The following is a 72,089-nucleotide window of genomic DNA, read 5'->3' as shown; positions in this document are numbered from 1 at the left end:
ATTTCTTGACCTGATAGTGAACTAACTGGCTCCTTAAAATAAAGTTGTATTGAATAGGAATGGGATGAACAGTTCTCATGTTAGAGCCATCAGTCTAAAAATAACTTTTATTTTGGATAGAGGAAAAACAACAAGAAAGAAGAAAAGGAAAGTCTGTGACAGAGTACAGTTGCTGTGTCTGTTCTGCAACAAGTTTCAGCAGTTCTGAAAACAAAGTGGCTGCTGTCTCAAAACCTTCCTCGATATTTAAAGATGCTGTAGTGAAAAAGGCATTGCAGCTTTGTAGTTAAATACACTATAATTCAGGTTAATAAGAATGTTCTGATTGGCTGTTTATCTGTCCAAAGGGGTGTGGTTTATCAAATGAATATGGTACTACTCACTGTGAATGGCTAAGGCCTGTCTCCTTCCATTACAAATTGCTCAGCATTCTCTGTGATTGCAAGAAGTATTTGAAAATGACTGTAAACTACATCATAATAAATGCAACATACTACCTCTAGAGGCAGGGATTATGCCAGAGATTGTCTTTGTGTTCAGGAGTCAGGTTATGGCAGGAAACGATTCTCATCATTTCTACATTCCTCTCGCTGCCAGTGCAGTAGGTTCTGAGCGAACGGCCTTCTTCTCACAAATACAGGGGTGTTGTTCTTCACAAGAATAGGATTTGACTGCTGTACTGGCAAGTCCCCTGGCGTGTAAAGTTGTGTAAGTGTAAACCTAAGATGGAAAGAGACATCTTAGTGCCTGCCTTGCCTTAACATAGTAACCATCCTCAACAGTGGTACTCATTGTGGCATTGGTAGATGAGCAGAGGACAGGAGTGGATTTAGTTTCTAAAAAAACAACTTGTGAATGAATCTAATGTTGCTGAAAGCGAGATGTATACAGGCAGACCACAGAGAACAAGTGATATTAGGGGGAGGGATAGCTCAGTGGTTTGAGCATTGGCCTGCTAAACCCAGGGTTGTGAGTTCAATCCTTGGGGGGACCACTTAGGGAGCTGGGGCAAAAATCAGTACTTGGTCCTGCTAGTGAAGGTAGGGGGCTGGACTCGATGACCTTTCAAGGTCCCTTCCAGTTCTTGGAAATAGGATATATCAATAAAACTGTATCTAATGAAGCATTTTAGTGTTTTCCTGTCACTAACACCATATGAACCATTTTGGATTTTACTGTGTACCGAACACATACAGTACCACAGACATTTCTGAGCTCATTCTCCTCTCTGTGGGCCAGGGGGTGATGGCTTCTGCTCAGCCAAGCAGGGAGCATGATAAACCTGCCTTCTCCACTCAATAGCTGAGCAGGGACCTCCCACAACAGCAGTCCCTGCACTCTAATGAGTGGAAAGGCTGCTTGGTTCTGATCTCCCCATCCCCCGGGGAGCACAACTCAGAAAAGTGGGTCATGCCCCCTCCCTTTCCACTTGCTTATGGAGCAGGACAGGACAGGACAGCCCACCAGGGGGCTGTCCTGCTCCATCGTAGCATAGCTCCCTCCTCATGAAAACAGACAAGCCCTGAGAAATATTGTGCCATCCTGGGCAGTGCAGCTGCACACCACCTCCTACACAGGACTGCATCATGAAAGCCACAAGCTAGCCCACTGTTTGCAGGAAATAAACAAGTAGGTGTAATAAGGAGTGAACAGTTTCTGCCACTGAGAAGCACTTACAGGTCACTGGAGAGAGCTGTGCCATCCTCCCACACCTAGGACTTATTAGCTGCCTTATGGGATAGTCTGATCCAGTGATAGGTATGTGTCAGTGATTTTATGAAATCCTGCATGGGAACAAAACCCAATCATTTAAACCCAATGTACCCTCTTCTGCCATTCTATCAGTGTAGGGACAGATGTATTTGGGGAGCTCATGTGCTGAGCTGCCTGGAGTCTTGAGTGCTTTCACTGGAAAGGTACAATGTTTCTTTCTCCAGGCTAATTTGCCCAGACATTTTATAGAAACAACAAGAACAAGGAGAACCAGCTGACATCATTCATTTAGAATTTTTAATGGATTTTGACAAGGTCCCTCACAAGAGTTAAGAAGCTAAGTCGTCATAGGGTGAGAAGCATTGTGTTGTTGTGAATCAGTGGTTCACAGTCATGCTGGAAGGGCATAACAAGTGGGGTCCTGCAGGGATCAGTTCTGGGTCCAGTTCTATTCAATATCTTCATCAATGATTTAGATAATGGCATAGAGAGTACACTTATAAAGTTTGTGGACGATACCAAGCTGGGAGGGGTTGCAAGTGCTTTGGAGGATAGGATTAAAATTCAAGATGATCTGGACAAACTGGAGAAATGGTCTTAAGTAAATAGGATAAAATTAAATAAGGAGAAATGCAAAGTACTCCACTTAGGAAGGAACAATCAGTTGCGCACATACAAAATGGGAAATGACTGCCTAGGAAGGAGTACTGTGAAAAGAGATCTGGGGGTCATAGTGGACCACAAGCTAAATATGAGTCAACAGTGTAACACTGTTGCAAAAAATGCTAACATCATTCTGGGATGTATTAGCAGGATTGTTGTAAGCAAGCCATGAGAAGTAATTCTTCCATTCCACTCCACGCTGATTAGGCCTCAACTAGAGTATTGTGTCCAGTTCTGTGCACATTCCAGGAAAGATGTGGAAAAATTGGAGAAAGTCCAGAGAAGAGCAACAAAAATGATGAAAGGTCTAGAAAAGATGACCTATGAGGGAAGATTGAAAAAATTGGGTTTGTTTAGTCCGGAAAAGAGAAGACTGAGAGATAGGGTGACCAGATGAGAATTCCAAAATATTGGGACCGCCGCAGGGGGATCACCTTTTCAATTGTTACACTCACACATCCAAGTCTTCAGTGGCACTTCGGCGGAGGGTCCTTCAGTCGCCGACGGTCTTCAGCGGCATTTCGGCGGCGGGTATAAACCTTGCCACCAAAGAAGGAAGTACCCGCCGCCAAAATGCCGCCGAAGACCGTTGGCGACTGAAGGACCCGCCACCGAAGTGCCGCCGATACCTGGACGTGCCGGGTGAGCGTAACAATTGAAAAGGTGCTCCCCTGCCTGTCACCGCCGCCTAAGCAACAAGAAAAAAAAACAAAAAAACCTGCCCGAAACAAAATATCGGGACAAATGGCGTCCTGACCGAACTTTGGTCGGGACGCGGGACAAACTGCTTGATATCGGGACAGTCCCGATTTTATCGGAATGTCTAGTCACCCTACTGAGAGGGGACATGATAACAGTTTTCAAGTACATAAAAGGTTGTTACAAGGAGGAGGGAGAAAAATTGTTCTTCTTAACCTCTAAGGATAGGACAAGAAGCAATGGGCTTAAATTGCAGCAAGGGAGATTTAGCACTGGAATAAATTGCCTAGGGAGGTTTTGGAATCTCCATCACTGGAGATTTTTAAGAGCAGGTTAGACAATCACCTGTCAGGAATGGTCTAGATAATACTTAATCCTGCCATGAGTACAGGGGACTGTACTAGATGACCTCTCAATGTCCCTTCCAGTCCTATGATTCTATGATTTCCAGCTCAGAAATATAAAGAACATGGATTTGATGTGAATAAATATCTTTTACATTCTCTTTATTAGTTTTATTACAGCGGCATCTAGAGGTCCTGACTGGATTGGTGCCCTACTGCGCTGGACACTGTATAAACGCAGAGTGAGAGACAACCTCTGTCAAAAAGAGTTTACAATCTAAATAAACAAGCCAGAGAAAGGGTGGGGGAATAGCAGTATTGTTATTCACCTTTTACAGATGGGGAAATGAGGCATGGAAATGTAAGGCCCAGATCAACTGACTCAGGCTTGTGGGGCTAGCACTGCAGGTCTAAAAATAGACTCATACTGGAGCCCGGACTCAAAGACCTTCCCAGAGATAAGGCTGCAGCCTGAGCCCAAATGTCTACATAGGAATTCAACAGCAAAATAGCCTGAGTCTCACAAACCCAATCCCACTGGCACGTGTCTAATTACAGTGTAGATATACCTGAAATTAACTGTATCAGCTCATGAAAGGGACACAGGTGTCATTATAGATAACTCAATGAAAACCTTTGCTCAATGTGCAGCTGTGGTGCTGAGGGAAGCAGGAAGCTGCCGGGGAGAGGGGATCTGCCCGCCAGCTGCGGAGCGCTCGGCCGCCGAGCCCTGAGCCACCGCAGGAGGCGGCCGCGCTGAGCGTGGGGCGCGATGGCTGAGGAGCCCGGCCACTTTCTCCTCTGGCCGCGCCCGCCGCCCCCCCAAATGGCTCCTCCGGAGTCCGGCCGTGCTGCCCCCCCTTTGCCTGCAGGAGCCCAGCGGCGGCCCGGCAGGCTCCGCTTTTGAAAAAAATGCTGGGCTGCCCAGGCGAGGGAACCAGGAAGCTGCTGGGGAGAGGGGATCTGCCCGCCAGATGCTGCCCGCCCCACTGCTCCGCTCCCCGCAGCCCCCGGGAGAAGAGAGCAGCACCCGCCCACCACCCCTTCCCCTGCGCCCGCCCCCCCCCACCGAGCCCCTCCGAGGGGGGGCACAGCATGGCCGCAGCGTGGCCAGAGGAGCCAAGGGGGGGAGGGCGCGGAGCGTCCGAAGGAGGAGCCAAGGAGGGGCGTGGCCAGAGGTGGAGCCAAGGAGGGGCGCCTTTTTTATGGTTGCTCCCCCTGCACTGAGAAGCTGGCTACGCCATTGGCGGGGGCCAAAACTGGATGCAATACTCCAGGTGTGGCCTCACCAGTGATGAATAGAGGGGAATAATCACTTCCCTTGATCTGCTGGCAATGCTCCTACTAATACAGCCCAAAATGCCGTTAGCCTTCTTGGTAACAAGGGCACACTGCTGACTCATATCCAGCTTCTTGTCCACTGTAATCCCCAGGACCTTTTCTGCAGAACTGCTGTTTAGCCAGTTGGTCCCCAGGCTGTAGCAGTGCATGGGGTTCTTCCTTTCTAAGTACAGGACTCTGCACTTGTCCTTGTTGAACCTCATCAGATTTCTTTTGGCCTCCAATTTGTCTAGGTCATTCTGGACCCTATCCCTATCCTCTAGCCTATCTACCACTCCCCCCAGCTTAGTGTCATCTTCGAACTTGCTGAGGGTGTAATTAATCCCATCATCCAGATCATTAATAAAGGTTTTGAACAAAACCGGCCCCAGGACCGACCCCTGGGGCACTCTGCTTGGTACCAGCTGCCAACTAGACATCGAGCCGTTGATCACTACCCGTTGAGCCCGACAATCTAGCCAGCTTTCTATTCACGTTATAGTCCTTATATAGGGACACTGCAGGATTGTTGATCTTTATTTCTTTATTTTTTGAATGTCTATATTTGATTTTTATGTTTTATCCCTCTTCTGTCAACTTTATTTATGTTGCTTGTAGTCTTTCATTGTGAACCTCTGGGGCAATGGGCTGTGTCTCCATGTGTGTGTGCAGAGCACCCTGCACAATGCAGGTCCTACTGTAATAAAAATATCAGTCAATATTGTAATATTGTAATAAATACATCCCATTGTATGTATTTTCAGCCACTTTATTATTATTGCATTGTTTCTCATTCTGTTTTTGTAGCACTCACACTGTTTATGATGCTTAACAGATGTGAAATGGCTAAGTCCCTACTGCTAGGAGCTTACTATATATGTAGACAGCAAACACCATATGAGGCTGGTTGAGAGTTTAAAGGGGATTTAACCAATGCATAGACATTGAGACCGTCCTCTGCTAAGTGATGAAATTAACTCTTTTTGAATAACACAGAACAGATACATCATTGTCAATATATACTCATTATTCTTTTCAAGAATTAAGCATAAAAAAACCCACTACATTCAGATACTATGGATTTCTTTTTAAATCAATTGCATTCCCTCCTCTCATTGATAACAATCAAAATACAGTATTAAAAAAAAAAGAAGAAAAACTGACAGCACTTCTCCCATCACAGTAATTACAATTTTTTTTTTTTTTTTGGCCAGGGGACAATGTCAGCAGTAAAAGAGCAAGCAAAATTCAAAATGCTACTTCTCTGTCTGAATGGGCAAATCCCAGCTCCTTCCGACACAAACTCTTCAACATTTTCTGTCACTGTGTCAAAGTATTTGAAAATATTTCTGAACTTCATTAATAGTAAATGTAATGCAATAAATTGAGGGGCAGGGATTATTCCATGCTTTCTTTGTACGCAGAAGTCAGGATGTGCCAGGAAATTACTCTCATGGTTCTATGTGTCTCTTTCTGCCAACATAGTAGGTCCTGGGTGAACAGCCTTCTCACAAATACAGGGGTTTTCATCTTCACAATTATAAGACTTGGCTTCTCTTTGGACAAAGAGTACGCAGCCCCATGGAGGGTAAAGTTGGGTTACTGTAAACCTAAGAAGGAAAGAGACAAATTACTGCCAGCCTTGCCAATCATACAGTGTTACACATTATGGAAGTAGTAGGAGAGGAGAGTAGGGGGATGGGTATCGATTTTAAACTACTTTTGAATCAACCTAATAATCAACCTCATTCCTAACTTGTAGCCTCCTTGCTATTCCAATCTTCTGGTACCTCTTAAGCAGAAAGATCTGTCATGCTAGGTTTAGAACAAAAAGACATAAGAACATAAGAATGACCATACTGGGTTGGACTAACAGTCCATCTAGCCCACTATATTGTCTTCCAACAGTGGCCAATGTCAGGTGCCCCAGAGGGAATGAACAGAACAGGTAATCATCAAGTGATCCATCCCCTGTCGCCCATTACCAGCTTCTGGCAAACAGAGGCTAGGGACACCATCCCTGCCCATCCTGGCTAATAACCATTGATGGACCTATCCTCCATGAATTTATCTAGTTCTTTTTTGAACCCTGTTATAGTCTTGACCTTCACAACACCCTCTGGAAAGGCATTCCACAGGTTGACTCTGTCTTGTGTGGAAAAAAATACTTCCTTTTGTTTTAAATCTGCTGCCTATTAATTTCATTTGGTGACCCCCTAGTTCTTGTGTTATGAGAAGGAGTAAGAAACACTTCCTTATTTACTTTCTCCACGCTAGTCATGATTTTATAGACCTCTATCATATCATCCCTTAATCGCCTCTTTTCCAAGCTGAAAAGTCCAAATCTTATTAATGTCTTCTCATACGAAAGCTGTTCCATACGCCTAATAATTTTTGTTGCCCTTTTCCGAACCTTTTCCAATTCCAATATATCTTTTTTTGAGATGTGGCAACCATGTCTGCACACAGTATTCAAGATGTCAGCATACCATAGATTTATATAGAGGCAATACAATATTTTCTGTCTTATTTTCTGTCTTTCTTAATGATTCCCAACATTCTGTTCACTTTTTTGACTGCCACTGAACATTGAATGGATATTTTCAGAGAACTATTCACAATGACTCCAAGATCTCTTTCTTGAGTGGTAACAGCCAGTGTAGACCCCATCATTTTATATGTATAGTTGGGATTATGTTTGTCAATGTGCATTACTTTTCATTTATCAACATTGTATTTCATCTGCCACTTGGTGCCCCGGCACCCAGTTTCATGAGATCCCTTTGTAACGCTTCCCATTCTGCTTTTGACTTGAGTATCTTGAGAAGTTTTGTATCATCTGCAAATTTTGCCACCTCAGTTTACCCCTTTTTCCAGATCATTTATGAATATGTTGAATAGTATTGGTTCCAGTACAGACCAATGGGGGACCAATACTATACTAATAGTGGGGGAAACCACTATTTACCTCTCTCCATTATGAAAACTGACCATTAATTCCTACCCTTTGTTTCCTATTTTTTAACCAGTTACAGATCCACAAGAGGACCATCCTTCTTATCCCATGGCAACTTACTTTGCTTAAGAGCCTTTGGTGAGGGACCTTGTCAAAGGCTTTCTGAAAATCTAAGTACACTATATCTACTGGAATCCCCTTGTCCACATGTTTATTGATCTCCTCAAAAAATTCTAGTAGATTGGTGAGGCATGATTTCCCTTTACAAAAAAAAAAAACATTTTGACTCTTCCCCAACAAATTATGTTAATCTATTTGTCTGACAATTATGTTCTTTACTATAGTTTCAACCAGTTTGCCCAGTACTGAAGTCAGTCTTACCGGCCTGTAATTGCCGGGATCACCTCTGGAGCCCTTTTTAAAAATTGGCGTCGCATTACCTGTCCTCCAGTCATTTGGTACAGAAGCTGATTTAAATGATAAGTTACAAACCACAGTTAGTAGTTCTACAATTTCATATTGAGTTCCTTCTGAACTCTTGGGTGAATACCATCTGGTCCTGGTGACTTATTACTGTTTAATTTATCAATTTGTTCCAAAACCTCCTCTAATGACACCTCAATCTGGGTCAGTTCCTCAAATCTGTCACCTAAAAATAATGGCTCATGTTTGGGAATTTCCCTCACATCCTCAGCCATGAAGACCAATACAAAGAATTAATTTAGTTTCTCTGCAATGGCCTTATCATCCTTGAGTGCTCCTTTAGCATCTCGATCGTCCAGTGGCCTCACTGGCTGTTTAGCAAGCTTCCTACTTCTGATGTACTTAAAAATTTTTTTTTGCTATTTCACTTTTCAGCTTTCTGCCATTACATGATGTCATTGAATGGGACTCTTTTTCATTTGACTGTTTCTCATCAGATCCTTCCCATCCCTTAGGGAACGTAATAAATAAGAAGCTCCAAGGAAACAGATATTCTAATATTATTCAAATTCCCCACAGTAATAATGAATTAGAGGGAGAGAGGTATGGAGAACAACTGAATATCACTAGAGTTGTATCTGTGTAGGATGCTTTGCAATGGGCCTGATCCATCATATGTCAGAAATGTACAAGTAGATGAACGGAACTGAATAGTTTCTACCACTGGGCAGCACTTACAGGTCACTGGAAGGAGCTGTGCCATCCTCCCACACCCAGGAATCATAAACTGCATTATGGGATAGTCCGATCCAGTGATAAGAATGTGTTTTTGAATTTATGAAATCCTGCATGGAAAGAAAATCAAATCATTTAATAACAATACAAAATATTCTGCCATCTTATCAATGAATAGACTGCAGGGAAGGGACTGTGGCTGGGGAGTTCTGGCTAGAGCTCATTTACTTCCAGGGCCAGTTCACAGACACCATCCTTCCAGCTTAGTAGACTGGATGGGATTCTCTTGAGAGCCTGTCACTGCTGCTTCATAGTCATCCACAGGAGGTGTTGTTGAGCAATGTGAGACACCTACTTATCTGGAGATCAATGGCCCGTTCCTCTAGGATGCCCAGCTGATACCAGACCTGGAGTGCAAGAGACTAGAATAGGGAGTATAACCAAACCGTCTTGTATGGCAGTGAAGAGCCCTAAACCCTAGGGAAGTAAACCATCCCCATCATATTTCTTTCAACACTTTTCATGGGGACTAGAATGTCTATTGACACTTTCCTCTAAAATATGTCCAATGTCTTGTTATAAACAGGTGTTCAATATATTTCACCACAGTGGGAGAAAAGCTCATGGAATAATGGCAGTCTTAAGAGAAATGGAGTGAAATGTCACCTAAAGACTTAACTGAAATTGTAATGGGATAATATGTCTCCTGATGAAACTTCATTGTTGAACTTTAAAAGCTAGGTTTGTTAAATCTGATAGAAAGGGGAAACTCTCTGAGGGGCCAGGTAAATGTACTTTAAATTGCAGGAATGTGGGTTTTTGGGTCCCTTCTAGATGAAGTGTTTCATGACACGTTTGATTGTAGTATGAAACCCCTGAGATAAGGGATGTGTCTTTAGTTTTGTTATTATCATCCCTTTTCCATGCAAAGAAATTTGAAAGGATACACAGTACCAGTATACAGATTGATTGGGTGAAAGGAACAAATTATTGGGCTACACTTTTTCAGGACGTTTGGTGTGGGAAGGACCTATTGGTCCACACACACACACACACACACACACACACACACACACACACACACATTCTAGGTATAGTTACATTTGGGAGTGCCCCCCAATTGTCTTCTCATAATTCCTTCCCAAATTCTGAGGCTGCCACATGCATTACAGTGTGTTGGTGATGGACAGGAATGAGCTGCATTTGGGAAGAGGGTTGTGGCAAAAAAAAAAAAACTGTTTTGTGGACCCATCCGGAAATGCTAAGGATAGTACTGGGAACTGAAGGGAAATAAATTACCCATTCTTCCTTGCTGTCAATTTTAAGGAGGTTGGAGCCCAAAGAAGTGCAGTAATATTTACTCCTTTGCCAAGTCATCCAGTTTGTAGAATAGAGGTAACAGGAATTTCCATGTTGCCTCCAGTCCTCTGGGCAAGGGCTGAACTTATGTCCTTGAAGAAAAAAAAACACATTTATACACTCCACATGTTTCTGTGTTGATGGCTGTGATGTAGGTAGAGATTGAATCTGGTAATGTACTGACTTGGCATGTGCCTCACTGTTGCTCTAGTGTATAGAATGAAGCCTACTCAACTATTTGTCTCATGCCCTAGTGACTGGAGGCCTAAAAATACACTATAAGTTCAAGTGCAGTGTTTAATTTGTAATGAAAAAGGTGTGAGGGCTCAAGCAATTAGGTGCTGGGGCTATGAGCTGCCAAGCCTAGAGGTACTGGGGCTCAGCCCTGGCACAAATTAAGCACTGATCAAGTGACAGAGGCCTGTGATTTCTGAACTGAAGGCTACGATTCCTATTCCAGATACAGTATATGTTTGGTTTATCTACTGAGTCATGTTGCCTTTCTCTATGTGGGAGCGTATTATCGGCTGACCATACAAACCACCTCAAAGTCCACATGTATTATTTCTGGCCTGCTGATACTGTACCTCTCATAGCATCTGTGTTGGAAATGACACCTAGTTTTTCACCCAGTTCATGTTGGATTATTCACCATTTCCCATCAGATCACCAGTAAATGAAACATTGTGTTTAAATGACAGGTTATATCCTGGGATGTCTATTTACAGTAACTTCAACTTTACTTGCTCTTTCCCTGCTGTGGTGTTTCCAGCGGCTATAGGCTGATGTTCCAGTTAAAGTGAATCCCTCCTACCGAATTAATAATATGACATTATCATTGTGCATAATATCAGAACACTAGAGGACCCAATGTTCTCTGCATGTCCTCTTTCCCTAGGGCCTAACAGAACACAGTAAATGTGACAAGGATCACAGACAAAATTTTCAGAAGCAACTTAGTGCATTTTAGGCACCTAAATACCTTTACAAATCTGGCCCTAAGTGCCACTGACTTTCAATGAAATTTACAGATTTTACCCCACATTAATTCCTGCTTGAGCTATTAGGGAAACATTGGGTACATAAACAACAGATGTGCTCTAGTCCTGTTCATTCCAATCATGGCTGCGCCCAGGTGCTTTTACAACTTCCTCAAACTGGTCATTCAACATTTTGATTTTGTTACATTTGGCTCTGTTATTATAAACTGAAATGTTATTGGATACATTGATGATTTTATGCAATATTTGCATCATTTTAAAATCAACAAATAGGAAGCTACCCAGGGGAGACAATGCAGAACCCACCAGACTACTTACCTCCAGTTTCCTTGTATGTTTCTTGGCTGGGGTGTGTAACCAGTTGCTTGTGGGTGAAATTTCCTGATGGATGGGATGCCTGGAAAACTTAAATTGACAATGAGAGCATAATGAATTATGCTACTTCAAATTAAGCTACAGTTGAGACAAATGAATTTTCCTTTACATTTGAAGGAATTGGATTTGCTATTTCTGATCTTTTTTGTAGTATTATTTATCTCAAAACTTCTATTTATTTATGTTTGCATATTTTGGAAAATTTATTTTAAAATTGCGTGGCCAAATCCTCCAGTCTTGTGCAACTTGGCACAAGACTAGTGAGGAGGGAAAAGTGGCTTTAAGTCTCCTTTATTTTCACCCAATCCTGGAGCCAGCTGCATAGCCACATCTGTGTGCTGGGAGCAGGAGGGAGGAGGTTCTAGGAGTCAGTATGGGAAACTCCATGCCACCAGAGGACCCCTTTCAGAAAGCAACCAGAGTGTGAATAAGGTTCTGGCCCTCAGATATAGATCTGTTCCATCTCCAGGAGAGGGATTCCTATGAGACAAATCTTGCCATTGCTATTAGGCTTGGAAATATAGAGAGCTTTTCTGTGTTGAAAGTTAATAGTGCAATCACTAAGCGGATGCTCCAATTGTTTGTCAGAGCTCAGGATTTTAAAGTATTTTGCTGCACATAGCATGACTGCTAACTATCTTATTACATGGTACCTGGTGTGTGTGAGAGAGAGAAACCCACAGCCCACAAAAAAAGTAAAAGAAAATATACTACAAAACTGAGCAGAATAGATCTGACTGACCCTTTCATCAGCCTGCAGACTACAGGAAACATGATGAGCAACTAAGAAATATTCAAGGAAATATTTTATTGTACTTACTAGAAGGGATGGGTCTGAACCAAATCTCTACATCTGAACAGTAGATCTTTGGAGGGGATTAAAAATCCAGCTCTGACATCCAAATTTTGCAAAGGACCCATATCATAATAACAGGCTGAACAAAAATCTCAGATACAGAATTTGCTCTCCAAGTTTGAGCTGTTCAAAACTTCAGTTTGGATCTACATTTCACAAATAGTCCGTGTTTGTAAGAGGCCGAACCAAAAATTGAATACAAACAACTTTAAACTTTGGGGTGTTTAAATCCCTGATCTGGATGTAAATATTGTGATTTGGGGGCATCATAAAAACTTTGGAGAAAACAAAAAATCTGGTGAGCATAATGTTGCTAGTTTATGTAGCTGGGGTTCAAGCAAATTTAGATACACAATATGTGTATACACTTATCAATATGTGTACATGGATTCATCAGCAAAATGGTGTCTTCAAAATATTTATAGAGGCTGAGGTCAGATTCTTAGTGTCTCTCCTACAATTACTTACACTTGGCAACCAAGGCCACCACTGCTCCCAGTGACACCAGGCAGAAGATCCCCAGAATCTCTGCAATGATTCGCCAGGGAGGAGCTGGAACTGATGGGTCTGACAGGAAGAAAATGAGCATAAAGATGGGCAGAGCGAGCCTGTGTTCTGAGTATCTGTGTCAGACTGTAGTTAATATGGGCAGCAACTAGATCCCAGAGTCAGCTCCCACCTGGGCAGGTCTGAAAACCAGCTCCAGTATAACCGCCATTGATTACACACTCAATAACTCTGGCATCTACTGACAGTGATTGGAACAAACAGGTACTTCTAATTCCTGCTAGAACAGAGAATTCTGTGTTGTTACCCCTGTGTGAGAGCTACCTCCTTTCACCCCTGTCTAACCCATAAGGAGCTATCATAGCCCCAGCAACATGGCAGCAGGTGACAGATTACAGGAATCTTTAAACTTTACTATTTCAGAACATACTCTCAGGGCAGGTGAAAGAGGGGGAGGGGTTTGAAATAGAAAGTGGTGACTCAGCAGCCTGTCATATACAGTACCTTTGTTCTTGATGGTCTTTGGTCTCTGTATTCTCTGCTGCTTGGAAGGAGTGTGAAATTTCAGTTCTGTGTAGGTCACTTCCTGCTCGCTCATTTCTGGTGGGTTATAATGGTGGGAAGTTTAGGCTCTTTTTTAGTGGCCTAGTGTGAGTGATGGCGTTTGATGAAAAACTGATGAATCCATGGGATATTCATCAAAGCAACTCAGCTCTGTTCGGTGGTGAAGTGAATAGAAATGTTGACATAAGGCATTTTGTTCAATATATATATCTATATATCTGAACACCTCCTTCTGATGCCCGTCCATCTATGGTTATATAAACAATGAAATACTTTAAATCCAACTTTTCACTCTTCAGCACAACCCATCTTGGGAAATTTTTGTGATACTGCCACTAGATAAATCCAGTTGCTAAGGGGCTTACAGGAGACATTTGAGAGGAGATAGGATAAAAATCTGGAGCCGGAACAATTAAAACTCAGCCATGAGTTAATCTCAGAATATGTCTTCTTCTGACAGCACCTGTTACATACAGATATGCAGGCACCTCAGTATCAAAAGGGTGTCAACAATTTGAAGGTAAATCAGGAAATAATGAATAAATACAATCAGAGATTGGTTTATGTGGAAAGATTGAAAGAATTAAATGTGTGCAACTTCAACAAACATTGTGTGGCTGGGGATTTCATGAGTTATGCTACAGGTATTTGAAGAATTGAAATGGTAATGAAAGTGAGAAATTGTGTAAGGAGATCTGATAGTGTAATAACCTGAAAATGGGCACATAAAGGACATTTTCAGCTGATTATTAGGGAACATTAATGAATGAGGAGATCTGTTGTAAAGTTAAAAATCTACTAAAGGAAATGACAAATGCTTTTAAATCTGGACTAGATGGATGGATGGATTCTACCATTGCTTTGATGGACAAGTGTTCAGCTAGCACTGACAAGTTCTGGATTTATTTGTTTATATGGCTTCTCACATGGGAAACTAGTCAAATCCTGGATTTGCTAACCTGGTTGCATGTGTGTTCTTCATTCTGGTCTTGGTCATTGTGAAGGGTTCTGATATTCCATGACCTCAAAATCAGTCTGTGAATCTTTGCTTTATTTTGACCACTGAGTTGGATTACCAGCCAGGAGCGGTATCCTGACAAAAGGCAGGCTGTGTTTACTGTTACTTTTCAGTCCCCTTTTCCCAGACTGGGGAGAGAGCTCTGTGCCTAAAAAGGCTGCTCTGTCAGCTCAGGAGGATGCAAACTCCATATCTGCCCTCATCTGTGGAGAATGACCATCACCCTATGGCTGCCTTTGTGTAGAGTTGTGACTAAGGACTGCCAGGAGCATCCTCTGCCTGTCCCCATCACTAAGGCTACATTTATGTCATGGAAGTCATGAAATCTGTGACTTCCAGAGACCTCTGTGACATTTCTGCTTGAGCCCCAGGGGCTGCGGGGGTCTGGAGCTGGCAGCCAGTGGGGCCCTGGCAGGGTTCCAGCAACAGGCAACAGCAGGGACAGGGGGTTCCAATGACAGGTGTCAGACTCCTGAGGGGGCCCTCCTCGGGGTTTCAGCATTGGCCAACAGCCTCATGTGGGGGAAGGGGACGCCTCAGGTTGTATTTACTATTTATTATTAAAGATTATTGAAATCCTGGACTATCCAGATTAATCTTCCTCTCTTATTCTTTCCTTAGTATTTATAAGATTACAGTACATGTAAACTGCTTCATGACCTTTTTAACTCACTACTTCCTCATTGTTTAACTAAGCTGGTTTATATATACACACTTAATTAGTTCTTTTCAGATTTCTTCATACCCTATTTGTCAATCACTCCTTTTAATCACTGCTTTTTCCTTTTCTCTGAGTATTTGCCAATTCGTCTGCATCTCTCTGCTATCCTCCAGGTGCCCAGAATACAGAACACAGTGTTCTAGGTGTGGGGTCTCAGTTTTGTGACGAGATACCAATTTGTAGACAAATCTACTATTGCAAGCTCATATTGTTTGGTCCATTTTCACCCCTACATCTCTTGGCAGTGATGATTTTGGAATGTCTTTTCTTCCTTAAATTCCTGTGTTTCAGATGACTTTTCCCTAGCCACATTAACTTCTTTTTGTCCTGTTAAAATCTTACGTTTTTATTGCCTGCTAATATTTCTAGCCTCTCTAAGAACTTTTGAATTATTTCTCTGTTGTCAATGGTGTCTACAACCCCTTCCAATTTAATTACTTTGCTGTTTACCCACCCTTACGGCTTATTAATGAATATGACAGATAACCCCAGATTTAACAGATTGCTGTGATACCCCTCTAGACACTTCTGTCTCAGCTTCTTATTGTTATGGAAGGTGGTGCTGTTACACATAGTCTTTCAAGTTCCTTTTGTTACCATGACAGCAAGTTTTTAATCTTGGAAGAAACACCAGTGTTCTTGATTACACAAGGGTCTGGGTAGAGGGGGACTGTATGAGTGGCAGGAGAGTTTGCTCTCTGCTTAAACTCCTGAGTTCCTGTCTGGGAACTGGGCATTTTTGTTGGACTGAGATTACAGGAAGGAGGGATCGGCTTGCATGCTATGTGACAACCTCTGTTCCAGGACTGCTGTTTATGTGTCAATTAAGCAAGTTACACTTAGAATATACCCAGACTCTAGGTCACAAATTTTTCCTGTACTAGGAAACTGACATGCAAAGCCACTGATATCTGCTACCACTCAGCAGAAGGATGACATTGACGTCAGAAAGAGGAGACGCAATATACGGCTATTTATAATTTTTTACACCTTCAGACAATTTTCAGTACCAATGACATGTTCATATCCTAGCTAATGTGATTTTTTTCCAAGCATGTTTGCTTGAGACACTGAATCAAATACTTTACTAAACTCCAGCTATAGTACATCTATAGACTTCCTTGGCTGGTGCTGGTCTTGGAGATTTTATATATAAAAGTAAAAATAACTAAAACTGGAGCCAGATAACTTCCTCAATTTGAAAGTTGTTCAGATTCAGGATTTTAGCTTGAACCCAACTCAGAAAAGATTAATAGAGCACAGACCTAAAAACAGAAAACTATGCCACATGGACAACCCTAACAATGAATTCTTAAATACACCATGCCTACTGCTTGTACTGAACTTTAACAGAGAAGAAATAAAATCAAAGTTACACATCTATATAATCCCTTTTGGTGTAATAAAGCCACCATTTTCTGAATTAGGTCTATTTTATTTATGTACATTTATCTAATACTGTCACATTAAAAGCCCTGGAAGCATTTGGGTATGACACCTTAGTTTGTACCTGTAGGTCCTTAGGAAGAGGCTGGAGAGCTGGAATTGAACTTTCTGAGCTGTATTTGGTCTAGTCCCAGCAGAGAAATTGTGGCATCACCAGCAGACTGTCCTGTTAGAAGATGGACAGCATGACCCAAGAAAGGCAGATGTATTCGCTCTGCAATTTTCCGTCTCAGACTGCACAGGAAGTTTTCAAATTGAAGTGAGATGTTCTACACCAATCCAAATAGCTCAGAGCAAAGGGGCTTACATCTGTGAGAGTTAAAATGACACCACCTAAGGCTACAGGGTTAACTTCAAAATCTCGCTGCAACTAGTTAAATGCAGAATTTATTAAGCAACAATGCAGACTAAACAATCTGTGACACTTAATGTTCATATAGCCTGATCAAAAGCCCACAGAAGTCAATGGAAAGACTCTCATTGATATCCATGGGCTTTGGATCAGGCACATTTTACCTTACATTTTTTACCATCCAGGACAGGCCTTTTGCTATCTATTCTACAATCCCAAGTTTTACAACTCATAGGATACGTCTACTCTGCGCGCGCGCACACACACACACACACACACACACACACACACAAAACCTTGCAGCAGCCAATCTCAGAGGCCTGGATCAATTGAATCTGGGTCATGGGTCTAAAAATAGCACTGTGGATGTTCCCATACAGGCTGGAACCTGGGCTCTGAAACCTGGCGAGGCTTTTTTAGCTTCATAGTGTGAGCCCCGTGAGTCTGAGTCAGTTGACACACACTCTCAGATTCGCTGCCCCACTGCAGTGTAGATGGACCCATAGTCCCTGGACTGTAAAGAACTGAAGATCTCTCTGCACTTTTATCCTTTCAATTGTTCCTTATATTTTTCCGTTCCTCATTTGGGTACCCCTGGAATTAGGAAAGATATTGACAAATTAGTGGAAGTTCAGAGAAGAACAATGAAAATGATTAGGGGTCTAAAGGGATGGAATTCTGAGAAAAGATTAAAATAACTAAATATTAGAAGTGGTTGAAACTTGGAATTTCCATTCTGCAGGAAATCCTGATGTTCTGAAATTTATCCTTGTTTTGAATAAGAACAAAACCAAGACATTTCAAAATTTCTTATGAAATGAATTTTTTTGAGGAATTTTTTTTTATGTAGCTTGAAATGTTACATTTTGATAAAACTGAAACATTTTTTCCAGTTTCAAGTTTTTAAAATTTAAAATATAATATAAAACTAAATGAATTTTTAAATGAAAATTCACTTGGAAACAAACATTTGAAAAGCTTAATTTCTTTCTTTCTTTTTTTTTTTTTTTTTAAAATAAAATTTCAACAAAATTGATATGTTGCCCGGGGAAAGTTTTGATTTTGAGAAAAAGACATTTTCCCGTGGAAAATGTTTCAGGTCTACTAAATTAGCAAGATTGGCTAAGTGATGAATAAGTGGAGATATGAGAAGAGTGTACAAAGAGTTTAAAGTTGTGAATCCCGAGGAGGGGAAAGAATTATTTATGTGGGGACACTGAATTATGATTAAGAATAATGGGATGAAATGAATAAAGAAAAGCTTCAGGCTAGACATCAGAAAAAAAATCCTGACATTGAGGGTCTCTTAGATGGGAACTAGTCTTTCCAAGTGAAGTATCTGAAGGCCCAGTGCTGAAGCATTTAAAACAAGGACTGGGGAGAAAAACAATGAAAGCCAGAAAAACAATTACATCACCTGTAGCACCAACACCAGTCTTGTCAGCATATTCAGCCGTCTTTACCCAGACACTGCAATCCACCACCCCAGTGGGTAATAAACGAATGCCCTGAAGAATGAGAACCTTATAGTCCTGCTATCTTTTTCTCTAGCTGTAAATGCTGCTGTAACCCACAGGCTCATATTGCAGCAATTCTTTTTAAGTCTAATGTAAGGGAGAGAGCAGTGGGGAGGAGACATGGATTTTTGTTGAATCCTACATATCTCTAGTCTACACATATGCAGAGAGCAGGACAAGACACTTAGTTAGAAGGGCCCAACCCCAGAACCATCTAGAGGTGGTGGTGGGGAGGTATAGTAATCTCTGGGTATGTATGCTTAGTAACTGCCTCTGAAGTTGTGCAGAGAGTTTCCATTAAGGCCAAACTGTCTGCCAGGTTCCACACATCCACCAAGAGCAGAGTGGGGAAAATGGTATGAACAGAAGGAGCAAGAGACTGACCTGTGGCCTCAGCAGCTGAACCATGCAACACTAAGAAATATCTACTGAGAAAGCTGCATCCCAGAGCCTTGTGCCACTTTGGATCCAGATTACAGATGCCCCATCTTGCTCAAAGCTGAGGAGATGCCAACTGCTGATGCCAGAAGTGGAGTTGGCCATGAGGAGTTTCATGGAAAACTGTGGAGCTTCCATTGTCATCTGGTTCTGTGGAGTTCAAGTGACACATGCACTACTGATGGCACACTGCAGAGACTGAGAAGTCATCAGAGTGTATGCGTGTGTGCATGCTAAGGTGTGCAGCTGTCACTATAATTCATGTAACAGAAACAAAGTGAGGAATTTTGTGTGGGAAAACGCCAACTGAGTTACTGCTTACTAGTTTTGTATAAAGCAAAGTTTTAAAAGTATTCCAAAGGCTGGTTGCAGATGTTTGTATCGATATTAAATGTTCATCCTTAAGAAATTCTATGACACTCTCTCTCAGTGGTTTAAATCTGTGTAATCCTTTTTTTCTAAGTCCTGAAAAGACTGAGCTCTGGCCTATGCTTCAACAGACAGATGGGCTGAGGCGCAGATAAAAAGGGAGTGTATTAGTTACACATAATATTACCTCAGCACACTCCTAAACTGTTACACCTGATTCTCTCCTTATTTTGGTGCAAGTCAGGAATAAGTCCTTTGAATTCAGTGGAATTACTCCAGAGTAAAACCAATGTGAGAAGAGAATCAGATCCAAAATTGTCTCATCCTTGTTCTAATATTACTGAGCTAGTGGGGTTATTGCTTCACAATGTGTTACTCAGGAATATCCTGAAGCATTGAATTCCACAGGTTAATTTTACATTTTGTTAATGAAATACTGTAAATTGTAAATGGATAAAATTTACTATTTTTAATTTCATTGAGAATCCTCTGGTTCTATTACATCATAGGAGCAAGCTAAGAGATGCTTTTGAAGGGCTTCCCCTGTCCCATTCTTTGTTTTACACAACTCTATCACATCTCCTCTTAGTCTTCTTTTTAAAAAAATTTAAAGGGGATATCTAAGTATAGGTAATAATTGCTGAAGGGAGTAAATGTTAGAAAAAAGGGGAGTAAATGTTAAATCTATTTAGCTTGAAATATGAATCATGCCAGAGTATTTCCCTCCATTTGGGGAAAGTATTGTATCTAAAGGTTAACTGAGTAGAGTAGGAGTGAGTAAATGTAATAATTACTTGAGAACACTAGAGTAAGCCTGCTAAAGAAAGAGGAAAAGACACACAGTGTAACTGTAACATTTTGTGAATGAATAAAAAAAATCCAGTTCATGCTGCTTACTTCACTCCAAATTCAACAGTGAGATATCATCTTTAAAGGAGAAATATGTAATACTGTCCCATTATTTTCCTTTATGGAGTTTTTTAAACAAGTTTTAATTTCTGGTAGTCTGAGCCACTGTGCTGAAAATATAAATACAAAGATCATCAACAATATGTGTATTAACAAGAACTTTAGCTTTTTTAGCTGATGCTGCATTCACTAGGTGCTTAGACACAATTGTATACCTACATTACAGCTGGAATCAAACCTTGGTCTCCCACAAGGCAGTGCATGCTGCTAACCACCTAGGAACAGTATCAAACCTATCCCACATGAACAAAGGAAGGAGCATCTTTAATGGGTTCATGATTTAGGCCCATTGGCTGAGTCTGAGTGAAGACTATTCGGTGGGAAAGTGCAGCAGGAGGTTACTTGGAGGATTTCTCACAGATGCATGGGAAAGGAACTGCACAGCTGGAGGCCTGGAGGGCCCCCTTCCCCAGGACACCACAGTGCTGCACGGGGCTGTTAGAGGTGACCCTGCAAAAGACATAAAAGGAACACAGATGGGGTCAGGGAAGAATAGTGAAAGATTCCCTGCCAAAAGAGAAACAGGCTCATGTTTTACTCCACCCATATTCTGGTTAATGACTTCAGAGGGAGTTTTTTCCTGAGTAAACACTGAGTTAGGTGCTCAGGATCTGTCTTATGGACTTAAAAACAACTGAAAACCCCAAAACTAAAAATTGAATCAAACCAACTTTATATCGCTGAGTGTTGAGCCATCTTCCCAGGCCCAGCCAGAGCCACTGAGATTTGTCAATCCAATCCAGTGTTCTTCTGTATGGATCCCCAGGAACAGGTTCTACAAGGGGAAGAAGGACAGAAGGGACAAAGGAGTTGAACAGAATCATCCTGGGCAAAAACAGCAACATAATGTAAGGGAGTAAAATATTCCAACCTTTCAAAAAGACCACCGTGATTCCCGCCGACTAAGACCTGCTCTGTGCGCCAAGCAATTTCAGTCATATTCAGCCAGCAATTGAGTCATAGTACTTGTGGGAAAGACCCACAAGAATTGAGAATTTGGGAACTAGTGGTGATCCCAACTGGTGGTGAAGGGGAGCAAAGACCCCACACTTTCAGGGTGCATGTAGAGGAGCAGGAGCATGTCTCAGCACTCACTTGTGTCATTTTACATGTCTGTTAACTAGAAACAAAAGGGGCTAAACAATTCTTTACCAGATGTCATTCATCCCATAATCTTACAGGTCTCCATTTCTGATGCCTGTATTCCCATAATCATATGGGACTCTGCACTAAATGTCAGTCTCCCATAATCTCACAGGTAGAGTTGGTCCAAAGATGGTATTATTTTCTGTAGAAAATTTCTACTAAAATGGAAAATTCTGACTATCCATCGGTCATGAGGCAGGACTCACCCCTGTGGCGCCTCCTGCTGGTCGTCTAGGGAATTAGCTCTCCAACCTCTGGAGTGCCCTCTGCAGGCCAGTGTCCCACTGTCCTGCTGGGCCTGAGTCCCTCCTGTGCCCCAGTGCCCCTTTCAGGCCAGGGTGCTGCCCCCTGGCAGTACCCCCACAGATCTGGGTCTCCCCTCCCCAGGGAACCCCCACCCTCTATCCCCACCTCACCTCAGACTATGGCTACTGCCAGTCTCGATCTAGCCCCCATTCACTGGGTCAGACTGCAGTGTAAATGCCACTGATCACCAGCAAGGGGGGTTTGGACCTGCTGCCTCTGCCTACCCTTGGGTTGCCCCTCTGCAACCCCAGTACCCTTTCCGGCCTTTAACAAGGCCTTCAGCCTGGGGGGGGGGGAGTTCCAGGCTGGAGCTCCCCCAGCTCCTCTAGCTTTCCCCCAGCCCTGCTCCAGGTTAGGTACTCTGTTCAGCTCCCAGGCAGCCAGGCCCTTCTCCCTCAGTAAGCTAGAGAGAGACTCTGTCTGCTCCTTGCCCACTGCCCCCTTATAAGGTCCAGCTGGGCCCTGATTGGGGCATGGCCACAGCTGAGGCTGCTTCCCCAATCAGCCTTTCTCCAGCCACAGCCCTCCTCAGGGCTGCTTTTAACTCCTCTGGGCAGGAGCAGGGTGACCACTCGCTACACCATCTAAAACTCCAACCAACAGAAACTAGAAATATTTTGACAACAAGGAGTCTGGTGGCACCTTAAAGACTAACAGATTTATTTGGGCATAAGCTTTCATGGGTAAAAACCTCACTTCTTCAGACTCCTTGTTGTTTTTGTAGATACAGACTAACACGGCTACCCCCTGATACTAGAAATATTTTGATTTTCAGAAACTTAAAACTGAAAATTTTCAGATTAAAACCAAAACATTTCAGTCAAACTCCCAAAATTTTAAGTTTTGGGGTGTTCAATTTTCCAAAATCTAAAAATTGTGAGGAAAACAGACACTTGGTATGAAAATGGTCATTTAGTCAAAACACCCATTTTCTGTCAAAAAAGTTTTGATGGAAAATTTTCAACCAGCCCTACTTCAGAGCTCCAAACTATCACATCTGCCAATCGGATTGCTACAGATTTGGCGGCATTACTGTCATATACCTTTTCCTTGGTGTCACTGATTACCAAGAGCCCTGAGTCTTGGGCAGAACAGAAATTCCGGCTAGAATTCCAATCTCTCTTCACGTTGGAGAAGTAGTAACAGCTGTCTCTATATCGTACCCACTGGTCAGGGCATCCCGGACAGGAATGATCTGTAAAGGAACCATAAAATACTTATAATGGCTCAGGTCAGAGACTCTGTGTCTTTCCTGAAAATACTTACGCTTGATAGCCAAGGCCACTGAGACTCCTAACAATATCAGGCAGAAGATCCCCAGAATCACCGCAATGATCTTCCAGGGAGGAGCTGAAGCAGGGGAATCTAACAAGAAAACAGGAAACATAAATATGGGCAGAATGAGCCACTGCTCTGAGTATCTGAAGTCAGACAACACATGACCATATCTGAAAACCAAACAATATTTCCATTCACTAGATGCTAAGTAATTCTGGCAGCCAATGAGAGTGCTTGCAACAAATTTGTCTTGTCTGTCAGAGCCCTTCACCTGCAAACCACTCTGCTTCTGTGCTATGTGCTGCTTTTTATCTCCCCACTACTATGGTGTTGATTGATATAATAGAGGAACATTCTTATTTTAATATCCTTAAAATCTCTCTTGGGGCAGAGGAAGTAGTAAGTTGTTTAACTAAAGACAGTACAACAAAAGGCAGAATATCAGCTGCTTGATAATTTACTGTACCTTTGATTTCTGCATTTTCAGGTCTTTGATTCAACTGCTGCTTAGGAGGAGTGAGACATTTTGTATTCGTGTAGATCGCCTCTTTCTTTCTCATTTCTAGTGGGTTATAAGAGTGGAAATTTGAGACTGTATTTTGCTGCGCTAAGATAAGAAATTGCAAAATCTGATATGGATTTTTAACTCTCTGATATGGATCTGAACTTCCCCAAGGTTGATTGGCTTTTGGATCAAATTTTTCAGTTTGAGTCCCTCTCTCTAAAGACAAATCATAATACACTAGAACAGGAGAGAACTGTGTGTCACATGAGTTGCCCCCCAAAATAATGTCTTTACTATACATTTTTCTTGCTGCTTGTACTACACTGGACCACAGAAGAATTAAAAAGTTACACATTTATATAATCTCATTCATTGTAAGTATCATCACACCTTTCTGAATTTACAGCACAAGTGCATTTGACTTATGGCAGTGATATACTTCTCTAACGATAAAAGCACCAGAAGATTTGGCCAGGAAGGATATCTTTGCACCTGTAGATCCTTAGGAAGAAGCTGAAAATTTGGAACACATGTTTATGTGGTGTATCTGTCCTTGTCCTGTATTCCTAGAGAAGAAGTAACCTGAGTACACTTCTGAGTAACCTGATAGAAGCATGACAGTGGAGAAATGAAGAGTTATTAACTCTGCAATGAACAATACCAGTTGTAATGACACAGGAAATGTGTACAACTCTATCCCAACACAAACAATTCAGCGCAAAAGGGCTATCCTCTCAGAATTCAAATGACACTCATTATGCTCAGGATGTTAACTTCAGACTCTAGCTGGAACCATTTAAATCAGTGGAGGGCAAACTACAGCCTGTGGGCCGGATCTGACCCATCAGGGCTTTCAATGCAGCCTGCGGGATTGCCAGCCCCGTGGCGCAGTGGGTCTAAGGCAGACTCCCTGCCTGCTCTGGCCCCACACCACTCCCAGAAGCAGCTGGCACCACATCCCTGTGGCCCCTGGAGGGGGAGGGGCAGAGGACTCTGTGCACTGCCCTCACCTGCAGGCACCCCCCACTCTCGCAGCTCCAATTGGCCGGAACGGGGAACTGCAGCCAATAGGAGCTTTGGAGGTTGTACCCACAGGCAAGGGCAGCATGCGGTGGAGCCGCCTGCCCCACCCCACCCCCAGGAGCCATTGCTGGACATGCTGGCCACTTCTGGGAGCACCATGGGGCCAGGGCAGGCTGGGAGCCTGCCTTAGCCCCGCTGTGTGCTGCTGCCACCCTGGAGCCGCTTGAGATAAGCAGCGCTGCGCCGGAGCCTGCACCCCGAGGACTTCCTGTACCCTGCACCCCAATCCCCTGCCCTGAGCACCCTAACCCCCTGCCCTGTGCCCCCTCCTTCACTCCACACCCCCTCCTGCACCCCAACCCCCTTCCCTGAGCCCTCAACCCCTTCCCTGAGCCCCCTGCTGCACCCCAATCCCTTGCCCTGAGCCCCTTCCTGCATACTGCACCCCCTCCCACACCTCACACTCCCTCCTGCACCCCAACCCCCTGCCCCAACCCCAAAATTCATGGCCCTGCATGCAATTTCCCCACCCAGATGTGGCCCGAGGGCCAAAAAGTTTGCCCACCCCTGATTTAAATGGTGAAGTAATTAAGCTACTATATGAGACAAGAAAACAAGTTTGTATACAGCTCAATAGGCAGCTTCTGGGTGATTGTGCTTAAGTGACATTGTGATGAAATAGGAACCTCTCCCCCGTGTCCTATAGATAGGCTTGGAAGAATACTTTTTTTTTTTATAATTTCAATGGATAATATTTATCTTTATTTTTAAGTTTTTAAATTTTGATCAATTTAAATTCACAGTGGTGCAAAATTATGAGTTTTAAGCAATTTTTTTCCAATATTTTGAAATTGTTTCCATTTTGCAGCGTTTTAAATTGATCAGTTTTTCACTTTTACAAAATTGTCCATGAAATATTTTCTTAGACTCTTTTTTTAATTGAATTTTAAAATTTTGATTTTCTTTCTATCCTAGTTTTCCTTTTTGCCATAGAATGCAATGAAATGAATGATGTCCAGGGTTTTTTCCCTTCACTTTTTTCATGTTTTCCTTTTTCCTTATGTCACTTTGTAACTTTGCAAAACTTCTACAAATTTGGAAGAGCTGCAGTATGGTGTTTAATTTTTCCTTTTGCCATTCTGCAACTTTTCCATAGTTGAGGAAGTTTTCAAAAGCTAGAGTGGTCAAAGGAAAAAGGAACAGAAGAAAAAGGAAAATGTAGGGAAAAATCTAGACATGATACATTATATTGTATTCAGTGGCAAATCGGTAAAGAGGAGGATCAAGAGGGGAATATGAAAATATGAATATTTAAACATTTAAAAATTGTTTTTTCAATTAACAAATAGATGCTTAAAGAAAATCTTTCCCCAAAAATGTTACATTTTTTAAAAAGTCAATTTTTGTTGGAAACATTGCAAACAAAAAATGTCAACCAGCTCTCATAAAATCGCATTTAGCTCCTTTCATCCCAAAAGTTCTCACAGAGGTTTAAGACGTATTAACAAGGACCCATATACCCCTTGACAAGATGAGATTAAATTCTGCAGCAAGTTCCTTGGATTCTCCAGCATTCTGGTGCAGCAGACTGGACATTTCGTGGCAACTTCATTTACATTTAAAACATATTATAAATTTAAAAAAAATATCAAACAAGGAAAAAATTCACAGTGAGCAATTACTGGTTTTGTCTCAAGCTGAGTTTATGTACTCTTTCTCTTTATTGTTACATGAGAGAGATTGTCTGGCTGTCCTTTTATTAGAAGGTTGCAGCAGCCAACAGAGGAAATATGAATGTCTTTTGAAGGGGAAGTATATACTTTATACTTGGGGAAGTAGCTTACTCACATTACTCATAAGAATCCCTGCACCCTACCCAGAGCACTCAGAACAAGGAGACTTTTAGGCCTGGTCTACACTAACCCCCCAAGTCGAAGTAAGGTACGCAACTTCAGCTACGTGAATAACGTAGCTGAAGTCGACATACCTTACTTCGAACTTACCGCGGTTCAGACGCGGTCCACACGGGGCAGGCAGGCTCCCCCGTCGACTCCGCGGTACTCCTCTCGTTGAGATGGAGTACCGCAGTCGACGGCGAGCACTTCCTGGTTCGATTTATCACGTCCAGACCAGACGCGATAAATCGAACCCGGAAGTTCGATCCCCAGCCGCCGAACTAGCGGCTAAGTATAGACCAGCCCTTAGAGTTAAATACCAGTAAGTAACAAAGAGTAAAACTGTAATGTTTTACTTCCTCGTTACTTACTTGTGAACAAATATGAGTTAATGTTGAAGTTAAACATTACAGGTTTACTTCCAGATTAACTCATATTAGCAAATTTAATTGTTTACTCTATGTGTGTGTGTGTGTGTGTGTGTGTAGGTACAGACAATATAAAGCGGGGGGGGGAAGTCCCACAATTAGAGAGACAAGGTGGATGAGGTGTAGCTCGGAAGAGACAAGCTTCCGACCTACACAGAGCTCTTCTTCAGCTCTTTTACCAACAGAAGTTGGTTCAATAAAAGATATCACCTCACCCACCTAGTCTCTCTAACATCCTGGGACCAACATGGCTACAACAACACTGCCCAGTCCCATAATATTTAGAGGCTTTCTACTGTATTTTCTGCTTTCTTCACATTCTGAGCCTTCTCATACAAACAGCAGACCTCACTTTCACTCCTGCTCCCAACACAGCAGTTTACAGCTGTTTCTATGCTGCAGAGCTTTCACAGATTAACCAATGCTGCTAACCTGGTCACCCAATTTTACAGGAAACTGTCTGCAACCAAACATCAGTATCTGAGAAAAACAATTCTGGTAGTCCCACTCTTCACCTCCCAAACACACAGGCTGTTTCTCCACCAGAGAATGGAACTGTTTGTTATTTAAAAAGTAGAATAGACATGGTTTAAGCACAAATGATTCAGTGTCACCTCACTTCCCATGGTGATTAATATTAAGAATCATAGCAAATTTGCCCTGCATCCATGCAACCACTGTTATAAACCCATTCCAGTCACAGTGCTCTCTGAGTACCTATCCAATAGTTCCCAGTTCAACTCTCAGAAGCAATGTAGAAAATATCATTTAAAATTGACATTTTGAAATGAGAAAATTCATTTCACTTAAATTATTAATTAGAAACATGTTTTTCTTTTGCTCTTCTTGATGAAAAATAAAACGAATTCATAAATTTGACCATTTCCAGCTCTGTGAGTGACTGCAGATTAAGCCTATTACTTCTTGTCCTACCTTTGGTGGACAGGGAAAACAATTGATCCTCATCCTCATTACAACAGCCCTTAACATATTTGAAGACTGTTATCAGGTTCCCAAGACTAAACAGGCCCATTTTTTTTACCCTTTCATCATAGGTCAGGTTTTCTAAACATTTTATCAATTTTGTTGCTCGCCTCTGGACTCCAATTTGTCCACATCTTTCTTATAGTGTGTTGCCGCAAAGCAGACACATTACTCCACCTTAGGCCTCACCAGGGCAGAGTATAGTGAAACAATTACCCCCCGTGCCTTACATATGACACTCCTGTTAATACATCCCAGAATGACATCTGCTTTTCTGCTGTGGTGTGACACTGTTGATTCATATTAAATTTGTGATCTGCTGTAACTTCTAGATCCTTTTCTGCAGTAGTACTGCCTAGCCAGTTATGTCCCATTTGATTTTTCCTTCCTAAATGTAGTACTTATTTCAACATAACTATCTTAGTTTCCTGAAGGTGTCTAATCGCTCTGCAATCTAAGAGCTGTGGTATATAACAATGCCAAATCATTTTAGTAATAAGAGAACATTTTTGGAGAAGCATATAAATATCTCAAAGGAATGATGAATGAAGTCAAGGGAGATCTAGAGAAAGCAGTAGAATTTTATCTATGTAGCGCAGATTATTTTTCAATCCCTACTGACGCTGGGCACTGACTGAGATGAGGGATCATTTGGATCATATTGGACTCTGACTCACGTTAATTGAAATATTTTTGACCTCAGTATCTTGGGACATCCTATGTCCCTTGGCTTCAAAATCAGACACTACATAAAAATTCCTGGATGTGCCCGGGGTCTTTAGACTCATAGACTTTAAGGGCAGAAGGCACCATTGTGATCATCTAGTCTGACCTGCACATTACAGGCCACAGAACCTCACCCATCCACTCCTGTAATAGACCCCTAACCTCTGACCAAGTTACTGAAGTCCTCAAATCATGATTTAAAGACTTCAAATTACTAAGAATTCACCATTTACACTAGTTTAAACCTGCAGGTGATCCGCGCCCCATGCTGCAGAGGAAGGCAAAATCCCCCAGGCCAATCTGACCTGGGGGAAAATTCCTTTCCAACCCCAAATATGGCGAGCAGTTAGACCTTGAGCATGTGGGCAAGACCTATCAGGCAGATACCTGGGAAAGAATTCTCTGTAGTAACTCAGAGTCCTCCCCATCTAGTGTCCTGTCTCCGGACATTGGGGATTTTTGCTACTGGCAGTTGCCGATGGGCCACATGCCGTTGTAGGCAGTCCTGTCATACCATCCCCTCCATAAACTTATCAAGCTCAGACTTTTAGGTCTGTAGAGAGAGCTGCTGCCTCCCCACATGCAGGACCTGTAGATCTTATCACAGGTTAATCACAGTGAAAAGTTGTCAGTGGGTTTATGAAATTCAGTGCAAGAACAATAGCAAATCATAACTAGCTTCCCAACTTTGCTCTTTCATGCAGGTATGGATATCAGGTAGGGTAATGTGGTAACAAGTCCTGATGAACTGAAACGTCTCTGTGGTTCAGAAATCAAATTGGCCAGATCAGTCACATTGTTCATTTTCTCCAAGAATATTGGCTATAGATTTCATGTTGACAACATTCCCCACACGCCCCTCCTTTAACCCATTTTGGACATGTGCATGCCCAAAGGCAGAAATTCAGGCACCTAGGGAAATTTTATTGTAAAAACGTAGACATTGAGTGATTTTAGGTGCTTGCGGGATTTGTACATCACAGTGGAGCTAAAACTAAGATTTAAGCACCTAAAATACGGTCTTAGGTGCCTGACTCCCTTTCAGCATTCTGCCCTTATTACCTATTAAATTCCATTGTTTCAGATTATTTTTTCCCAAATGTAGTATTTTTCACTTTGTCCAGCTTGATTCTTATTTTATTACCTGTCAATATTTCTCACTTCTCTAGGGTGACTTATATTATTTCACTGTCCTTAGTGATATTCTCAGCACTTACCCCATTTAATAATTCATTATTGTGTTATTTACTCACTTTTACAGATTATGCATAAATATGTTAAGTAAATGCAGCCCAACACAGTCCTATGTGGTACCCCTTCGCAAGATCATATGTTGTCATTTTCCTTCTCCCCTTGCTTACAACCTTCAACAGTTTTCAGGTGAAATTTCTTGATTCATAGGCAAACCAATGTAAACTGTTTTCTCAAGCATGTTTTCTTGAGAGTCTATATCAAATGTTTTCCTACTATCCCTATATGTTCCTTCTACCACCTTCCTTGTCAGTTGCTGAACTTGTAGATTTTGCCTTTAAGGGTAAAATAATTAAAGATGGGGTGAGATGATTTCCTGAAAGTTCAAAATTGTGAGACCCAGGAATTTAGATCACACTCATCTCTATATCAAATTAATGTTACTCTAAGGTGGAGGAGATCACAGACTATAAACAAAGGACTATATGTCACAGAGACTCTCACAACTATACATCTTTAAATACATATTCCATAAAGAGAAAAAAATAAAATCAAAGTTACATGTCTATATAATATCTTTCATAGAAACACTTTCACTCATTTCTTGAATTAGAAAACACAAATACATTTTACCAACATTAATGTTCTACTCTAATAATAAAAGCTTTATATGTATTTGGCCATGATACCTTTTTCTGTACCTGTAGTTATTTATGAAGAGGCTGGAGAGCGAGGGTAGATAATTTGTGCTCAATCTTTTCTGGTCCCGTATATATGAATCCGCAAGGGAGAAAAGATGATATTTCACTCTGGCTGTCCTGATAGAAGATCAACCATGCAAGCCAAAAGACAATGGCTTATTTACTTCATGATGTTCCAGCTGAAACCGCACAGGAAGGTTATTGGCTGTTAATTTGAAAAGACCTCCCTCGATGCAAAGTGCTCACTGAAGATAGTTCATTGCTGGAAGTGCCTGATTCTTTCCTGACACAAATGTAAATCAGGTGTAATTTCATTGAAATCAGTGTAAATGAGAGGAGATTCAGGTCTAATTCTTGTTTTAATCTCAGGGTATGTCTACACTACAGGATTAATCCGAATTTAGATAATTCGAATTTGGGAAACAGGTTGTATAAATTCGATTGTGCGCGGCCACACTAAGCACCTTAATTCGGTTTTTAACCACATTAATTCGGTGGTGTGCGGCCACACTACCCCATTAACTTAAACACAGTAATTCGGTGGTGTGCGGCCACACTAACCCTAATTCGAATTAACAAAATCGATTTAGGCGTTACTCCGCTCGTCGAGGTGGAGTACAGAAATCGATTTTAAGTGCCCTTTAATTCGAATTAACTGGCTCTGTAGTGTGGACGGGGTGAAGGGTTAATTCGGATTAACGCAGCTAAATCCGAATTAAAGTCCTAGTGTAGACCAGGCCTCAATGAACGTGTGGGCTTTCTTCTCAGCAGCAGGTTACCAAGGAATATCATGGAGTTTGGAGTTCCACAGGTTAATTTATGTCACATCAATGGAATATTTCATTCTAGCCATTTACAATGTACTGAATTTTTAATTTCACTCTGAACTACTATGTTTTCTTGTTTCGAAGGAAAGGGTAAATAGAATCTTCTGAATGGCCTCCCCTGTCTCATTCACTGTTTTATAACCCTTTATCACATCTTCTCTTAGACTTCTCTTTTTAAAAACATGATGGGGAAAATACACAAGTATAGTTAATAATGATTGAAGGAGACTTAAAAAAAGAAAGACTGCTGAACCTGTTTAGCCTGAAATATGAGTTATATCAGATTATTTCCCTCAATATAGGCATATTAGTATATTAATTGATTCCAATACCATCTGGGTCTCAGCTGTGTATCAATGTAATACCTGCTGGACAAATGTGTGTAGCTGCACTCCCTAGAAGTGTAGCTCATTTCACAATCTCTGCCAGTATTTTTCTCCAGAGTCCCCAATCTGTCCACATTACCAGCCTGTACAGCACTTTCATCTGCAGTAGCATCCTAGGCCCAGTGCACTGTTTGCACTTCTCCTATTAGAGAATGAGTCAATCAGATAGCTGAAGATTCCTTCTCACTAGGTTACAGTAATAACCTGCTCAAAAGTAACCAGGTGGATAATCTTCCTATCCCAGTTTGGATAAGAAAGGTTGAGGATTTACTGACAGACTGGTCAGTGCAACCTATTTAACATCTCCTGTGACACTCCCAGACCTGAAGAAGAGCTCTGTGTGGCTCGCAAGCTTCCCTCTCTCACCAACAGAAGTTGGTCCAATAAAAGATATTACCTCACCCAACTTGTCTCTCATAGACACCCAGGCCCTGGTCCTCAAAGATAGGAGAAGCACTCAAAAATAACCAGAGCTTCAAATTCAATAGGGCCAGTTTAAGGACAGCCTCCTACACAATAAGGAGCCAATGTAAACAATGTAATGAAAGATGAAATATGATCCCAACTTCTCAAACCAGTAAGCAGAACTACAGGTGCATTGAGAACAAATTCAGAGCTAGGGAGAAGCCCTGCTATGAACTCTTATGCTTACAAGGATAGAGTTTGTTGTTGTCATAATAGGATAAGTAAGGGTGCACATGTACAAACTACAAAACTGTGTGTTGGGGAGAGGGAAACCCATTTTTGTACCATATTTAATAAAAGGATGTCCATGATATGGTCTAACGTGATGCAAAAGTTCTTAACCTCATCTGTGAATGATCCCCGTTGCAATATGTGGTATGACAGAGGAAGCAAAAGCATAAGGAAAACCTGCCCACCAGCAAGAATTCCATCTGTCCATCTTTCCAGGGTTGAAGACAAAGTGTCTCTGATACAAGCATCTGGGAAGGCCCCGAGGCCTAAGCCTGAGCTGTCAGAATCCACTGTGAGGAATTTGTCCAATACTGCAATTCCAGCACCCTGTGCTTGGGACAAAGCTGTCCTTGCTCCACAAGATGGTCCCACTGCTCATGATCCAGGCACCTCACCCTTGTCTACTCTGGAGAAATGTACCATGGTTAGGAACCCTGTGGTCCCCTATTATATTTATTATCTTGTGTCCACTCACAAAAGCACTCCAAATGCATGACAAATTCCATTTGGAGTAGACTTGCTTTCAGCTGTGTTAAATGCTGTGTGGTTCTCTTAATCCATTTTTATCTGAATTAGTTTAGTGTCAGTGTGAGTGGTAATGGTTCAACCATTCGTCAATGGTGGCATTTAAAAAATCTCCAAAAATACACTGGTTTTGGGAGCTGTGATGAGCAAGGCACCAAGAAACCATTGTAATTGGAAGGGTTTATAACAGAGCTATTGTGGATGCAGGGCAAACCTGCAATTGGTTTATCATGAAGCAGCATGACTAGAGAGGATGCACTTAAACAATTCCTTGCCTGCTCATTCAGTAACAAAACAATTCAGTTCTCTAGCATGCAAACAGCTTAGTGCAAGCTAGAGCTGCCTGAAATTTGAGACACTTTGTATGTGCATAACTGAGCTGCTTCTCGGTTGTTGATATTTGACCACAAGTGAAGTAAACATATTAGCAGCATCATTTACACAATGAAAGCTTTGCTCCATGGAAGATATAAACTACTCTACTGCGGCTTCCTTGTGTGTTTGTTTGCTGTGTGTTTCTCTTTGAAGGCTCAGAACCTAAAGAAGTAGCGAAAACACCATAGAAAGGCCCTAGAAACTGAGGGATTTTGATTTTTTACTCTTGCAGATTTCTAGTGTCTACAAATACACACACACACACATACAGAAACTTTGCAAAGATAAATTAATCTGCAAGAGTTTTACTTTTCTTAGATGATTTATCTTTAACTCTAAAAGTTTCAATGCTCTGAGTTCTCTGGCCAGGTGCAGGGTTTCTCACTAGCAATGTGAGTCTGATGCTTCCTGTGTGGTATAAGCCAGTGCCTTGAATAAATATTCATATTTCCTGTGTTGGCTGCTATTGACCCTTTAATATGAGGATAGCCAGAGAGCCTCATTTAAGAGGAAAGAGTAGCCACATGTAACCAAATTGTTTGCAACCTAAGATGGAGCCAGCATTTGTTGTTTGTGACATCTTTCTCTGTTCAACCTTCTCACCAATATGGAGAGCATGGTCCTCACCTTTATAACAGTGTTGCTGTTTAGTGGGGTAAAAAGCCAGCCTCTCTTGGTTGAATTTAACACTGTTTCACAAGCAGGACCCTAGAAGTATGTGTTGCTCTCAGACAGCACAGAAGTATATATGGAGTGAGTTTATTGATATCCCACCTGGAGCCAGTGAGTGATCCTAACTCTAATACTGAAGAAAGTCCCTCAGTGAAGTCCTTCACTTAAGTAAGTGCGTGGAGGTTTGTCCATTGTTTTAAACAACCTTCACCTGTTCTGTGTAGACATACCCTTAGTGTCAGGAAGTTTCCCTTGATTTGGGAATAGATCCTCTGGTCTAGCTGAGCTGCACTTGGCATGAAACTGAAGGGGGGGATGGGTTGGAAACCAAGAAGGTTTTAGGACACCATTTATTCCTTGGATAATGGAACAGATCTGCATGAGTCTAGAGCCCTGGTGCAAGTTGGAGCAACTTGAAGTCAGATCTGAACACTGACTGTGAGGACCCATTCTGGCAGCCAGTGACTGCCTGGATTTAGGGATCCCTATGGAGCATAACAAAGCAGCTCATGTGGAACACTGTATCTCGTCCATTTAGACTTAATTTTTCCTTTCTTAATTTAACTCATTACTCTTAGTTATATGCCTGTGAACCACCCAAAATAATTCATCCCCCTCATTGGTGTCTATGTGTATCAAACCGTAGTAGAGTATGTTATGGCCTGTGCAATCATTGTCTAGCTAAACTTGGCTTCCATGGAGTTGCCCCAGTAAATGGGAGGAAAATTGGGCCGTATATATTTAGCTCATTTAACATTTTCCTGTTAAGTATGTTCTTACAATGCAGCTGATCGGTTTTGTTGCTGACCTCTGAACTCCCTCCAGTTTGTCAATATCTTTCTGGGGAGATGCACAGAACTGAATGTTTCAAGTCCAATGAAAAGGAGAACACATTTTTTGACCAAAACCCTCCCCCCGCTTATTCTTATGTATTATTTGTATTGTCGTAGTGTTTACAAACCCTAGTAATGGACCAGGATCCCATCATGCTAGCCACTGTACAAACACAGAACAAAAAGACAGACCCTACCTGTGATGGAGTGTTCATCCCACGCTAGCCCTGGAAGGGTTAATAGAAGGAAGAGCGGTCAGTTAGCCACAGGCTGCACCTGGAGGAAGCCAAGATACAATGAGGCTTAATTGGGGGTGAAGCTTACCTGGGAAGAAACAAGTAGGGCTTCTGTAAAGACAGCTAGCAACAGAGAAGAGGGCTTCATTGAAGAAGCCTGCAGTCACACTCCCTGATACAAGGAGGAGATTTAGGAGCCTGTAATAGGAGTGTAGTATGCAATCCAGGGAAGGAGCAGTAAGGGCTGAAAGAATATACCTGAACTGCTGGTTCGAGGGCCCCTGGATTAAAACCTGATGTAGAGGGTGGACCCAGATCTCCCTACAAGGCACTGTGGGAGTGGTTCAGTCAGCACAGTGGATATAGAGACTGCCTGAGACTGTGTGGAAGGAGACTCTGGTGACACCCCAGAAGGTGAGAACAAGTGTGATTTGGCCAGAGGGCTAAGGCACAAAAGAGAGGCACTGTAGCTCCTGATTAGCAAGAGAGGGGCCGCCGAGGGCGTGACTAAGATAACGGGCTGAGTGACTGCTGGAAGGGGTGCAGACAGTGGTGAGCTAATTCTTAAGATGAGACACAAGGAGGCATGTGCCCGTTACACTGCCCAGTATGATTTATAATCTTTCTTTCTTTTTTTCTTGGAAAATCCATTTTTGAAAATGACTGGAAAAAGGGAAGAGAATGAAAGGGGGAGGAAGGACGAAAAGGAAAGAAGAAAAGGGGGAAAAAATAAATTCTTATGAATAAAAAATATAGAAATAAAGATTTAAAAAAAAATAATTGAAAAAATCCCAAATGGCTCCATTTCAAAACCTGCTAAATCAAAACAGTTCTGTAATTTTTCAAAAAACTGGCTCCATTTTTGGACCAAGTTTATCAATCAAATGGAAAATTTTCAGGAATGAAGAGAGATCGTCAATTGTGATAGGCATACTCAAAAAGCTCTCTGTGCAGTTCTAGAGTTATTGCTGTTTCTAGTTGTATTCTCCATTTAAGATAGAACCAATGATATCTCTAAAACATGAATGAACTTTTTAAGTGAACCCACTGTACCTCCCCTCCAACTGCTTTGATTAGAAAGTGAATTCATAGCAGTGAACAGATGACAGAAAACCCATTCTGGGTGGTAAATAGAAAGGCAATAGGACCATAAAACTTAAAAAGGATATTTTTGGAGCTTATGTAGTGCCATTGACTGTGTATTTTACAGACTCTGGTACTCAATAAATACCGTATGTTCCAACCAGGCTTTGGGATTAACACCATTTTAACACTTACAGATAAAAGCCCCTTTGCTCTCAGCTCTTTGGGTTGGGGTAGCGGAGTACAAACTTCAGCTGAAACATCACACAGCAAATAGTTCTTCCTGTCTTAGCTGTCTTGCTTCTATCAGGGCAGTCTGATGGTGCTATCAGACTTGTTCTTCCCTGGAGATTCACCTACAGGACCAGGACAGATTTGACATTTCATACACCTAAGACTTCAGGTTCTTTCCAAAGACCTACGGGTACAGATAATGGCTGCATAATCAAATGCTTATCAGATTTTTATTTTTAAAGCAGTTGTTCATTGGTGTAGATAAAAGTTACTTGTGCTGTATAATTCAGGAATAAATGACAATTCTTACAGTGAAAGAGATTATATAGATGTGTAACTTTTAATTTTAAAAGGATGAAGTTTAGCCCAAGCACAAGGAAAGGCATATTAAAGGATTTGTTATTTCAAGCAGCCCATGCAGCACATAATTCCCTCCTTGAAGCTTTGTGTGTCGTTTTCCTCTAGTGAATTGTACTTTGTCTTTAGAAATGGGTCCAATCCAAAAACTTGGTGGCAAACTCCATTGAACTTCAGGGAGTTCAGATCCAATCCAGACTGTAGCTAGCCACAACTCTAAAATCCACTTAAACAGAGTCTAAAATTTCCACCATTATAAACCACCAGAAACGAGCCATCAGGAGCTGAGCAACACGAATTTGGAATGTCACACTCTTTCCAAGAAGCAAAGGAAACAAAGACCTAAGGAAACCAAGAGCAAAGGTACTGTCTTAATAAGCCTCTGACTTTATACTTTCTTTTACTGACCATAGTCAGACCTCCTCCTCCTTTCACAGCCCTGACTTTTGATATTTGGAATGGTAGAGTAAAAATGTCCCTCTGTATGTCACACAGCATCAAGTTATGGGGGGAGGGAGGGTGACAGCACCAAGACCAAATAGGGTTGATGTTCATGGAGGTTTCAAGATGGGGGCTCACAGCGCTGGCAGGCATAACAAGTACCTATTTCCTCCAAAAATTCTCATTGGCTGCCAGAGTTATTGAGGCTCAGATGTGTGAGACCAGGAGTGCAAATGAAAGATCAGTGGGATCCCAGAAGCATGCTGAGGGAAGATGAAGGTCTTATTGCCTACCCCGACAAAAGGAAGGTTTAAGACAAATTGGTACTTAATCAAGTTGTTCACATGATGAGAAGGTTATTTTAAGACAAACCTGCAGGCACATAATGATGGTGGGGTCCTTCCCTCTCAGATTGAGGCACTGAGCATTTTCCTCAGTATTAGAAAGGAAACCTCCCTCTAGCATTCACTGTACAGGAAGGATGTGGATCCATTCCACAGACAATGCGCCTCAGACCAACATGCATTTCCTGAATCTTAACAAGGGAAACAGCCTGAAGTTCTAAAAAGAGCCTGCATGTTTGAATTATCATGATGCAACATTGTTACAAAGTGGGGACCATGCCCCTTGAGCTAGTATTTGGTGAGAAAATTGAAAAATGTCAAAGTGAACAAATGTTGTCTCTCTCTCTCTCATGTTGAAAACAATTCTGGTTCTGCTCCTCTTTCTTTGTATATAAATCCCCAAGGGAGAGAGATCGTCTGTCTGGCTTCTTTTGTAGGGCAGTAGCAGCCAAGAGAAGAAATGAGAATGTCTTTCAAAAGCACTGGCTTAAGCCACATTGGAAGCGAGAAGCTCTGCACACTAACCAGAGCACTCAGAGCTAGTTAAAAATGAAAAGGTGAAGAGGAGTAAAATTCTACAGTTTAATACTTCCATAACACTCATGTTTGTTTACAAAATCAATCCAATGTTTTAATGTGTGTGTGTTTGTGTACATGTAACAGCAAACATTAGAAAATTGCAGGTGCAAAAAATCAGTTGGGAGGGCCCTTCCACAGTGTTTTCTGCATTCTTCAACTTCTGAATCTTCAAATACAAGCAAGAAACAAAAGAAAAGAAAAAAACTACCCAACCAACCAACCAGCCAGCCAAGGCTTCCAGCATGATAGTTTATAGCTGTTTCTACTGTGCAGGGCTTCACCGTGTAGCCAGTGCTGCTAACCTGATCACCCCATCTTACAGGAAACTGGTGGCAGCCCAACAGCATTAACTGCAAGTATCCAGGGAAACAGACATTTTATATTTAATTTTGAGTACCAGGAAGGAATTGGTTGCAAATCTGAAGGTGACAGGTAACTTGGGTGACTGTGACCATGAAATAATACATTTCAGGACTCTAAGGAAAGGAAGGGGTGAAGGCAGCAGAATAAGGACAATGGACTTAAAAATGTAGATTTTAACAAACTCAGAGAACTGGTAGGTAAGATACCATGGAAAGAAAGTCTGAGGGCAAAGGGAGTTCAGAAGAGCTGGCAGTATCTCAAAGAGCCAATATAAAAAGTGCAACAGCAAACTATCCCAATGTCAAGGAAAGATAGGAAGAATAGGAAGAGGCTAATATGGCTTTATCGGGAGCTCTTTAATGACCTGAAAATCAAAAAGGAATCCTACAAAAACTGGAAACATGGACAAATTGATAAGGATGAGTACAAAAGAATAGCACAAGCATGTAGGGACAAAATCAGAAAGGCTATGACACAAAATGAGTTACACCTAGCAAGGGACATAAAAGGCAATAACAAGTGGTTCTATAATAAATACATTAGGTGCAAGAGAAAGATGAAGGAAAGTGTAGGTCCTTAGCACGAAGGAGAGCTAATAACAGATGATATGAAGAATGCTGAGGTGTTTAATGCCTATTTTGCCTCAGTCTTCACTAAACAGGTAATTTTTGACCAGATACTTAAATGCAATTAACAACAAAAGGAAAGAAACAAAAGCCAAAACAGGGAAAGAGCAGGATACATATTAGTTAGATAAGTTAGATGTATTCAAGTCAGTGAGGCCTAATGAAATTCACCCTTGAGTACTTAAGGAACTCATTAAAGCAGTCTCAGAACCATAAAGAATTATCTTTGAGAACTCCTGGAGGAGTCTATAGGACTGGAGAAGGGCAAACATAGTACCAATCTTTAAAAAGGGGAGCAAAGAGGACCTGGGGAATTATAGAACAGGCAGCCTAAGTTGGATACCTGGAAAGATACTGGAACAAATTATTAAACAATCAATTTGTAAGCACCTAGACCATAATAGAGTGATAAATAACAGACAACATAGATTTGTCAAGACAAAAAATATACCAAACCAAAATAAATTCTTTCTTTGATGGGGCTACTGCCCAGTGTAGATGTGATATACCTTGATTTTAGTAAAGCTTTTGACACAGTCCCATGTTAATCATAAGCAAACTAAGGTAATATGGTTTAGATTAAATTAATACAATGTGCATACAAAACTGGTTGCAAGACCATACTCAAAAAGTAGTTTTCAATGCTTCAATTTCCTGGGTCCAGTACTATTCAATATTTTCATTAGTGATGTGGATAATGGAGTGAAGAGTATGCTTATGGATGAAACCAAGCTGGGAGGGGTTGATAGCACTTTGAAGGACAGGACTACATTACCTTGACAAACTGGAGAATTGGTCTGAAATCAACAAGATGAAATTTAGTTAAAACAAGTGCAAATTACTACACTTAGGAAGAAAATATCAAATGCACAGCTACAGAATGGGATATAATTGGTAGGTGGTAGGATGGCTGAAAAGGATCTGGGGGCTTTTTGTGGATAATAAATTGAATATGAGTCAACAATGTGATGAAGTTGTGAAAAATGCTAATATAATTTAGGGATGTATTAACAGGAGTGTTGTATGTAAGACAGAGGAGGTAATTGTCCTTTTTCTATTCAGAACTGATGAGGCCTCAGCTGGAGTCCTGAGTCCATTTATGGGTGCCACGTTTAGGAAAGATGTAGACATACTGGAGAGAGTCCAGGGAAGAACAACAATAATGATAAATTGAGAAAAGGTTGAAAAGACTGGGCATGTTCAGTCTAGAGAAGAGAAGACTGAGTGGGGACTTGATAACAGTTTTCGAATATGTTAAGGGCTGTTATAAAGAGGATGGTGATCAACTGTTCTCCATGTCCACTGAAGGTAGGACAAGTAATCAAGAGAGCTTTGAAGCAAGAGAGATTTGCATTAGTTATTAGGAAAAAATTGGAATAGGCTTCCAAGAGAGGTAGTGGAATCCCCACCAATGGAGGTTTTTAAGAACAGTTTGGACAAACACCTGTCAGGTATGGTCTAGATTTACTTGGTCCTGCCTCAGCACTGATGTATGAGGGTTCATAGTCCTTTGTCTCCTCTGCTGCTCATAAGCCTTATGGTATTTCAATTCTGTGTAGGTCACCACCTCTTTGCTTCATTCTAGTGAGTTATGGCATAGAAATAGAGAATTCCATTCAGTGCACTGACAAAGTAGATAGTTCTGATTAACATCCAATAGAGCTATGAGACTGCTGCTGCAGTACGTAGGGCACGGCAGGACTTTTGTATTAAAAAGTTTAGTCCCACAGTACAATGGTCTGCAGGAGCCTGTCAGTGTACTGGAACCAACCAACATCTGTGAATTCAGCACATGCATCTTATTACCTTTTTTCCCTCCGATCTCTGAATCCTCTTTATAGTCCTACCTCAAAATGTTAACTTACACTGAAAGTTGTTCAAGTGACTAATCAGAAAATTACAGTTAAAAAAGCCAAGTTGTGGAAAACACTAGTTAACCAGTTCAGATAGTGCATCTACTCAATTACCCTTATGACTCATGCATTCTGCTTCTGACAATCTTGAAATGTAAAATTTCACTTTACATACTTCAAAACAAATTGAACTGTGATCCACAACACATATTTATGAACTCATTTGACATATCCAGGGCTACTTCCTTAATGTAAAGCCTGCTCCTTCTCCCATTGAAGTCAATAGCTGTAGTCCAGTTGACTTCAGTGGAAGCAAGCTACTATGCATTACACTCTTCTAGAGGACCATGTTTTATTTCTGTTTTTTTTAAAAACATTTTTAAATGTCTCCACCCCACATCACCCCACCCCACCCTGATTCCTCTATCCTTATACCCCCTTACAATTCTAGAAATGTCCCCCTACTGATTATGTTTCTATGAAAAAAGCTTATATCAATCATTCATATAAGTGATAATGTCCCACTAAAACCAGTATGGACTGGTTTAGCCTTTTGCAAGACAACTGTGATCATCCATATTTTATTTACCAGGTTAAATATTCTAGCAGCCAAGATTCTTTACCTTAACATTTGTATGGTTTGATTTAGTCCTCAGTACTAATAAAACGATCCAATTTAACAGTTTGGCTTGTACTAATCCAGAGATTCGAGTTTACAGTCCCAGCATTGCCTGTCATAAATAACCAGCAATTCTGAAAAATATTGACAGCAGTTCTACAATGCAACATTTTTCTCTTTTATTATAATTAATTGTCCAAATAAAAATAATTCATTTTTATTTTAATTATTCTTCCCTCTCGCTGCCCAGGAGAAGAAAGGCTCCTGGGTCTTGGGCAGCGGGGAAGCACCAAGACAGTGGGAATTGGGGGAGGAAGGAATCAGAGAAAAGTTGCTGGTTTGACTTAGGCATTTTTAAAAATCATGGGATTGGACGAGCTCCTTGTGTTATTCCAAGAGCTCCTCCTGTGGGCACTGAAATTCTGTGACTTGTGATTAATTCACAAGAGATGGCTGAAGTGGGTTAAATGCCAACCAGGAGTATATAAACCCACAGGTAGCCTCCAATACATAGGAGGTGAGTGGGAAGTGATTAAGTTGAAGGTCTGGAACATACAGGCCCTGGGAATTGTGGGATGATATTGAAGGACTCTATAATCATGAACTCAGGAATGTGTACTTTAATTGCCTCCTCACTGCAAAGTGTGCAGGTAGGACCAGACCTTAAAGCAAAACCCACAAGTGAGCGTGGATCCAAAGCATATATAAGCACATGCTTAAGGATTTGTGTGTGGATAGAAGGGGAGGTTGGACTAAAACACATAAAAACACAGGGTAAGTCTATAGCACAGACACACCCTCACTGACAGGGTTGCCACCTGCCCAGGTCTTCCAAGAATTATTCATTTTTAAGGTAGAATTCCCAGGAAGTCTGTAAGGGTGTTCAGTACATACTCTCGGCTATCCAGTTTTGTGGGCTCAGGATCATCCCAGATGTCCTGGTTGTTTTTACCTCAGAGGTGGCAACACTACTAACTGATGCCATGCTAAGAAGAGGATCTGAGTGAGCAGTATTGTATTAAGGTGTTCACTGTTAGCATTTACTATTTTGAATGAACTATTATTATATATTACCCCATCCCTGGGGTGTGGCAGTCTTCTCTTATTTCTCCTCTGGGTTATGGGTCCTGCGTTCACCTACAAGGGCTCCTGGTGCCTCCACTCAAGGAAACCCCTCCTAGTGTAAAGAACACAGAGGGCCTGTCCCTTGGGAAAATATCTGACACCCAATCTCATACGGAGGAGTGTCAGTCAGAGCACACAAAAATAAAATAGCTATCCCAACTCCCAGAGTAATAAAACAGGAACTGGGGCTTTATTGGGTATTTGGAATTCAGGATAAGGGACAGTGGAAAAGGGGATAAGGATAATAAAAGACAAAAACAACAATACATAAACTATACCCCTCCAACCATTTACAGATGCTAAAAACCACCATGTGCTCCCTTCCAGCACTTGCCTAGGCAGATAGTGAATTTAGGCTCAGTCTTTGATGGGTGGTGCAGAACTGAAGTCAGTGTCCATCTTAAAATAAAATAGAAAAATAAATAGATATTTCTTAAAAGTATTCACACCAAGGATGGTAAGATCGTCCATGTGGCTCTCTGTGCTGCATTCAAATGTGTAGTTAGCTTGGCTCTTGGTAGCCTGGATGTGACTCTCCTCTGACTCTCTGATTTCTGGTGTCTGCTGAGATGACACTGTTCAATGTCCCAGAACTCCCAAAAGGACTCAATGTCTTCCTTTGGGTAGGAATGTGGAGGGTAGAAGGGTCCTCCCTGACTGTGATGCTTCTTTCCCTGTTGCACTCCAAACAGAGCCAAAAACAAAAGTAAAACCAAACCCTTTGTCTCTGAGTTCTGGTTTATGATTGGTTCTGGTTGTGCTGCTCCCCAGTTCTCTCTCTGCTCTGGACTGTCAGCAATGTGGGAAACAGCATCCTGAACTTCTGCCACCATTGCTGCTACAGTCTAGAGGGGAGTCCCCTAGACACTCAGTGTGGTATTTGAGGAGTACCCCCTCCAAATGGGGTTACAGTTATATAAGTACCATATTTATTAACTTGATAGTGCACTAACTGGCCCCTTAAAATAATGTTTCACTGATAGTAATGGGATTGGTAGTTGCTTATTTTATATTTTTTATATATTTTTTCCAAACGCAAAGACCAGCCATAAATTTAATCTAAAATGAGTTTTATTTTAGAGAAAGAACAAACAAAAAGGAACAAAACTGAAATCTCCAGCAGAGAGTACAGGGTGGAACCCCCACTCCACAGAGCAGCAGCTGTCCTATCCCCATGAGCTGCGATTGATGAGGGGATATGTGGAGGAGAGCTCGCCACAGAGAGATATTGGTTAGAGGAATAGGAATAAAACTCTGCCCTGGCTCCCTGCTGCCAGCCCACCTCTCATGGGAAGAGAGGAATATCACTCAAGTGAAGGGACTGAGCCCTGCCTAACAAAAGGTCAGGAGTGGAGAAAGCACACACATGCAGAAGGCTGTGCACATGTTGCTGCTGCTAGAGAAGAGAGCAGGCTCAAACAGCCTGGATATAGGGCTAGGTGATTGCCCCAAGGAGCAGGCTGGAGGCACAGCTTAGACCCAGCCCAGGAGTTCTCACCAGCACACAGAGCTGGGTGCCAGGCAGAGCAGCAGAGGCAGGGATTGATTCCCTGAGCTTGTACCACAGCCAAGCACCAGTGACTAGCACAAGGAGCAGAAAGCATCTTATTTGGAATCAAGAGACTGGGGCTGGATGGCACTTTGGACTCTTAATTAGAGTAGGTTGGGAATTTTTCATCAAAACATTTTTAGTTGGAAAATGTCAAGTCATCACACCTAAAACTGTTCACAGGAAAGAGTGAGTTTCAACAAATTTTCCATTTTGAAAGAACTGTGAAAAAAAGTTTTTTCCAATGGAATAGTTGTCAAATGACTTTTTGTTTTGAAATTTAAGTTAATAATTGTAGCATAATAAAATTAAATATTTAAATAGGTCAAAAGCTAAATCAAACATTTCCATTGACCTGATCCATTTTTCCCAGATATTTGGTGAGGGAAAATATTAGAGATTTTGACTTTCCGTCCTGATTTGGGAAAGGATTTTTTTTTATCTCAAAAATTCTCACAGGAAAGGAAAATGTTTCATGCCCAACTCTACTCTTAATTGAGTTATGGAGCAACTCCAAAGCTATCCACCAGAGCAATCTGAAAACCAGCGCCTCTATAACTGCCATTGCCAGGTGCTTGCGCTCATGGGTACTGTTCATGACTGCCAGAGCTGTGAGCCTCTTTCTCAAATCTCAATGACCATCAACCCGATTGGTTGTAGATGCTGTTATCATCTTAGTAGCATGGCATTGTGCAACATAAACAAACAAACATTCTAACTTTAGTATTCCAAAAATCTAGTGTCAGTTTCCGAGGATAGGGATAGAGGTTTGATCATGGACAGTAAAACAGAAAAGATGTTACCAGCTAGTTAACATACAATACCATTGCTCTCAGAGTTCCTAGATCTTTGTCTCCTCTGCTCCTCAGATGTGTGACATTTCACTTCTGTGTAAGTCACTTCCTGCTCACTCATTTCTAGAGGATGATGAGTGTGGAAACTGTAGACTTTTCTTTAGTGGCCTATGATGGAAGATGGCATTTGATGAAAAACCAATGGACCTAGAAGTATCAGGTAAAAAGTAACAGGATATTGCAACAATTGGTTTTAATTTACTGCATTATAATAGTCTGTAGTAAGAGGAACAGAAATGCAGGATTAAATGGCATACCGAGTTCAGTACATGCATCCTATTATCTTTTTCTGTTATCTGCCCTCTATTTAACTATATGATCACAATATATTCTGGTTACCTCTGAGTCTCAGAAAACTGGATATTAAAATGGATCAACCAAGACCACCTTTAATACTATTCACAGTGGTTTAGACTGCAAACACTTCAGGGCTGGAACTGTCTCTCACTGTGTGTTCACACAATGTCTAGCACAATGGCACCCATAGCTTGTATGTTGCCTCCAAGCTCTACTGTAATACAAATATTAAATGGTCATAATGATTCTAAATCTAATATTTTGCTCTCCAAAGTGCTACCCATCAGCAGAAGAAGTGAGAGGCTATTATTACTTGTTAGATTCAGGTTATAAGAGGCTTGAAGGAGACAGTCAAAAGGATACTGGATAAAAAAATTGGTGCTGGAAACCCCATTGCATGAGTCTGTTTAACATGGACTGTAAAAAAAAAATTACTTTGGGGGAGCAATCCAGTAGTCTGAGGAATGTGTTTATGTTTGCAAGGGATAATGGTCAAGATAGGTCTGACCTGTAGGTCTTTTCTCATTTCTGTATTTCAATAAAGTTAATTAATGATAATCAGTCATATAAAAGCATCACCTGCACTGTCTGTCTCTAAAAGATACTATGCAGTGTCATTGTAGTCATGTTGGTCCCAGGATATTAGAGAGACAAGCTGGGAGAGGTAATAATTTTTATTGGGCCAACTTCCAATGGTGAGAGAGACAAGCACACTTGCAAGTCGGAAGAGCTCAGTGTAAGATTGAAAGCTTGTCTCTCTCACCAACAGAAGTTGGTCCAATAAAAGACCTCATTCACATTTGCTCTGTAAAAGATACTGACTAATATATAGAAAAAAAGGGAAAAATCTCAACTCCTGTTGTCTATTGCACTTAGACCAAGAATTTTTGGCCTTTTTAGCGATATTAGTTAGAGGTTGGTATTCTTTTTTCTTTTGCATAATGCGTTCCTTTTCACCGAAGCAGACCCTATTCAGAGATCAATATAATGCCAGTACAGTTCTGTTCTGCTTGCTCCTACAGTTTGCTAAGTAACTTTTTTTATATTGCTGAGTACCATTGATATTAATAGAATTTGAGGTCAGTCAATGTTTTGAGATATCAGGACTCATCCTTTCCATTTTTAAATATCTCAAGTGACTGTGTTCTCAGCAACTCCTTCAGAAAGCTATTGCATAGTCACTCCCTGATAGAAACTGTTTCTAGTATCTAGCTTAAATTTTATTTTTCTTAATACTATACCATTACTCCATATTATATTTGGGAATTATCTGAAACAAACTCTTCTTCTGTCCTTTGTGTTTACATCTCTCAAATATTTGTAGTCTGTGTCAAGCTCTTCAAACTGCGCTCTTCTTTCATCACTAGTTAGCAACCTTAGCCCATACCTGTTCCCTTCTTTTCATTTTACCTCATCCCTCATTAGACAATTGTTCTAGCCTTTTACTCACTAGTGTTTCCCTTCTCTGAATACCCTCAGATTTAATGCATGTGGTTAGTATGGAGGTGTTCAGAACAGAATGCACTATTCTGTGTATAGTATCAAAGGGGTAGCCATGTTAGTCTGGATCTGTAAAAGCAGCAAAGAGTCCTGTGGCACCTTATAGACTAACAGACATATAGGAGCATGAGCTTTCGTGGGTGAATACCCACTTCTTCGGATGCATGTAGTGGAAATTTCCAGGGGCAGGTATAAATATGCAAGCAAGAGTGAGTAAGGCTAGAGATAACGAGGTTAGTTCAATCAGGGAGGATGAGGCCCTCTTCTAGCAGTTGAGGTGTGAACACCAAGGGAGGAGAAACTGCTTTTGTAGTTGGCTAGCCATTCACAGTCTTTGTTTAATCCTGAGCTGATGGTGTCAAATTTGCAGATGAACTGAAGCTCAGCAGTTTCTCTTTGCTGAGCTTCAATTCATCTATTCAAACCCTGTCACTCAGAGGAGTGCTCTAACCACTGGGCTATCGCATAATCTGATGTGGGGCTCCTTCAATCTCTCCTGTTGAAGCTGTTGCACTCTGGATAAATAATGAGCATTGGAGTAGGGGGACTGGATGCCCATGTCTCTGAATGCTCTAACCACCAGGGTATAGAGCCATCATGACTGTGTTCTCTCTCTTTTTCTCTGTCTCTTAAAGGCTCATTTGGGCCTGAGAAACAGAGAGACCAAGAGTGAAAACACAAACATGAGGATGACTGTATAGCTTTGTGGTTAGAGGACTCAGAGACGTGGAACCCCCGGATCCAGTCCCCCGGATCCAATGACTAAATATTCATCCAGAGTGCAACAGCTTCAACAGGAGAGTCTGAGTGAGCCCCACATCTGAATGTCCTGCAGTCCAATTGTTAAAGCATGCTCCTGAGAGATGGCAGGTCCTAGTTCAAACCTCTTCGCTACCTCAGGTGGAGGGGGAGGGGGAGGAGGGAGGACTTGAACTGGGAGTCTCCTACATCCCAGGTGGGTACTCTCAGAGATGCTGGAACAATTTGTATAGTGGGGGTCCTGAGAGCCATTGAACCAAACTGTAAACCCTGATGGAAACCATTTCAAACTGGGGGTGTGGCAGCACCCCCAGAACCCCTAGTTCCAGCACCTATAGGTACTCCAACCACTGGGTTAAAATTCATGAGAAGTCATCCTCTTTCCCCTCCGCCCCCACCCCAGTTGTTTTGTGTGGCGTTAGGCAAACCATAACACACCTAGCAGATCAGGCCCTGAAGATGAATACCTGTCTCCCCCAGGTTTGTGAATCACTCTGGAGCTTAGGCAGGAGATAGGTACCCAGACACTGACAGGGAGGCAGCAGTGTGCATGCCCAAAGGCACAAATATAGGTGCCTAGGAAACTTTTCTTGCAAAAATATAATTGCTGAGTGAGTTTAGGTGCCTACAGGAGTTGGCAGGGGTGTTTGTGCATTGTAGTGGAGCCAAAATTTACCAAAGCTGGGGATTTAATATTTCAATATTGTGTTATTTACAAATTAAGAATAAATATGTTAGGTAAACCCAGATCTAACAAAGTCCTTTGTGATACCCCACCGATCACTTCCTTCACAAGTTCATATTATTGTCTTTTATCTTTTCCCTTTGGTGACAGTCTTCAACAGTTTTCAGGACAAATGATTTCACTCCAAGCCAAGCTAAAGTGAACTCTTTTTTCAAGTATGTTTTCTTGAGAGACTATATCAAATGCTTTCAACTATTTATATCCCATCTACCACCTTTTGAGTCTGATGCTGAGCTTGTAGCTTTTGGTTTTCATGGTAAAAATAACTAGAAATGGCATACAAATCCAGAATTTTAGATCAGACTTTTCTCTACTTTATATCTAATGCATGTTACTTCAAGGAGGAGTAGATCACTGAATTATAAACATAGAACTATATGTCACCTGGACTGTCTCACCAGTCAGTCTTTAAATACACCATCTCTACTGTTTGTACTGAACTATAATAATAATAAGAAAAAATAAAATCAAAGTTACACATCTATATAATATCTTTCATGGTAAACACTTTCACTCATTTCTTGAATTAGTAAACACAAATGAATTTTACCTACATTTATGTTCTATTCTAATAAAAATAAACACAGAATATTTTGGCAATTATATTTTTTTTTTTTTTTTTTTGTACCTGTAGTTGTTTGGGAAGACGCAGGAGAGCTGGAATAGACTTTTCTGTTCTGTGTCTGATCTGGTCCTCTATATATGAATATCCAGAAGTAATTATGTGTCCCTCTGGCTGTCCTGACAGAAGATGGAGAATGCAAGCCAAAAGAGGAAGTTTTAGTTACTTTATGATGTTCTGTCTGAAACCGCACAGGAAATTCATTGGCTGCTGATTTGAGAAGACCTCCCCCAGTCCAAAGTGCTCAGAATAAAGGGACTGAGTTACAGTGATGTGACTAGGCCCATGGTGTTAAATTCAAAGTTAATTTACAGTTTTTTAAATGCTGAAGTTAGTAAGCAACAGTCTCTATGACACACACAGTAGCTAGGCCAAACAATGTGTTACACTTTGTGCTCCTAGGTTCTCAGTCTCTTGTAACAGTCTCCACTAGGGAAGTACTTGAAGCCTGAGACTTTGGGACATTTAAAGTGACAGGACAGCACTAGGAAAGTGCTACAGGGAAACATCCTGCATTGCCCCCTGGGATATAGGCTGAAGTTCCAAGATTGTCTCATTTCTAACTTCTCCGACTGTCTGATCACCAGGCTCAGCACTAGCCGCTTCAGTGTCACCAACAGGTGTGCCAGCAGCCCCAGCAAAACATCACCACACCAATAGGCCCAACACCAACCCCATCATCATTTTCAGTCTTCTTTGCCCAGATCATGTGACACCAGAGTCAAGGAGAATGGGAACAGAGAGAAGAGAGTCAACCTCTGAGGCAGATCAATGGACAGTTTCAGGGTCATGGTGCCTAAGGCTACGTCTACACTGTGAGCTGGGGTGTGAGTGTAGCCATGGTAGCATGGAGAGTGGCAGCAGAGGCCTGGCTTAGCTGTGCCAAGTACACAGCCACCTGAAATACCAGTACGAGTACATACCAGTGGGTACGTACTCGGCACAGCTAAGCCATCCCTACACTGCTGCTATCCTTGCTATTGCAGCTACACTGCTATTTACACTTGTGCTAGGTTGATGAGTGCCATTGCGAGTATGTGTACACAAGCAGGAGAGTCATACACCTACCTTGTGGCGCAGACATAGCTTAAACGTGACATGGAGTGAAGCAGTAACTTTGTCCTGTTATCATAGAACTTAATATGATGCAGGACTCTGGGGGAGCATGATGGGATGAATTTTAGATTGGACCCATCTCTGCTCTATATCTAATGCATTTTACCCCAAGGAGGAGTAGATCACAGAATTATTAACAGAGAAATACATGTCACCTGGACTGTGTCACCTGTAAATCTTTAAATACACCATTCCTACTGCTTGTACTGAGCTATAAACAGCAAAAAGATAAAATCATGATCACATATCTATATATCATAGCTCCAGGAGTTACTGCACTTCTTGTAGGGAAGGAAAAGTGCCTGCTCTGCCCTAAATGAAGTGCATGAGTTGTCAGTCCTGGATGGAAGGGTATGAGCAGGGACTCTTTAGAGAGTTAAGCCTTTTAAAAGGACATGTTTGGAGTATGGGAAAGACCCCTCTGTCTAGAGAGGAACATGCTCTGCCTGGATCCCTGCCTAAGAAAAACTCTGCCTAGGGGGCCTTACACTAAAAGGCACACAGTACAATAGGCTGCACCTACTCTGTCGTGGACTCAAGGGGTGTTTATTGTAAATTAATCCCTCCATGGGGTCTGAAATAAAACTGTTTAATACCTACAACTGTGTCTTACATCACTCACTTTGTACCTTATTATGAACTACTGTCCCATGGAGAAATTTCTCCCTGACACTGCCTTGTACCACCCCAGCTGTTAACAAATTGATGTTCTGAAAAATGGAGATGGATGATCATGGAAATTTAAACTCTAACTAATATCACTGAAGATGCAGGTCATTGTTGGAAGGGCGTTACTCAGATGTAAATCAGGTATAACTCCACTGAGGTCAGCGTAAATGAGAGGAGAATTAGCCCATAAATATCTAATTCTCATTTGAATCTCAGTGAGCTAGAGGGGTTACTTCTCAGCAGTGGATTACCAAAGAATATCATGGAGTGCTGAGTTCCACAGGTTAATTTTATGTCATGTCATGGAATATTTAATTTTATCCATTTACAATGTATTGCATTTTTAATTTCCCTGTGAACCCCCATTTTTTTGTTTCCAAGGAAAGGGTAATTAGGAGCTGCAGAATGGCCTCCCCTGTCCCATTCATTGTTTTATTACCTCTATTACAACTCCTCAGTGATGCTGCTTCCTGCGTAGCATACATGATTGCACTCGATAGTCCAAGTCCTAATATTTAACCTTATTGGCTAAAATCAATTCTTATTGTGCTTTAGTCCTGTTTGCTCTATAGAGCTGATACAACTAAGAATGGGTGGTCTGAATATTTTCTTCTTCTTTATCATCATCAGAATTGTTTATTAAGTTCTAATTGGTTATACTGCAAACCCAATAAAGACAAAAAACATAAAAATATCCTTGCAGCTGGCAGTACCAATAGACAATTCCTTTCTCAACTAACTAATATCTAGAGACAGTCAAACATTCAAATGTTTGATTTTTCTATGAAAAACAGATTTTTTTTTCAGTAAAATGTACTTGTTAAAGCAGTGGGTTTAAAAAAAACACAGATGTGGCTGCAAATTTTCACCTTTGTCACCCCAAAAATAACAAACGTATTATGAAAGTTTAAGCAAAATTTTCCCCGTTTTGAGACAGCTTTATTCCTCACAGTGGTGCAATAGAGAGAAACACTGTCTCAGGCCCTTTCTTGTAGAAGACTCCCCTCAAGCTAAAACACGAGTAACAAATTTAGCTCTGCACCATGCCCCAGTGGTCAATAAACTCAGGCTCTAGCAGAACAACAAGGACCCTCTACTGAAATTGGCCTGCCTAGTGTCCCCAGGAGATTGTATCTAAATACCATTAACAGATTGAATGCAACTGATCTGAGCTATGGGCATGTTGCATAAGGATGATGCATTTGTCTACATTTCATTTGGTTATTGCCCATGCATATTGCTAACATCTCTCTGTCCTTTTGAATTATTTCCCTCACTTTGCTAGGATTCAGAACTATTAAGAATCATTTCAAATTTTATTAACATGTTGCTTACACTCGCTTCCAGATCATAAGTGCAACAGAAATCTGATGAAGTTCAACAAGGACAAGTGAAGAGTCCTGCATGTAGGAAGGAAGAATCTCATGGAATGCTACAGGCTGGAGACCGACTGGCTAAGCAGCAGTTCTGCAGAAAAGGACCTGGGGATTACAGTGGATGAGAAGCTGGATATAAGTCAGCAGTGTGCCCTTGTTGCCAAGAAGGCCAATGACATATTGGGCTGTATTAGTAGGAGCATTGCCAGCAGATTGAGGGAAGTTATTATCCCCCTCAATTAGGCACTGGTGAGGCCACACTTGGAGTATGGCATCCAGTTTTGGTCCCCCCACTACAGAAGGGATGTAGAGAAATTGGAGAGAGTCCAGCGGAGGGCAAGGAAAATGATTAGGGGGCTGGGGCACATGACTTACAAGGAGCAGCTGAGGGAACTGGGGTTATTAAGTCTGCAGAAAAGAGTGAGGGGGGATTTGATAACACCCTTCAACTACCAAAAGGGGGGGTTCCCAAAGAGGATGGGCTAGGCTTTTTTCAGTGGTGGCAGATGACAGAACAAGAAGCAATGGTCTCAAGTTGCAGTAGGAGAGGTCTAGGTTGGATATCAGGAAACACTATTTTATTGGGATGGCGGTGAAGCACTGGAATGGGTTACGTAGGGAGGTGGTGGAATCTCCATCCTTCGAGGTTTTTAAGGCCTGGCTTGACAAAGCCTTGGCTGGGATGATTTAGTTGGTGTTGGTCCTGCTTTGAGCAGGGGACTGGACTAGATGTCCTCCTGAGGTTTCTTCCAACCCTAACATTCTATGATTCTATGTTAAGTACAGTGGTCACACTTAAAAAGAGTCTTCCATTTGGAAATATGGTCGCTCAAACCAGTAGCATATTTAAAAATGGAAGAATCTTTTCATGTAAATGCACACATACAAAATGGGAAATGACTGCCTAGGAAGAAGTACTGCGGAAAGGGATTTGGGCATCATAGTGGACCACAAGCTAAATATGAGTCAACAGTGTAACACTGTTGCAAAAAAAGCGAACATAATTCTGGGATGTATTAGCAGGAGTGTAGACATGAGAGGTAATTCTTCTGCTGTACTCTGTATTGATTAGGCCTCAACTGGAGTATTGTGGCCAGTTCTGGGCTCCATATTTCAGGAAATAGGTGGACAAATTGGAGAAAGTCCAGAGAATAGCAACAAAAATTATTAAAGTTCTAGAAAACATGACATATGAGGAAAGATTGAAAAAAAATGGGTTTGTTTAGTCTGGAAAAGATAAGACAGAGGGGACATGATAACAGTTTCAAGTACACAAAAGCTTGTTACAAGGAGGAGGGAGAAGAATTGTTCTTCTTAACCTGTGAGGATAGGACAAGAAGCAATGGGCTCAAATTGCAGCAAGGGAGGTTTAAGTTGGACATGTCATGGTGGTTAAGCACTGGAATAAATTGCCTTGAGAGGTTCTGGAATCTCCATCATTGGAGGTTTTTAAGAGCATATTAGACAAACACCTGTCAGGGATGGTCTAGAATAGATAATACTTAGTCCTGCCATAAGTGCAGGGGACTGGACTAGATGACCTCTCGAGGTCCCTTCCAGTCCTATGATTCTATAAGAAGGTGCCTGAATCCTACAGCACCTGACCAAATACAAATCTTTGATATTTATGATTACCTTTTGCTTATGGTGCCTCAGATAATTTTCAGTCAGAAAGATTATGCTCACTTCTAAGCCAATTAGGAACATTTATTTCCAATAATACCTCGAGACTTTGTACCAGATACTTTACTAATATCAAGTATCAGAGGGGTAGCCGTGTTAGACTGTATCCACTAAAACAACAAGGAGTCTGGTGGCACCTTAAAGACTAACGGATTTATTTGGGCGTAAGCTTTCATGAGTAGAACACCACTTCTATATGAAGAAGTGGTTTTTTTACCCATGAAAGCTTGTGCCCAAATAAATCTGTTAGGCCTGGTCTATACTGGGGGGGTGAAGAGGGTGAGGGGGGAAATTGATCTAAGTTACGCAACTTCAGCTACATGACTAATGTAGCTGAAGTCGACGTACTTAGATCTATTTACCACGGTGTCTTCACTACGGTGAGTCGACTGTTGCCACTCTCCCGTCGACTCTGCCTGCACCTCTCACCGATCTGGAGTACAGGAGTCGATGGGAGAGCGCTTGGGGGATTGATTTATCACGTCTAGACTAGACACAATAAATCGATCCCCACTGGATTGATCACTGCCCGCCGATCTGGCCAGTAGTGAAGACATATCCCCACTCTTTAAGGTGCCACCGGACTCCTCATTGTCAAGTTTAATCCCATCTTCTGCCTTCCCTCATTAGTGATTATCTTGTTAGACATAATGATGAAAAGCAGACTCAGTTACACATGTAGAACCGTATGCTACAGTATAAAACACTAAATAATGGATTGCAAATATCTGGTTTGACACTTGTATTTTTATTTGTTTTGTAGCATTTAGTACAAAAGTTATAATTGAATGAGATCTTTTGAAATATATAAATTTGTCTAATTCAGGAAAGGCGTGACAAGTGAGGTAATCCTTTAATGTACAGTAATGATCAAAGTCCCAGCAAGTGATGATAATTGTGCAGGTCTTCGCAACCCCTCTCATCTTGGTGTCATCTGCAAATTTAGAAGCCTACTCTCCATTCCACCAACCAATAGTACTAGGCAGCAGCAGCTGCATCTGTCTGGAGCTCAAGATGTATGAGGTCAGGAAGCATGCTCAAGGCAGATGAAAAGTCAGTAGGATCCCAGGAACATACTCAGCATAGATGAATGTATGACTCAGTCCAGCTGCCAGCTCTTGCCAAGACTTTAGGCCACTGACAAATTCATTGATGGAAACCAGTCTGTTTCACCTGTTAGTATGGTGAAGATGGATATTGGACTTATAACAATGTGTTTAGACTTTATAAAATGCTTGTAAATTCTTGCATGCATTAATCTCACTTATAATTTCTTTATCATAGAAGATTAGGGTTGGAAGAGACCTCAGAAGGTCATCTAGTTCAATCCCCTGGTCAAAGCAGGACCAACCCCAACTAAATCATCCCAGCCAGGGCTTTGTCAAGCCGGGCCTTAAAAACCTCTAAGGATGGAGATTCCACCACCTCCCTAGGTGCTTCACCACTCTCCTAGTGAAATAGTTTTTCCTAATATCCAAGCTAGACCTCCCCCACTGCAACTTGAGACCATTGCTCCTTGTTCTGTCATCTGCCACCACTGAGAGCAGCAGAGCTCCATCCTCTTTGGAACCCTGTTTCAGGTAGTTGAAAGCAGCATCAAATCCTCCCTCACTCTTCTCTCTTCTGCAGACTAAATAAGCCCAGTTCCCTCAGCTCTCCTCATAAGTGATCTGCCCCAGTTCTCTCCAATTTGTCCACATCCTTTCTGTAGTGGGGGCCTCAAAACTGGATGCAATACTCTATATGTGGCCTCACTATACCTCTAAAGAACACCTTTAAACTATTTTCCCCAAAAAGGTATTTTTAGTCTGACCAATGTTATCCTCATATCTGAATATTTTTCTGTGATTGAATGAAATGTAATAAAGTAAAAAATATCATAAAATCAGCTTTTACTTTTTGCCATTTCCAGTAGTCTTACAGTACAATCATGTTAAAGACCTGGAATACAAACATCAGCAATATTTTAATTTATGAATAATTTGCCTTCATGCACATCAAAACAATGCTGCTCTTTCTAGGGCCTCAGATACAATTCCATTCAAATACCTATATGATTGCTGGAATCATGGCAGTCCCAGCTACTAACTCCTTTGAAGTACTAGCAGATTTTGCCCACTATGAAGAAGCTTTAGGGGTGTCCTTGCTGGGTCATCAGGATCCTGCAGCCATGAACAATGGACATTTTCTAGGAAAGCTCAGCAGTAGATTATTTCAGGTCTCTCTCACATATCCATGGTGAGGGAATTTCACAGCTGGAAGCCCAGAGAGAACCATTCAACAGGACGACACAGCGCTGTTAGAGATTACCCTGAAAAATAAATGCATAGAATGCACACGCACACGCACACACACGAGAATTAGCAGGAGATTCTCTGCCAAAATAGGAGGAAGAAAAACTCAAAACTTGGTGGTAAGAGAGAAGCATCTCCATGGCATGTGACAGGGGTGATTGAATCTGAAGTGGACAGTCAGACAATGGATAAATAGTGTAATCTTCCATGGACTACATTAACACTAACACCTTGCCTTAGACACAGATTATCATGTCAAATTTGGTAGTATATATTTACTTGGTTTTCACAGACAGCCAGTTTGGGGGACTGGTATAAAAGTGGCAATACTGGATGCCTCCTCCTCAGGGGGAGATGATATCTTTACTCAGAGAAAATAAAGTGGGTAAAGCCAGCATAAACAGAGGCAGAATTAGAGGGTGCATGGTATAGTGGTCAATCATAGAATATCAGGGTTGGAAGGGATCTCAGGTCATCTAGTCCAACCCCTTGCTCAAAGCAGGACCAATTCCCAACTAAATCATCCCAGCCAGGGCTTTGTCAAGCCTGACCTTAAAAACCTCTAAGGAAGGAGATTCCACCACCTCCCTAGGTAACCCATTCCAGTGCTTCAATGTAGTGTACTGGGATCCTGAGACCTGAACTGTGACTCCACCAACTTTGAATTTAGGCAAGTCATTTACTTTGCATGTCCATCAATTCCCCACCAATAAAATTCATAATAATACTAATGTTCCACCAAGGTAATTTGCAGCTTCATTAACTAATGTTTGTAAAGTGTTTGGGTATCTTCAGAAGGAACATGCTAGAGAAGTGTTATATTATTATCATCATCATCATTAAAACCATTGGTCAAAATCCCAGAGTCCTTAATCAGTTTTTAACCTGTGTTTATTCTGGCTAACTTTTCCGTGATTTCAATGGGACCATTGCGTGTATGAGGACTGATTATTGTTTTCAAAATTGGCCCTACAAATTTACACTAACTGGGAGCTCAACTGTAAAAATATGTGAAATGTATTTCTGGAAATGTATTTATGAGATGTGACAATAATGTTTTGTAACAAATGTTGAAGGGGAAAGGTGTGATAGAAAGGGAGATAAAAAGACTGAATTAGTGTCAACAAAAAGGCCTACTAATATGGTTCAAAGACTATACTGAAATCATGCTTGATGAAAACAGAATATGTGCAACCAGAAATTAATAAACCAAAATTGGTGTATAAGAAACTAGGTCTAATTGGTGAACTAAATAATGTGGGGATGGGATAATTGCCACCATTCCCTTTGTGGTTCCTTAAAGAAAAAAAAAAGACTTTTGGGAGAAAAGATGAAGGCTACTAGAGCAAGCTTCACCATCCTGGCTGCCACCCCCACAGTTTCCTAGGACCCCAGCCCTTGATGATATTGATCCTGAGAAATGTCCTGACCAAACAGGGCCAGAGAGAGGGCTCCAGATGACATTGCCACCCCTATGAGCTCCAGCTGAATCCCCAAAACCACCTGGGATGAAACAGGCTTGAACTTTAACAGCAGCAGCAGCAATGTCAACTAACTTCTTTTCTTTTCCCCAAAAGGCAAGTTACTATCATCTTTGATACCCTCTAAGACTGTCAGACAAGGGGAGGTTTCCTTCTAAAACTCTCTCCAGCTAAAGGGAAAGGGAAGAAGGCATGTTGTAAAATAAAATCATACTTAATACTTTACATTTCAAATGCTTTATCTGTTTTTCCTTTCTTTTTTGTATCTTTAATAAAAAGTTAAAGGGATTTTTAATGATGTGTTTCCCATGATACAAAGACCCAATCATGTTTAACACTGGTTAAAGTTGGTGAATGATTTGGTTTTGGTAACATGTTTGGCATATATATTCTACCTAAATTAATACAACACTAAACACTAAGGATGTCAAGGCTTGACCCATTTTTTAAATCACAAAATCCCCACCACCATCACCAACATTAATAACTAATATCAAACTGACTTTATATCATTGACTCCTGAGCCATCTTCCCAGGCCCACCCAGAGCCAGTGCTGTTCCTCAATCCAATCCAGTGGGCTTCTGTGTGGATCACCGTGAACAGGTCCTAGAATAGTTTTCAGAGGGACAGAAGAGACAAGAAATCTAAACAGGAGCAGCCTGAAGATTCAAATCCTGATGAGCAAACAGCGCAATCTAATGCCAGGGGGTACATTTTCAAACATCCATTAGGGCATCCCTTCTATTTGGACCAGCCCTGTGAGACAGATAATTTCAGCCTCTTTAATAGTCCAGAGAATTCTGAGGCTTGTGGGATAGACCAGTGAAAAACTGGGAATTTGGAGACAGGTTGTAACCCTCTTGTGGTGGAAGTAAGAGAAGTCCTCACATCTGCAGGATGCATGAGGATCATGGGTGTGTCCCAACATCCTGTTCTTTACACATCTGTCAATGTTACAAGTGAAAGGGGCTAATCACTACTGTGACAGATATTGATTTTCCCATAATCCTACAGATCTCCAGGACAGATGTGAAGATTCTGAGGTTATGGAAAAATAGACAACTGCCAATGGTATTGCTGCAATGTCAGGTCACAAATCAAAGTGCACAGGTATTTACCATTTCCTGGGCATCACTGATCACCAGTAGATGTGATTCGTTTGCAGAACAGGATTCCTGGCTTGAAAGCCAATCCTTTTTTGTCCTGGAGAAAAAGTAACAGCTGTGTCTGTAAGCCACCCACTGATCAGGGCAGCCTGGAGAGGAGTGACCTGTAAAGGGATCATAAATGTAGCTTATACATTACTCTTTCCATCCTAGAGGGTTGCAAAGTGTGCTGTAGATTAAATAAAGAGAATGTTCCCTCACCCACTGTAACATGGCTAGTCCTGGGAACACCAAGGAATCATGATTCATGTGGCCTCTGTAAGACCACTTATCTCTCTGCAGTCACATTCCCTAAAGAACTATTTAAAATGCTCCCATCCTCCACACTGGAACAAATGACAGGAGGGGCTGGTGGGCCCTTCAGGATTCTGGAAGAGGATGCTTGTTCATTTTGTTCATTTCCTTAGAATCCAATGTATGTTCTTTCTTCTCGTCAGTGGTCTGTCTTGACCCATCCAATCAGGGCCGGCTCTACCATTTTTGCAGCCCCAAGCAGAAAAAAAATAAAAAAAAATAACCCCCCCGGACTCTGCCGCCTCAAGAATGGACGGAATGCCGCACCTTATCATGTGCCGCCCCAGGCACGTGCTTGCTCCGCTGGTGCCTGGAGCCGGCCCTGCATCCAATTGCCTTTCAGTGCTAGGATGCAGCCAAAATCAAGATGGCTTATGGGTCAGCTCTACTACCAGAAAGTCTCCGGCAATGTGGACAGCTGGTGTCAGTGCATCCACATCTGCACCTTCACTGGGAAACTTTTGAAATCTGCTCCAGTACCAGTACACTAATTGATTCCACAGCCATCTGAGTCTCAGCCTTGTACCAATCTAATACTTGCTGGACAAAGGCATGTGGCTGTGCTCCCAAGGAGTGCGGCTCATTCCACAATCTCTGCCAATACTTTTCTGCAGAGACCCCCATCTCTCCACAATAGCAGCCTATTCAGCCTTGCCATCTGCAGTAACATCCTAGGCCAACTGCACAGTTTGCTCCTCTCCTATAAAAAAAGGAACAAATCAGATAGCTCAGGATTACTTCTCACTGGGCTACAGTAACCACCAGCTCAAAAGTAACCAATAATTGGATAATCTTCCAATCCCATTTGGGGCAAGGAAATGCAAGGCTCTACTGGCAGACTGGTCAGTGCAGCCTAGTTAACCTCTCCTGTGACTTTGAAGTAGATACTCCTTGAACTGTTGCTGCCGTTCCTGTTTGTCCTTCATAAATCACAGCAAAGCTCCACCTAGGCTTGCTTTTGTCTCACCGGCCACTTCTGGGCCTTATCTCTATTTCACCTTATTCCAGACAGCATTCAAATCCCACTCTGGACATGACATGTAAATGGATGGGCACCCAACACAGCTTGTGTTAATGTCCAGACTTACAGCCACCCTGATTGGGAGCTTTCACAGGCAATGGGAGCAGCTGTTTGTACATTCCCCATCTGATGTACTCTGCCCATCCCTTGTGCACTCGTTCCTGGGCCAGGGAAAACCAGGAAAAATGTGTGTTTAGACATCTCAGGAAAAGAGAATTAAGTGCATTCATAAGGAGAATGGTTACCTGCAATTGTTTCTCATGGTCCAGAGCAGATCCCGAGGGCCAGATACTGCTCTCAGTCACAACTGTAAATCTAGAATAACACTCTTATTTTCAGTGGTGTCAATCTGTATTTAGACCAGTGGCATTAATATCAGATTTTGGCCCTTGGTGTCTTTCCTGAAAATACTTACCCTTGGCAGCCAAGGCCACTGCTGCTCCCAGTGACACCAGGCAGAGGATCCCCAGAATCACTGCAATGATCCGCCAGGGAGAAGCTGGAACTGATGGGTCTGACAGGAAGAGAATGAATATAAAGATGGTCAGAGTGAGCCCCTGTCCTGAGAATCTGGGGTCTGACTATAGTTTGGGCAGTACATGGAACCCAAACCTACCCACCAGATCAGGTCTGAAAGCCAGCTCCAATCTAACTGCCATTGCATGTTGCTTGAGCAGTTGGGTATATTTCATGACTGCCAGAGCTGTGAGTCCTATTTTCAAACCTCAGTGACTGTCACCCTTACTTGCTCCTAGATGTTGTTATCTTCTAAGAAGCATGGCATTGGGTAATATAACAGAGGGATATTCTTACTTTACAATTCCAAAAGTCTAGTGTCAGTTTCCAGGGGTGGAGGAGTAGAGGTTTGACTATAGACATTAAACAGAAAATATGTTAGCAGCATGTTAACATACAATACCTTTGCTCTCAGAATTCCTAGGTCTTTGACTCCTCAGCTGCTCAGAAGGAGTGTGATGTTTCAGTTCTGTGTAAGTCACTTCCTGCTCATTCATTCCTAGAGGACTGTAAGTGTGGAAACTGTAGACTCTGCTTTAGTGGATGATGATGGATAATATGCAGTAGAGTTGCAGATGTTTCTGTCCCAGGATATTAGAGAAACAAGGTGGGTGAAGTAATATCTTTGACTGGACCAACTTCCGTTGGTGAGAGACACAAGCTTTCGAGCTACACAGAGCTCTTCTTCGGGATGATGACATTTAATGAACAACTAATGGATCTATGAGACATTCATCACACCGGGTAAGAAATATCAGAACATTGCAATGATTGGTTTTAATAACTACATTACAATAATCTGTATCAAGAGGAATAGAAATGCGAGAGGAAATAGCATAATGTAGTACATAAGTGCAGCACATGCATCTTATCTTTTTTTCTGCTATCTGCCCTCTACTTAAACGTATGAACAATTGAAATATATTTTGGCTACCTCTAAGCCTCACAGAAACTGATGTTAAAATTGAACAACCTAAACCCCCTTTAATTTTTTATACAGTAGTTTAGATTGAAAACTTTTCAGGGCTGGGACTGTCCCTCACTATGCTTCCTTGAACTTGGTTGGAGCCTCTAGGCTGTACTTTCATACAAATAATAAATAATCATAGTAATTCTGTATACAGCATTTTGACCTTCAAAGTGGCACCCATTAGAGAAATGAGGGGTTATTGTTACTAGATAGATTCAGGATATAAGAGGCTTGGAGGAGACAGTCAAAAGGATACAGGATAAAAAAATTGAGGCTGGAAAAAACATTCCCATGCGTCCTTTTAAAAATGGACTTGAAAAATCCTACTCTTGGGAACAATTCAATAGTCAGAGGGATATGTGTAAGTGTGAAAGGGATAATAGACAAGATGGCCTTGTCATTCAAGGTCTTTTCTGTCTTTGATTTCTAGGTTTCATTAACCCTATTTGATAATAAGAAATCATGGAAAGGAATCACCTGTATTCACTACCTCTAAGATATTGACCAATACATAGAAAAGTAATCTTCAACTCCAACTGTCTATAGCACTTAGAACAAGAGTTTATGGTTATGGTAGCAATATTATTTTTAGTTCTGTATTCTTTTATCCTTGGTGTAATGTGTTCATTTTCATTAATACAAACCAAGTCATTATTCCTAGATCCATTTAATACCAGTACAGGCCTGTTCTGCACACTGTTGGTTTCCTCCTGCAATTTGCTGAGCATCTATGACATTAATAGGATCTGACGGCACTCAGCCTCTTGCTGTATCAGACCCTAAATACACTTGTCCTTTCCATTTTTAAATAACTTAAGTGATTGCATTCTCACCAGTTCCTTTGGGAAGCTATTGCACAGTCACTCACTGTTGTAAAATGTTTGTAGTGTCTGGTCTAAATTTTTCTTAATTCTATACCATTATTTCAAATTATATTCTGGATTATCCAGAACAATCTCTTTCTCTGTCCTTTGTGTTTACATCTTCCAATATTTGCAGACTGTTTCATGCTCTCCAAAAATCTCTTATTTTGTCATTAGTCAGCAACCATAGCCTCTAACTACTCCCTTCTTTTTAAGCTTCCCTCATACCTCATTAATGAATCGATCTTGCCCTTAATCACTATTTTTATTCCTCCTCTGAATATCCGCAGATCTGAGTATACCCTACATGTTTTTCATATGGAGATGCCCAGAACAGAATGCAGAATTCTAGGTATGACATCCTACTCTGTGACAAGCTATTTCTGCTTAAACAAATCTAAATTAGCTGTTGGCTGCTATATTATTCTGTTCATTTTCACCCTATAAATCTATTAGAATTGCTGATCTCCAAAATGTCTTTTGTACTATTAAATCTCATTGTTTTAGAATATTTTCCCGCAGATTAATTTTGTCCGGCTTGGTTCTCATTTATTTCCTGTCAATGTTTCTAAATTCTCTAGGTTGAACAGTCCTTCATGATGTTCACAGCACAATCCCATGTAATGTTTCATTATTGTGTTATTCACCCATTTTTACAGATCATGAATAAATACATAAGTAAACAAAGACTCTATACAGTCCTCTGTGGTACTCAACTAGACACCATCTTCACAAACAAGTGCTTATGTTGTCATTTACCTTCTCCCTTTGTTTACAACTGTGACAAAGGCTGGGCAACAGCAGCTGTACCAGCATTCTGATCACAGGAGCACCAATTAAATCACCCAGAGTAAACCCGAGGGGCAAAGCTGTGCCTAATCAATAGGTTGTGGATGGAATGGAGAGAGCTACAAGGCTAATTAAGCCATTAGCCCTGAAAGTAGAAAGGCACAGGGAGAAAATATTTGAGGGGAAGAGAGAGACTGGTAGGCTTTTCAGAGTCAGAGCCAGGAGCAATGTCTCAGGGGGAAGATAACTTCTGTCTCCTTAAGGTTAGTATGCTATTGTAAATACAGAACTGCGCATCTGGAAAGGTGGTGGGAAAGAACAATGTAAATTAATTACACAAGGTGTTTTGACCAGAAGACGGTCTCCAAGTTAAAAGAGACAGGTGTGGGACCATGCCCTGTCTCAACAGCCTTCAACAGTTTTTAGAACAAATGACTTCATTCATAGCCAAACTAATGTAAACTGTTGTCTCAAACAAATGTTTTCTGCTATCCCTATATATTGAATCTACCAATTTCTTTGTCAGATGCTGAACTAGTAGATTTTGCCTTTTCAGGTAAAATAACTAGAGATGGGGCTAGATGATTTCTCTAAAGTTCAAAGTTGTTGAGACCCAGGAATTTAGATCAGACATCTCTATATCTAATGCATGTTACCCCAAGGAGTAGTAGAGCATAGAACTATAAACAGAAAACTACACATCATCTGGACTGTCTCACCAGTAAATCTTTAAATACACCATCCATACCACTTGTACTAAACTATAAACAGAGGGGAAAAAATCAAAGTTATACCTCTATATAATATATTTCATGGTAAACTCTCATTTCTTGAATTAGAAAACACAAATATAGTTTGCATACATTAATGTTCTACTCTAATAATAAAAGCCCCAGAAGCATTTGGCCATGATACCTTTGTTTGTACCTGTAGTTATTTGGGAAGAGGCAGGAGAGCTGGAATGCACTTTTCTGTGCTGTGTCTGATCAGGTCCTGTATATTCCAGTCCCCAGGGGGAAAATCTGTCCCTTTGGCTGTCCTGACAGAAGATGGAGAGCCCAAGCCAAAAGAGGAAGGTTTAGTCGCTTTATGATGTTTCATGTGAAACCGCACAGGAAGTTCATTGGCTGCTAATTTCAGAAGACCTCCCCCAGTCCAAAGGGCTCAGAATAATGGGGCTTTCATCTTTGAATTACAGTGATGCTGACAAGGCCTTCCAAGTTTGGTCACAGCTATTTAAATGTTGAACTTAAGTAACAGTATCGATGACATGCACAGTAGTCAGGTCAAAGAGTTTGTAACACTTTCTTCTCATAGGGCCTCAGTCTCTTGGAACAGGATCTCCAAGGGAAGTACTTGAAGTTGCAAAGTTTTGGACATTTAAAATGGCAGGATGGCACTAGGAAAGTGCTACAGGGAAACACCCTGCATTGGCCCCAGGAAATGAGCTGGGGGGCTAAGGCTTTCTCATTTTAACTTCTCATTTCTAACTTCTCTGACTGTCTGATCACCTGACTCAGCACTAGCAGCTTCATTTTCACTGACAAGAGCACCAGCAGCTCGAGCAAAACCAAGACATCATCAATATTGCCAACCCCAACACCATCATCTTCATTCCTCTTTGCCCAGATGGTGCAGTGCCATAGTCAAGGAGACTGGAAACAGAGAGTCCGTCTCTGAGACAGATCAATGGGTCATGGCGCTTAAAAGTGACATGGGGTGAATCAGGAACCTTACCCTCTTACTGTAGAAGCTAAAATGATGTAAGATTCTGAGGGAGTGAGGTGGGGGTGAATATGCCCTCTGTGTCCTCAGCAATGAGAGGAAGGAGTTACTGTGATTTCTTGTAGGGAAGGAAAGATACCTGCCCTGCCCTAAAGGGAGGGCACAAGCTGTCAGTCCTGGATGGAGGGGTAAGAGCTGGGTCTGTTAATTGAGGCAGACTATTAAAGAAAATGTTTGGAGTGTGGATTTCCTGACAACCTGTTGTTTCTGTTATGTCTGCTAATTTTACAAGTGAAAGGGGTTAATCATTGTTGTGCCATGTGTAGATGTTACAATAATCCTGTTTCCCTGTTACCCTACAGGGCTCAGAACTTTCACATCTGCTAATGGTTTTGCTGCAATGTCAGGTCACAGATCAAAATGCACAGGCATTTACCATTTCCTGGGCAGTACTGGTCACTAGTAGATGTGATCCATTTGCAGAGTCCAGGGAGAAGCACACTCTGCCTGGACACCTACCTAAGAAAAGCTTTATCTAGAGGGCCTCATGCTAAAAGACAGACAGTATAAGAGGCTGCATCTGCTCTGTCTTGGTCTCAGTTTGTTGTAAATTAATCCTTCCAGTGGGTCTGAAATAAAACTCTAATATCTACAGCTGTATCTTGCTTCACCCCACAATGTACCTTATTATGCACTACTATTCCATGGAGAAGTGTTTCGCTGGCACTGCCTTCCACTGCCTTAGCTTTAGGAGTGACCTTACTAAGCATTCAGGATCCCGCAAGCATGAACAATGGACATTTTCTGGGAAAGTGCAGCAGGAGATTCAGATCTCTGTCACAGATCCATGGGGCAAGAACTTCACAGCTGGAGGCCTGGAGAGCACCACTGAACAGGACTCCACAGTGCCAGTAGAGATTACACTGCAAAAGACATGAACAGGGCATGCACAGTGAGGGGAATTAGTGAGATTCTCTGCCAAAATAGGATGAAGAAAAGCTCAAAATTTAGCACTGATCCCCACTTGGTAAGGCAACTCCCATCTTTTCATGTGCTGTATATTTATACCTGCTTACTGTATTTTCCACTCCATGCATCTGATGAAGTGAGTTATAGCCCACAAAAGCTTATGCCCAAATAAATGAGTTAGTCTCCAAGGTGCCACAAGGACTCCTCGTTGTTTTTGCTGATCAGATTAACATGGCTACCCCTCTAAAAGAATCGTAATAATATTGACCTTCCAACAAAGTGATTTGCAACTTCATTAACTAGCGTTTGTAACGTGTTTTGATATCTTCAGATGGAAGGTGCTAAAGAAGTGGTATATCATTATTATCCTAAAGCCACTGGGCAAAATCCTTGAGTCCCTCATCAGTCTTTAACCCTGAGTTTATTCTGGCTAAACTTTCCCTGACTTCACTGGGAATGGTGTGTGGGTAAGAACTGACTAATATACTAAGGCTCACAAGATCTGACCTATTTTCTTTTTTAAACCACAAAAAGAAAAACCCAGCTAATGTCAAACTCACTTTATAACATTGACTCCTGAGCCCTCTTCCCAGGCCCACGAAGAGCTGGTGCTATTCCTCAATCCAATCCAGTGGGCTTCTGTGCAGATCACCAGGAACAGGTCCCAGATGGGGGTTGGGAGGGACAGAAGAGTCAAGGGAACTAAACAGATCAGACTGAATATTGAAATCCTGATGGGCAAACAGAGCCAACAAATGTCAGGGAGTGAAATAGTTCAACATTTAAAAACATCCACTGGGGTTACTAGGGCTTCCTTATTCCTGGGACTTGCTCTGTGAGATGGATGATTTCAGCCTCTTTAATAGTCCAGTGACTGATGGAGCTTGTGGGGGAGATCAGTGAAGAACTGGGAATTTAGAGACAGGTTGCAACCTCTCTTGTGATGAAGGATAGAGAAGTCATCACATCTGCAGGATGCACGAGGATCATGAGTGTGTCCTGACAACTTGTTTCTCTTTATATGTCTGCAAATTTTACAAGTGAAAGGGGCTAACCACTGTTGCGACAGATGTAGATTTTCCCATATTCCTACAGAACTCCTGGACAGATGCCCATTTTCCCGTAACCTTACAAGGCTGAGAACCTTCACCTTTTCCAATGGTATTGAAACAGTGTCAGGTCAGAAATCACAGTGCACAGGCATTTATCATTTCCTTGGCATCACTGATTACTAATAGATGTGATCCTTCTGCAGAACAAGATTCCTGGCTGGAATTCCAGTTCTTTTCTGTTCTGGAGAAAAAGCCACCTCTTAAAACCACCCACTCCATACAGGAGTGACCTGTAAAGGGATCATAAATGTATCTTGTACTTCTCTTCTTTCATCCCAGAGGATTGCAAGGAGCGCTGTAGATTCAAAAGAGAGAATGCTCCCTCCCCCACTGTAACAAGGCTACTCCTGGGAATCCTGAGAGACATGACTCGTGGCCTTTGTAGGACCATACATCTCTCTGCAGTCACATTCTCTAAAGAACTTTTTTAAAATGCTCCCATCATCCACACTGGAACAGATAACAGGAGGGGCTGGTGGGCCTCTCAGGATTCTGGGTGAGGCTTATTTTCCCTTTTGTTCCTTCCCTTAGAATCCAATGTATTTTCTTTCTTCTCTTCAGTGGCCCATCTTTGACCCATTCCGACTGCCTTCCAGTGCTAGTGAGGCCAAAATTGTGATGGCTTATGGGTCAGCTCTGCCTTCAGAATTGCCTTTTACTGTACAGCCTCGGGCAATGTGGACGGCTGGTACCAGTGCATCCACGTGAGCACCTTCACTGAGAAACTGTTGAAATCTGCTCCAATATCAATACATTAATTAATTGCAACAGCATCTGGGTCTCAACCTTGTACCACTCTCATATCTGCTGGACAATGGCATGTGGCTGCATTCCCAAGGAGTACGGCTCATTCCACAATGGCTGCCAATATTTTTCTGCAGAGACCCTGCATTAGCAGCCTGTACAGCCTTATCATCTGTAGTAGTATCCTAGGCCCACTGCACAGTTTGCTCCTCTCCTATCAAAAATGGAACCAATCTAATAGCTCAGGATTCCTTCTCACTGGGCTACAGTAACCACCAGCTCAAAAGTAACCTGGTGGATAATCTTCCAATCCCATTTGGGGCAAGGAAGTGCAAGGATCTATTGGCAGACTGGTCAGTGCAGCCTAGTTAACCTCTCATGTGACTTTAAAGTAGATGCTCCTGGAACTGTTGCTGCTGTTCCTGTTTGTCCTTCATAAATCACAGCAAAGCTCCACCTGGGCTTGCTTCTGTCTCACCAGGCAATTCTGGGCCTTTGCCCTATTTCACCTTACTCCAGACAGTGTTCAAATTCCACTCTGGACATGACGTGTAAATGGATGGGCACCCAACACATCAAAGACACCGTGTGTCAATGTCAAGACTCACAGCAACCTTTACTGGGGGCTTTCACAGGACTGTTTGTACATTCCTCATCTGACATGCTCTGCCCCTCCTTTCTGCACCCATCCCTGCACTAGGGAAAAACAGGACAAAAACTGCATTTACATGTCTCAGTAAAAGATAATTGAGTGTACTGATAAAGAGAATGGTTACTTCAAATTATTTCTAATAGTTTAGAGCAGATCCCTAGGGCAAGATGCTGCTCTCAGTCACTACCGTAAATCTGCTGTAACCCCCTTATTTTCAGTAGCATCAGTCTGTATTGAGACCAGTGACATTAATATCAGAATTTTGCTCTTGGTGTCTTTCCTGAAAATACTTACCCTTGACAACTAAGGCCACTGCTGCTCCCAGTGACACCAGGCAGAGAATCTCTGCAATGATCCGCCAGGGAGGAGCTGGAGCTGAAGAGTCAAACAGGAAGAAAATCAATATAAAGTTGGGCGGAGTGAACTCGTCCTGAGAATCTGGGGTCAGACTTTAGTTTATCTGGGGAGCACTTGGATCCCAAAGCCAGGACTCACCTGACCTTGTCTAATAACCATCCCCAATATAACTGTCATCAATATGACACTTAGTCTCCCATCTTCAAAGGTATTTAGGCTCCTAACTCACATTGATTTCAGTGGGAGCTTGGCATCTAAATGTCCTTGAGGATCTGGGCCTAAGGAACTCTGGCAGCTAGTGAGAATTCTTGGAGGAAATAGCTACTTGTCATGCTTGCCCAAGCTATGAGTCCCTATCTTCAAACCTCCATGTATGTCAACCGTATTTGGTTCTAGGTGCTGTTACCCATCTACCTCCCCCCATTACAGGGTACTGTGTGACACAGAGAGGAACATTTTTACTTTACCATTCCAAATATCTAATGCTGGGCAGCGAAAGGAGGAAGAGTTTTTGATGATGGTCAGCAAAAGAAAGTATAAAGTCAGCCACTTATGAAGACAGTACCTTTGCTCGTTGTGTCCTTACGACTTCGTTTTTCTGTTTCTTGGAAGGAACATGACATGTCAGATTTGTGTAGGTCAGCTCTTGATTGCTCAGTTCTGGCATTCTGGGGCAGCTTCATAGAAATGTAAACTACAGAGGTGTGTAATGAAGAAAAATATAAAAACCTTTAAGTGCAATGTCTCCATGTTATATTTTGATATTCAGTTCAGCTTATTTTACCCTGTGTCCCACATGGTCAATATAATGACTACACATGGTTAGGGCCACAAAAAAAGGACATTAAACCAGCACAGCTCTCTCACTGCAAAGTAGGGCAACGAGGGTCAGAACTGATCCAGAGGAAAAATGTCCACTGCTGAATGACCAACAACAATTCCCACAGCACCAGGTTTTACTTGGAAATTGCCAATCCAAGTTCACAAAAGGCATGACCTTATCAAGTAAAGAAATAATTATGGGTTTGACAGGGATTATGATTGTTACCTATGGTGAAACCATACTATGTTCAGAGCTAGGTTTGCAGTCATGGGGTGTTATTGGATCCATCATTGAGCCTTTTTTTCCTATCTAGAGATGTCACTAAATAAAGTATCCATCACAGTATCTAGACTATATACAGGGAATACAGAAAAGCAGTCAAATCGATCCAAGGATCAGTTGCTGGTTTCATTTATCTTTGAATTCACTGGCAGATTTTTCTTCTGCCTTGGCTTTCTGGGGAACACTGGTAGGGAAGAGCTTTATTTTACAGCCTGATCTGAAGATGTTAGGAGTTTGAACTTTTCCTGATTTTCTTTGGGATTATATTAATGAGAAAGAACAGTGTGATGTGGGCAATCCAGATGCCAGCTCTTGCCAAGGCTGAAGGCATTAGTTAAGAACTGACAAACTCCTAGCTGGAGACCAGACCAGTTCACTTTTGTTCAAAATAGGTATTAGTCTTATAAGATAGGTATTAGTCTTATAAGAATGTATTTAGTGTTTAGATACTATAGAATGTTTGTAAATTACTGCATGCATTAATCTTATCTCTAATGTCTGTATTCCACACTATAAGGAAATATTTAAGTTTTGCTTCATAACATTTGCCCTAAACTTGTGAACCAGATGGAGAGTGTCTGCCCACCTTCTTGCCCATCTGGAAGAACTACCAACATGAGATGGGCCATCAAGGAACATCACAATACAAAGGACTGGATAATGGCCCTATTGCACCCTGAAAAGTCTACATGTAAGGAAGACACAAGAAATTTTCCCATCTCTTTGCTTTTTTAACTTTTACAGGACCAGAGACACCAAGCTGGAGCCAGAGGTCTTCCAGGGTTACCTGCTGAGGCCACCCTGAAAGACACTTTGAAGTGACAGATCACTATAACTCATTTGTGTATATGTCTGCTTGCTTTAACCTGTAAGCAACTCTCTCATTCCTCTTTCCTAGTTGATAAGTCTTTAGATAGCATATTACAGAATTGGCCACAGGTATTGTCTTTGGTGTAAGATCTAGTGTACCAATTGATCTGCAATAAGTAACTGGTCTCTCAGAATTGGAAGCAACTTGAATCTTTTTTTATTTGTGGTGTAAGTGACCATTTATTGCTAAATCCAGTTTGCTTGGGTGACTGGAGAGTCTAGGGAGACTGTCTGAGTCCATGCTGAGACTGTTATAGTGATCCAGGAGTTCACATTTAGTACTGGGTTGGTGAAATCTAATGTGGCAAACCCAGGACAAACAGCTACAAAGGGGGTAGTAATCAGTCCCAGGGGGTTAAAAAGGCCTCTCCCAAGCCACTGAAGAGAGAGAACCATGGGGAAATAAGGTTCAGCTGGGCAAGGGGTTACTAGGGAACTAATTAGGTTCAGCTGGCTCCAACTGCTTGGGACCTTTTTAAACCCCCACCGGCGTGGAAGGAGGGGGGGGGGGGAGAGAACCAGGACCAGGACCAGGACCAGGGAGCTGCTAGTAAGTTAGGAGCAGCAAGGCTCTGAACCCTTCCTGCAAGGAAGGCTGCACTCTGTCCCCAGAAGGGAAGATAAACCAGCACAAGGGGCTGACTGAGAAAAGAAATAGCCAAACCCTGTGCTACCTGCAAGGATTTGCCTTGCCCAAGCCTCTGTCTCCAAGGCTAAAAAGGACTGAGCCTGCTGAGGAGAAGAAGATACTTTGCCACACTAATTATAGACTATCACTAGTTTAGGGTGTCTGCCCTGTGTTTGACAGTCTTCCCAGAGGTAGGCATTCACAGTCATGAGCCACTACAGACAGTGTGACAGACAATTCATTAATATTAGAGCTGGGCAAAAGTGTTCTCGCAAACTATTTTATATATTTATTTTACAGAAAAATGCAGATGTGGATTGACTGAAAGAATTAGTGAATTTCAGTCAGTTTCAGGGAACTGGTTTTGTTGAATAAAAATACATTTCAGAAATTTTGAAATGTTTCATTTTGACATTTTTTAAATGTTTTGAATTTGTTTCAGAACTTCCCTCAATTTCATTAAACAAAACCAATCAAATGAAACAATGTAAAAGATTAACCCCCTCAAAAACAAAAGGTTTAGTTTATTACTTTATTGTTTTGCTGTAAAAAAAAAAAAAAAAAAAAAAGCCTGAACTAACTTTGTTTCCATGTTATCATTCTCGCCACTGAACCAAAAAAGCAATTATTTGCACAGTTTTTGTTATTGTGCATCCCCAG

General features: G+C 41.6%; 1 protein-coding gene across 1 annotated transcript; it reads right to left on the bottom strand.

Moving 5' to 3' along the window:
* Nucleotides 1–20,683: 20,683 nt before the first annotated feature.
* Nucleotides 20,684–61,142, bottom strand: LOC112101683 (killer cell lectin-like receptor subfamily G member 1). The gene is made up of 7 exons (XM_029912993.1): nt 61,049–61,142; nt 60,545–60,643; nt 23,542–23,682; nt 23,064–23,162; nt 22,841–22,992; nt 21,017–21,120; nt 20,684–20,795 (listed from the first exon to the last, which is right to left on the bottom strand). The coding sequence occupies exons 1-7, from the start codon at nt 61,140–61,142 to the stop codon at nt 20,684–20,686; spliced, it is 801 nt and encodes a 266-aa protein (XP_029768853.1).
* Nucleotides 61,143–72,089: the final 10,947 nt, after the last annotated feature.

This window comes from Terrapene carolina, unplaced genomic scaffold, assembly GCF_002925995.2.
Source record: "Terrapene carolina triunguis isolate 2854851 unplaced genomic scaffold, T_m_triunguis-2.0 Scaffold414, whole genome shotgun sequence".
NCBI lineage: Eukaryota > Metazoa > Chordata > Testudines > Emydidae > Terrapene > Terrapene triunguis.
This window is presented reverse-complemented; position numbering and strand designations above follow the sequence as displayed.

Excerpts from the sequence above, each read along its gene's own strand:
- LOC112101683 (XM_029912993.1), bottom strand. The coding sequence starts at position 61,142 with ATGAATGAGCAGGAAGTGACTTACACAGAACTGAAACATCACACTCCT. Across the intron at positions 60,644-61,048 it reads TAGGAATTCTGAGAGCAAAG|ACCCATCAGTTCCAGCTTCT; the intron begins GTATTGTATGTT and ends TCTTCCTGTCAG. Across the intron at positions 21,121-22,840 it reads TCAGTGACACCAAGGAAAAG|AACCTGTTCCTGGGGATCCA; the intron begins GTATATGACAGT and ends TTCCCCTTGTAG.